This window comes from Corella eumyota, chromosome 4, assembly GCF_963082875.1.
Source record: "Corella eumyota chromosome 4, kaCorEumy4.1, whole genome shotgun sequence".
Lineage (NCBI taxonomy): Eukaryota > Metazoa > Chordata > Ascidiacea > Phlebobranchia > Corellidae > Corella > Corella eumyota.
The window spans coordinates 10880988-10953076 of NC_137493.1; the positions used below are offsets into that span (position 1 = coordinate 10880988).

Here is a 72089-nt window from a genome sequence, read left to right on the forward strand (position 1 = left end):
TATTCATTCTGTGATTGACTCAAAAATTGGAAAACCATCGAAGGAACAAAGAGATAATATTGCAAAAGTGCTGGTGAGAGAGTATCCAATTTTGGCTAATGGCTGTGAGAAAAATAATCATTCTACACTTTCAAATTCAATAAGAAAAAGGTTTAACAATGTAAATATGTCGTTTAAAAAAGCTACCAAAAAAACAAAAAAGGCCATCAGTAGTTGCACACCTCAAGCCATGCCTGTCGCTAATTGTACAACTAATGAAGAACGCGAGGAATTTATTCGTAGTCACAAAATATATGAATTTTTCGAAAAATATCCTGAATTTCGAGACTTCAAAAGAGTAAGTTGATAAATATATAGTACCTACTTCCAACTCCTACATATATCGACCACATTATTAGCAGTGGCCTAATTTTAATAAAAATTTCGCATAAATAATACATATTTATCCATTGTTTGTAGTGTTTAAAAGAATTTCAAGAATTTCCAGAAGTTCCACCCTTCTCTAGTTTTACTGCAAGATGGAAAAAATTGATGCTGAAATGTGAAGCCGCTTTTCAAACCTCAAGTTCTGATTTTTTTCATTTTCATAAGTTACTTGCGCATCTTAGTAATAGTGAAAAAGGTTGTCGAAATATTTTAGCATTTGGAGATTTAGGTGACATAACCTCTGGGGTAAAACAAAAAAATCAGCCATTTCTTTTGTGTACTGGGAGTCCTTCTGACCCCAAAGATATTTCAATTTTAGTTGAACAAAAAAAGGTACTTGGTCTTAATGGTGCTTCTATGAATGATTGTTTTTTAACTTTAGTTGCGGTGTATTACATTTTTAATCTTGAATATCCATACTCTTGCAAACCAATATATGATAATCTTGTAAACTTTCTTGTTTTTGACAAGTTGCGGGGAAAGAAGTTACTTGAAATAATGCAGTGAACGAATTAACAGATTACTATTAAATTTTTATGGATACACATTTCACAGTAATATTAATATTTTAAAGAAATAGAAAATCTCATTTTAAAGATGTTAATTCGGACATCATATTATAAGTAATTTCATCCTTTAAACTATTGTTTTTTGTGCAAAAATTAGTTTTGTAAAAAATTATATTAAAATTGATCATATTTGTTGCAGTATGTGATGGATTCCTCTACATTTTGTGTATAAAAGTAATAAATTTAGTAGCTTGCTAATTGTTTTTTTATTGTTTTTCGAAACCATGTTGTACTATTGTATGTGTAAGACCTTGTTATGTGATTTTTGCAACATATTTGTTGCAGTATATGATGGATTACTTTACTTTTTGTGTATAAAAGTAATAATTTTTGTAGCTTGCTAATTGTTTTTTTTTTGTTCTTTCGAAACCATGTTGTATTCTTTGTAGTATTATGCGTATGACCATGTTATGTGGTTTTTGCAACAGTGTTTGTTGTCGATGTAATAAATGCAACATATTTAGCCACGTTGTTTTAATACGTCTGGCTATATTAAGTCGTGCAAATAATGTGACTAAATAAAGCCAACTGCAAATTGGCTTAAATAGAAGCTGGCTAGTTGACACAATTAATCCAACATTTTTGTAATCACAATTGGCCAAAAATTTGGCTATAATAACTCGTGCAAATAATGTGACTAAATAAAGCCAACTGCAAATTGGCTTAAATAGAAGCTGGCTAGTTGACACAATTAATCCAACATTTTTGTAATCACAATTGGCCAAAAATTTTTCTAGTGGCACTATTTTACACTATAACTAAAATACTATTACTAACCATCTAGTTTTTTTAAGGTTTGAACAAAATAAAATATTATTTATGCGTTTGTTTATTTAAAGTTGAGTCATGATGTTTTTAAAGATTAAAAATCTACCGAAAAAAAATCATCCCATTATCACCAAGCACAAATTCTTTTGATTTTTTTTTTTTTTTTTCTATACTAAAGACAAAACAAATAACTATTTTATATTAAAAGGTTTAAAGACTTGAAATATTAAATAAATCAATTTTTTTTTAAAAAAAGTACAAACCCTGGGGGCAATTCCCAATTCTTAGCAAAGTTGTGCTAAAACAAAAAGTTGTTTATTTAAAATATTAAAAGTATCTGACTGAAGAACGGCGTGCTTTATTTTTTTAAATAAAAGTTTAAGAGGTAAATGCTTTGTAATATTTAATTTAAAAAAAGTTAATGAAATATGTAAAGCCTCTTTTAACTTTACCGATTATTTATACAATTTTTTATCATATTTTAAATTGTTTTAAATATATTATCTAACCCTAGATATAACCTAACTTAACGCAATTAATATTATATAATATGCTAAATTACCACTATTTTATTTGGTTTTATTAAGAGATATAATTAACAACTTTAAGTAATTAAAAAAAGGTAAAAAACTAAATAAATTTTAAAAGAGTATTTAAAAATTATTTATTTAAGTACACCTACATTAAAACATTAATTTTACCTTCTCCTTTACACTTCGCTTTTTTCTACAGTCAGTTCCATCGCATTCCAAGCTATAGTTTGTAAAGTTACGCAATTGTAAAGTTACACAAATTAATTAATTCTTGATTTTAATAAATATAATATTATAAAATGGTATTATAAGCCTTAATTTTTTAATTCCACGCACCTCTTGGGTGCTGGTGGCCCTCTAATATTGCTTAAACTAGAAGCATTAGAAATAGCTATCAACCCTAAAAACGAAATAATTATCAAAACTTTGTTCATTTCTTAAGTATTTTAATCCTGTAGTTTTACCTAAAAATATTTAACCATAATTTTTTTATTTTTGTATTTGCTTAAGTTAAGCATGTAGATTTTTACGCTTGGCTATTCAACTGGTTGTTTAATTTTAAATTCTTTAACTTTGCTTTTTTCAATTTCTAAAAATTTAACAACTTTGTAGTCTGCCTTTGTGTTAAACTAAAATTAATAATTTAAGGGATTTAAAGTAAAAGCGTTTTTTGTTTGTTACGTATATTGATGCGCCAAAGGCAATGCGCATTCGAGTTGTGGTTTATCGTCACGCTTAGTCGATTTTAGACGCACATGTGGGCCTAGCTGTAACTTATTCGTATGTTATTTTAGTTTAGTAAAATGGCATAGGTACGTTTTGCGTTATATTTTTAACAAACTAAATACAATTTAGCAAACTTGTTTACCAAGATTTTAGGTGATCGCAATTGCGAAGTAACAATAGTGAAGCAATGTTTAGCTTATTGTACATAAACTAACCTTTTCAACATTAAAAAATTAATTTTAATAACTTTACATTTTGTTGGAATGATTTTTTTCATGTTTAATAATTTGTTTTGCTTAATATAGGCTTATTGTATGATATTTATAGTCAATGTCCTGTAGTTGAATTTTGGACATTAGTATTTTAACGTTTTTTAATTTGTTTAATAATTTTGGACCCAAAAAATCATTGTAAAAGTAGTTGCATATAATGTAATTGTACAGTCGAATTTTAACTGCGTGAATATTCCAAGAATACAATAAAAAGTCAGATAACAAGATAATCGTAAATAATTAACTATCAATAACAATTTTCAAATCTTTCGATTGGGTCGATGGAGACCGCTACAAATGTTTTCGATTTTTTTCTGTTTAGTAGACTGAGAATGCAATTGAAAATAAAACATTCATTCTAATGTACAACAATATTTATAGCTGGATATTATAATTTTATAATATACAAAATGCTTGTTACTTATTGAATTAGGAATTAATAAATCACCTGTGGACAAAAAGAAAAGTGATTTGATCTGCGAAACGATTACACGATCTAAATTCTATTTACATGTTTTATTGGTTTTAAATATTATTAATTATATTTCCTGATTATTAAACTTGTAGTTTTTAAGAATTTAATCCAACAAGTATTACGACTCTTTTTAATTACCTTAAAATTTTTTTTAAGGTAGTGAAAGATAAAAAAAATAAGTAACTTAACTTTTGGCATGAAGGCTTGTTGCACAAATTTCTGTCTTTTAAAAGAGGCATTAAATAATAATAAATAAACATCTTAAAAACTTAATTGTAATTCACCCATCCTAAAATTATATAAATATTAGTTACGAGTTAAAAGTCGCCAAATGCTAAAGTAAATGGTTAGATAAAACACTAAAATACGAAAAGAACAAAATGTCAAACAAAAGCTTGGGGTAGGTATTTGGATTTTGTTTATAAAAATGCACTTACATAGTTTCTGGTCGATTTTATACTATAACTAAAATACTACTATTTTATACTTTAAACTATATACTATTTTACACTATAACTAAAATACTATTACTAACCATCTAGTTTTTTTAAGGTTTGAACAAAATCAAATATTATTTATGCGTTTGTTTATTTAAAGTTGAATCATGATGTTTTTAAAGATTAAAAATCTACCGAAAAAAAATTATCCCATTATCACCAAGCACAAATCCTTTTGATTTTTGTTTACTTTTTTCTATAATAAAGACAAAACAAATAGCTATTTTATATTAAAAGGTTTAAAGACTTGAAATATTAAATAAATCAATTTTTTTTTTAAAAAGTACAAACCCTGGTGGCAATTCCCAATTCTTAGCAAAGTTGTGCTAAAACAAAAAGTTGTTTATTTAAAATATTAAAAGTATCTGACTGAAGAACGGCGTGCTTTATTTTTTTAAATAAAATTTTAAGAGGTAAATGCTTTGTAATATTTAATTTAAAAAAAGTTAATGAAATATGTAAAGCCTCTTTTAACTTTACCAATTATTTATACAATTTTTTATCATATTTTAAATTGTTTTAAATATATTATCTAACCCTAGAACCTAACTTAACGCAATTAATATTATATAATATGCTAAATTACCACTATTTTATTTGGTTTTATTAAGAGATATAATTAACAACTTTAAGTAATTAAAAAAAGGTAAAAAACTAAATAAATTTTAAAAGAGTATTTAAAAATTATTTATTTAAGTACACCTACATTAAAACATTAATTTTACCTTCTCCTTTACACTTCGCTTTTTTCTACAGTCAGTTCCATCGCATTTCAAGCTATAGTTTGTAAAGTTACACAAATTAATTAATTCTTGATTTTAATAAATATAATATTATAAAATGGTATTATAAGCCTTAATTTTTTAATTCCACGTACCTCTTGGGTGCTGGTGGCCCTCTAATATTGCTTAAACTAGAAGCATTAGAAATAGCTATCAACTCCAAAAACAAAATAATTATCAAAACTTAGTTCATTTCTTTAGTATTTTAATCCTGTAGTTTTACCTAAAAATATATAACCATAATATTTTTATTTTTGTATTTGCTTAAGTTAAGCATGTAGATTTTTACGCTTGGCTATTCAACTGGTTGTTTAATTTTAAATTCTTTAACTTTGCTTTTTTCAATTTCTAAAAATTTAACAACTTTGTAGTCTGCCTTTGTGTTAAACTAAAATTAATAATTTAAGGGATTTAAAGTAAAAACGTTTTTTGTTTGTGACGTATATTGATGCGCCAAAGGCAATGCGCATTCGAGTTGTGGTTTATCGTCACTCTTAGTCGATTTTAGACGCACATGTGGGCCTAGCTGTAACTTATTCGTATGTTAATTTAGTTTAGTAAAATGGCATAGGTACGTTTTGCGTTATATTTTTAACAAACTAAATACAATTTAGCAAACTTGTTTACCAAGATTTTAGGTGATCGCAATTGCGAAGTAACAATAGTGAAGCAATGTTTAGCTTATTGTACATAAACTAACCTTTTCAACATTAAAAAATTAATTTTAATAACTTTACATTTTGTTGGAATGATTTTTTTCATGTTCAATAATTTGTTTTGCTTAATATAGGCTTATTGTATGATATTTATAGTCAATGTCCTGTAGTTGAATTTTGGACATTAGTATTTTAACGTTTTTTAATTTGTTTAATAATTTTGGACCCAAAAAATCATTGTAAAAGTAGTTGCATATAATGTAATTGTACAGTCGAATTTTAACTGCGTGAATATTTCAAGAATACAATAAAAAGTCAGATAACAAGATAATCGTAAATAATTAACTATCAATAACAATTTTCAAATCTTTCGATTGGGTCGATGGAGACCGCTACAAATGTTTTCGATTTTTTTCTGTTTAGTAGACTGAGAATGCAATTGAAAATAAAACATTCATTCTAATGTACAACAATATTTATAGCTGGATATTATAATTTTATAATATACAAAATGCTTGTTACTTATTGAATTAGGAATTAATAAATCACCTGTGGACAAAAAGAAAAGTGATTTGATCTGCGAAACGATTACACGATCTAAATTCTATTTACATGTTTTATTGGTTTTAAATATTATTAATTATATTTCCTGATTATTAAACTTGTAGTTTTAAAGAATTTAATCCAACAAGTATTACGACTCTTTTTAATTACCTTAAAATTTTTTTTAAGGTAGTAAAAGATAAAAAAAATAAGTAACTTAACTTTTGGCATGAAGGCTTGTTGCACAAATTTCTGTCTTTTAAAAGAGGTATTAAATAATAATAAATAAACATCTTAAAAACTTAATTGTAATTCACCCATCCTAAAATTATATAAATATTAGTTACGAGTTAAAAGTCTCCAAATGCTAAAGTAAATGGTTAGATAAAACACTAAAATACGATAAGAACAAAATGTCAAACAAAAGCTTGGGGTAGGTATTTGGATTTTGTTTATAAAAATGCACTTACATAGTTTCTGGTCGATTTTATACTATAACTAAAATACTACTATTTTATACTTTAAAACTATATACTATTTTACACTATAACTAAAATACTATTACTAACCATCTAGTTTTTTTAAGGTTTGAACAAAATCAAATATTATTTATGCGTTTGTTTATTTAAAGTTGAATCATGATGTTTTTAAAGATTAAAAATCTACCGAAAAATAATCATCCCATTATCACCAAGCACAAATCCTTTTGATTTTTGTTTACTTTTTTCTATAATAAAGACAAAACAAATAGCTATTTTATATTAAAAGGTTTAAAGACTTGAAATATTAAATAAATCAATTTTTTTTTTAAAAGTACAAACCCTGGTGGCAATTCCCAATTCTTAGCAAAGTTGTGCTAAAACAGCAAGTTGTTTATTTAAAATATTAAAAGTATCTGACTGAAGAACGGCGTGCTTTATTTTTTAAATAAAAGTTTAAGAGGTAAATGCTTTGTAATATTTAATTTAAAAAAAATTAATGAAATATGTAAAGTCTCTTTTAACTTTACCAATTATTTATACAATTTTTTATCATATTTTAAATTGTTTTAAATATATTATCTAACCCTAGATATAACCTAACTTAACGCAATTAATATTATATAATATGCTAAATTACCACTATTTTATTTGGTTTTATTAAGAGATATAATTAACAACTTTAAGTAATTAAAAAAAGGTAAAAAACTAAATAAATTTTAAAAGAGTATTTAAAAATTATTTATTTAAGTACACCTACATTAAAACATTAATTTTACCTTCTCCTTTACACTTCGCTTTTTTCTACAGTCAGTTCCATCGCATTCCAAGCTATAGTTTGTAAAGTTACGCAATTGTAAAGTTACACAAATTAAATAATTCTTGATTTTAATAAATATAATATTATAAAATGGTATTATAAGCCTTAATTTTTTAATTCCACGTACCTCTTGGGTGCTGGTGGCCCTCTAATATTGCTTAAACTAGAAGCATTAGAAATAGCTATCAACCCCAAAAACAAAATAATTATCAAAACTTTGTTCATTTCTTTAGTATTTTAATCCTGTAGTTTTACCTAAAAATATATAACCATAATATTTTTATTTTTGTATTTGCTTAAGTTAAGCATGTAGATTTTTACGCTTGGCTATTCAACTGGTTGTTTAATTTTAAATTCTTTAACTTTGCTTTTTTCAATTTCTAAAAATTTAACAACTTTGTAGTCTGCCTTTGTGTTAAACTAAAATTAATAATTTAAGGGATTTAAAGTAAAAACGTTTTTTGTTTGTGACGTATATTGATGCGCCAAAGGCAATGCGCATTCGAGTTGTGGTTTATCGTCACTCTTAGTCGATTTTAGACGCACATGTGGGCCTAGCTGTAACTTATTCGTATGTTAATTTAGTTTAGTAAAATGGCATAGGTACGTTTTGCGTTATATTTTTAACAAACTAAATACAATTTAGCAAACTTGTTTACCAAGATTTTAGGTGATCGCAATTGCGAAGTAACAATAGTGAAGCAATGTTTAGCTTATTGTACATAAACTAACCTTTTCAACATTAAAAAATTAATTTTAATAACTTTACATTTTGTTGGAATGATTTTTTTCATGTTCAATAATTTGTTTTGCTTAATATAGGCTTATTGTATGATATTTATAGTCAATGTCCTGTAGTTGAATTTTGGACATTAGTATTTTAACGTTTTTTAATTTGTTTAATAATTTTGGACCCAAAAAATCATTGTAAAAGTAGTTGCATATAATGTAATTGTACAGTTGAATTTTAACTGCGTGAATATTTCAAGAATACAATAAAAAGTCAGATAACAAGATAATCGTAAATAATTAACTATCAATAACAATTTCCAAATCTTTCGATTGGGTCGACGGAGACCGCTACAAATGTTTTCGATTTTTTTCTGTTTAATAGACTGAGAATGCAATTCAAAATAAAACATTTATTCTAATGTACAACAATATTTATAGCTGGATATAATAATTTTATAATATACAAAATGCTTGTTACTTATTGAATTAGGAATTAATAAATCACCTGTGGACAAAAAGAAAAGTGATTTGATCTGCGAAACGATTACACGATCTAAATTCTATTTACATGTTTTATTGGTTTTAAATAGTATTAATTATATTTCCTGATTATTAAACTTGTAGTTTTTAAGAATTCAATCCAACAAGTATTACGACTCTTTTTAATTACCTTAAAATTTTTTTTTAAGGTAGTAAAAGATAAAAAAAATAAGTAATTTAACTTTTGGCATGAAGGCTTGTTGCACACATTTCTGTCTTTTAAAAAAGGTATTTAATAATAATAAATAAACATCTTAAAAACTTAATTGTAATTCACCCATCCTAAAATTATATAAATATTAGTTACGAGTTAAAAGTCTCCAAATGCTAAAGTAAATGGTTAGATAAAACACTAAAATACGAAAAGAACAAAATGTCAAACAAAAGCTTGGGGTAGGTATTTGGATTTTGTTTATAAAAATGCACTTACATAGTTTCTGGTCGATTTTATACTATAATTAAAATACTACTATTTTATACTTTAAACTATATACTATTTTACACTATAACTAAAATACTATTACTAACCATCTAGTTTTTTTAAGGTTTGAACAAAATCAAATATTATTTATGCGTTTGTTTATTTAAAGTTGAGTCATGATGTTTTTAAGGATTAAAAATCTACCGAAAAAAAATCATCCCATTATCACCAATCACAAATTCTTTTGATTTTTGTTTACTTTTTTCTATAATAAAGACAAAACAAATAACTATTTTATATTAAAAGGTTTAGAGACTTGAAATATTAAATAAATCAATTTTTTTTTTAAAAAGTACAAACCCTGGTGGCAATCCCCAATTCTTAGCAAAGTTGTGCTAAAACAAAAAGTTGTTTATTTAAAATATTAAAAGTATCTGACTGAAGAACGGCGTGCTTTATTTTTTTAAATAAAAATTTAAGAGGTAAATGCTTTGTAATATTCAATTTAAAAAAAGTTAATGAAATATGTAAAGCCTCTTTTAACTTTACCAATTATTTATACAATTTTTTATCATATTTTAAATTGTTTTAAATATATTATCTAACCCTAGATATAACCTAACTTTACGCAATTAATATTATATAATATGCTAAATTATCACTATTTTATTTTGTTTTATTAAGAGATATAATTAACAACTTTAAGTATTTAAAAAAAGGTAAAGAACTAAATTAATTTTAAAAGGGTATTTAAAAATTATTTATTTAAATACACCTACATTAAAACATTAATTTTACCTTCTCCTTTACACTTCGCTTTTTTCTACAGTCAGTTCCATCGCATTCCAAGCTATAGTTTGTAAAGTTACGCAATTGTAAAGTTACACAAATTAAATAATTCTTGATTTTAATAAATATAATATTATAAAATGGTATTATAAGCCTTAATTTTTTAATTCCACGTACCTCTTGGGTGCTGGTGGCCCTCTAATATTGCTTAAACTAGAAGCATTAGAAATAGCTATCAACCCCAAAAACAAAATAATTATCAAAACTTTGTTCATTTCTTTAGTATTTTAATCCTGTAGTTTTACCTAAAAATATATAACCATAATATTTTTATTTTTGTATTTGCTTAAGTTAAGCATGTAGATTTTTACGCTTGGCTATTCAACTGGTTGTTTAATTTTAAATTCTTTAACTTTGCTTTTTTCAATTTCTAAAAATTTAACAACTTTGTAGTCTGCCTTTGTGTTAAACTAAAATTAATAATTTAAGGGATTTAAAGTAAAAACGTTTTTTGTTTGTGACGTATATTGATGCGCCAAAGGCAATGCGCATTCGAGTTGTGGTTTATCGTCACTCTTAGTCGATTTTAGACGCACATGTGGGCCTAGCTGTAACTTATTCGTATGTTAATTTAGTTTAGTAAAATGGCATAGGTACGTTTTGCGTTATATTTTTAACAAACTAAATACAATTTAGCAAACTTGTTTACCAAGATTTTAGGTGATCGCAATTGCGAAGTAACAATAGTGAAGCAATGTTTAGCTTATTGTACATAAACTAACCTTTTCAACATTAAAAAATTAATTTTAATAACTTTACATTTTGTTGGAATGATTTTTTTCATGTTCAATAATTTGTTTTGCTTAATATAGGCTTATTGTATGATATTTATAGTCAATGTCCTGTAGTTGAATTTTGGACATTAGTATTTTAACGTTTTTTAATTTGTTTAATAATTTTGGACCCAAAAAATCATTGTAAAAGTAGTTGCATATAATGTAATTGTACAGTTGAATTTTAACTGCGTGAATATTTCAAGAATACAATAAAAAGTCAGATAACAAGATAATCGTAAATAATTAACTATCAATAACAATTTCCAAATCTTTCGATTGGGTCGACGGAGACCGCTACAAATGTTTTCGATTTTTTTCTGTTTAATAGACTGAGAATGCAATTCAAAATAAAACATTTATTCTAATGTACAACAATATTTATAGCTGGATATAATAATTTTATAATATACAAAATGCTTGTTACTTATTGAATTAGGAATTAATAAATCACCTGTGGACAAAAAGAAAAGTGATTTGATCTGCGAAACGATTACACGATCTAAATTCTATTTACATGTTTTATTGGTTTTAAATAGTATTAATTATATTTCCTGATTATTAAACTTGTAGTTTTTAAGAATTCAATCCAACAAGTATTACGACTCTTTTTAATTACCTTAAAATTTTTTTTTAAGGTAGTAAAAGATAAAAAAAATAAGTAATTTAACTTTTGGCATGAAGGCTTGTTGCACACATTTCTGTCTTTTAAAAAAGGTATTTAATAATAATAAATAAACATCTTAAAAACTTAATTGTAATTCACCCATCCTAAAATTATATAAATATTAGTTACGAGTTAAAAGTCTCCAAATGCTAAAGTAAATGGTTAGATAAAACACTAAAATACGAAAAGAACAAAATGTCAAACAAAAGCTTGGGGTAGGTATTTGGATTTTGTTTATAAAAATGCACTTACATAGTTTCTGGTCGATTTTATACTATAATTAAAATACTACTATTTTATACTTTAAACTATATACTATTTTACACTATAACTAAAATACTATTACTAACCATCTAGTTTTTTTAAGGTTTGAACAAAATCAAATATTATTTATGCGTTTGTTTATTTAAAGTTGAGTCATGATGTTTTTAAGGATTAAAAATCTACCGAAAAAAAATCATCCCATTATCACCAATCACAAATTCTTTTGATTTTTGTTTACTTTTTTCTATAATAAAGACAAAACAAATAACTATTTTATATTAAAAGGTTTAGAGACTTGAAATATTAAATAAATCAATTTTTTTTTTAAAAAGTACAAACCCTGGTGGCAATCCCCAATTCTTAGCAAAGTTGTGCTAAAACAAAAAGTTGTTTATTTAAAATATTAAAAGTATCTGACTGAAGAACGGCGTGCTTTATTTTTTTAAATAAAAATTTAAGAGGTAAATGCTTTGTAATATTCAATTTAAAAAAAGTTAATGAAATATGTAAAGCCTCTTTTAACTTTACCAATTATTTATACAATTTTTTATCATATTTTAAATTGTTTTAAATATATTATCTAACCCTAGATATAACCTAACTTTACGCAATTAATATTATATAATATGCTAAATTATCACTATTTTATTTTGTTTTATTAAGAGATATAATTAACAACTTTAAGTATTTAAAAAAAGGTAAAGAACTAAATTAATTTTAAAAGGGTATTTAAAAATTATTTATTTAAATACACCTACATTAAAACATTAATTTTACCTTCTCCTTTACACTTCGCTTTTTTCTACAGTCAGTTCCATCGCATTCCAAGCTATAGTTTGTAAAGTTACGCAATTGTAAAGTTACACAAATTAAATAATTCTTGATTTTAATAAATATAATATTATAAAATGGTATTATAAGCCTTAATTTTTTAATTCCACGTACCTCTTGGGTGCTGGTGGCCCTCTAATATTGCTTAAACTAGAAGCATTAGAAATAGCTATCAACCCCAAAAACAAAATAATTATCAAAACTTTGTTCATTTCTTTAGTATTTTAATCCTGTAGTTTTACCTAAAAATATATAACCATAATATTTTTATTTTTGTATTTGCTTAAGTTAAGCATGTAGATTTTTACGCTTGGCTATTCAACTGGTTGTTTAATTTTAAATTCTTTAACTTTGCTTTTTTCAATTTCTAAAAATTTAACAACTTTGTAGTCTGCCTTTGTGTTAAACTAAAATTAATAATTTAAGGGATTTAAAGTAAAAACGTTTTTTGTTTGTGACGTATATTGATGCGCCAAAGGCAATGCGCATTCGAGTTGTGGTTTATCGTCACTCTTAGTCGATTTTAGACGCACATGTGGGCCTAGCTGTAACTTATTCGTATGTTAATTTAGTTTAGTAAAATGGCATAGGTACGTTTTGCGTTATATTTTTAACAAACTAAATACAATTTAGCAAACTTGTTTACCAAGATTTTAGGTGATCGCAATTGCGAAGTAACAATAGTGAAGCAATGTTTAGCTTATTGTACATAAACTAACCTTTTCAACATTAAAAAATTAATTTTAATAACTTTACATTTTGTTGGAATGATTTTTTTCATGTTCAATAATTTGTTTTGCTTAATATAGGCTTATTGTATGATATTTATAGTCAATGTCCTGTAGTTGAATTTTGGACATTAGTATTTTAACGTTTTTTAATTTGTTTAATAATTTTGGACCCAAAAAATCATTGTAAAAGTAGTTGCATATAATGTAATTGTACAGTTGAATTTTAACTGCGTGAATATTTCAAGAATACAATAAAAAGTCAGATAACAAGATAATCGTAAATAATTAACTATCAATAACAATTTCCAAATCTTTCGATTGGGTCGACGGAGACCGCTACAAATGTTTTCGATTTTTTTCTGTTTAATAGACTGAGAATGCAATTCAAAATAAAACATTTATTCTAATGTACAACAATATTTATAGCTGGATATAATAATTTTATAATATACAAAATGCTTGTTACTTATTGAATTAGGAATTAATAAATCACCTGTGGACAAAAAGAAAAGTGATTTGATCTGCGAAACGATTACACGATCTAAATTCTATTTACATGTTTTATTGGTTTTAAATAGTATTAATTATATTTCCTGATTATTAAACTTGTAGTTTTTAAGAATTCAATCCAACAAGTATTACGACTCTTTTTAATTACCTTAAAATTTTTTTTTAAGGTAGTAAAAGATAAAAAAAATAAGTAATTTAACTTTTGGCATGAAGGCTTGTTGCACACATTTCTGTCTTTTAAAAAAGGTATTTAATAATAATAAATAAACATCTTAAAAACTTAATTGTAATTCACCCATCCTAAAATTATATAAATATTAGTTACGAGTTAAAAGTCTCCAAATGCTAAAGTAAATGGTTAGATAAAACACTAAAATACGAAAAGAACAAAATGTCAAACAAAAGCTTGGGGTAGGTATTTGGATTTTGTTTATAAAAATGCACTTACATAGTTTCTGGTCGATTTTATACTATAATTAAAATACTACTATTTTATACTTTAAACTATATACTATTTTACACTATAACTAAAATACTATTACTAACCATCTAGTTTTTTTAAGGTTTGAACAAAATCAAATATTATTTATGCGTTTGTTTATTTAAAGTTGAGTCATGATGTTTTTAAGGATTAAAAATCTACCGAAAAAAAATCATCCCATTATCACCAATCACAAATTCTTTTGATTTTTGTTTACTTTTTTCTATAATAAAGACAAAACAAATAACTATTTTATATTAAAAGGTTTAGAGACTTGAAATATTAAATAAATCAATTTTTTTTTTAAAAAGTACAAACCCTGGTGGCAATCCCCAATTCTTAGCAAAGTTGTGCTAAAACAAAAAGTTGTTTATTTAAAATATTAAAAGTATCTGACTGAAGAACGGCGTGCTTTATTTTTTTAAATAAAAATTTAAGAGGTAAATGCTTTGTAATATTCAATTTAAAAAAAGTTAATGAAATATGTAAAGCCTCTTTTAACTTTACCAATTATTTATACAATTTTTTATCATATTTTAAATTGTTTTAAATATATTATCTAACCCTAGATATAACCTAACTTTACGCAATTAATATTATATAATATGCTAAATTATCACTATTTTATTTTGTTTTATTAAGAGATATAATTAACAACTTTAAGTATTTAAAAAAAGGTAAAGAACTAAATTAATTTTAAAAGGGTATTTAAAAATTATTTATTTAAATACACCTACATTAAAACATTAATTTTACCTTCTCCTTTACACTTCGCTTTTTTCTACAGTCAGTTCCATCGCATTCCAAGCTATAGTTTGTAAAGTTACGCAATTGTAAAGTTACACAAATTAAATAATTCTTGATTTTAATAAATATAATATTATAAAATGGTATTATAAGCCTTAATTTTTTAATTCCACGTACCTCTTGGGTGCTGGTGGCCCTCTAATATTGCTTAAACTAGAAGCATTAGAAATAGCTATCAACCCCAAAAACAAAATAATTATCAAAACTTTGTTCATTTCTTTAGTATTTTAATCCTGTAGTTTTACCTAAAAATATATAACCATAATATTTTTATTTTTGTATTTGCTTAAGTTAAGCATGTAGATTTTTACGCTTGGCTATTCAACTGGTTGTTTAATTTTAAATTCTTTAACTTTGCTTTTTTCAATTTCTAAAAATTTAACAACTTTGTAGTCTGCCTTTGTGTTAAACTAAAATTAATAATTTAAGGGATTTAAAGTAAAAACGTTTTTTGTTTGTGACGTATATTGATGCGCCAAAGGCAATGCGCATTCGAGTTGTGGTTTATCGTCACTCTTAGTCGATTTTAGACGCACATGTGGGCCTAGCTGTAACTTATTCGTATGTTAATTTAGTTTAGTAAAATGGCATAGGTACGTTTTGCGTTATATTTTTAACAAACTAAATACAATTTAGCAAACTTGTTTACCAAGATTTTAGGTGATCGCAATTGCGAAGTAACAATAGTGAAGCAATGTTTAGCTTATTGTACATAAACTAACCTTTTCAACATTAAAAAATTAATTTTAATAACTTTACATTTTGTTGGAATGATTTTTTTCATGTTCAATAATTTGTTTTGCTTAATATAGGCTTATTGTATGATATTTATAGTCAATGTCCTGTAGTTGAATTTTGGACATTAGTATTTTAACGTTTTTTAATTTGTTTAATAATTTTGGACCCAAAAAATCATTGTAAAAGTAGTTGCATATAATGTAATTGTACAGTTGAATTTTAACTGCGTGAATATTTCAAGAATACAATAAAAAGTCAGATAACAAGATAATCGTAAATAATTAACTATCAATAACAATTTCCAAATCTTTCGATTGGGTCGACGGAGACCGCTACAAATGTTTTCGATTTTTTTCTGTTTAATAGACTGAGAATGCAATTCAAAATAAAACATTTATTCTAATGTACAACAATATTTATAGCTGGATATAATAATTTTATAATATACAAAATGCTTGTTACTTATTGAATTAGGAATTAATAAATCACCTGTGGACAAAAAGAAAAGTGATTTGATCTGCGAAACGATTACACGATCTAAATTCTATTTACATGTTTTATTGGTTTTAAATAGTATTAATTATATTTCCTGATTATTAAACTTGTAGTTTTTAAGAATTCAATCCAACAAGTATTACGACTCTTTTTAATTACCTTAAAATTTTTTTTTAAGGTAGTAAAAGATAAAAAAAATAAGTAATTTAACTTTTGGCATGAAGGCTTGTTGCACACATTTCTGTCTTTTAAAAAAGGTATTTAATAATAATAAATAAACATCTTAAAAACTTAATTGTAATTCACCCATCCTAAAATTATATAAATATTAGTTACGAGTTAAAAGTCTCCAAATGCTAAAGTAAATGGTTAGATAAAACACTAAAATACGAAAAGAACAAAATGTCAAACAAAAGCTTGGGGTAGGTATTTGGATTTTGTTTATAAAAATGCACTTACATAGTTTCTGGTCGATTTTATACTATAATTAAAATACTACTATTTTATACTTTAAACTATATACTATTTTACACTATAACTAAAATACTATTACTAACCATCTAGTTTTTTTAAGGTTTGAACAAAATCAAATATTATTTATGCGTTTGTTTATTTAAAGTTGAGTCATGATGTTTTTAAGGATTAAAAATCTACCGAAAAAAAATCATCCCATTATCACCAATCACAAATTCTTTTGATTTTTGTTTACTTTTTTCTATAATAAAGACAAAACAAATAACTATTTTATATTAAAAGGTTTAGAGACTTGAAATATTAAATAAATCAATTTTTTTTTTAAAAAGTACAAACCCTGGTGGCAATCCCCAATTCTTAGCAAAGTTGTGCTAAAACAAAAAGTTGTTTATTTAAAATATTAAAAGTATCTGACTGAAGAACGGCGTGCTTTATTTTTTTAAATAAAAATTTAAGAGGTAAATGCTTTGTAATATTCAATTTAAAAAAAGTTAATGAAATATGTAAAGCCTCTTTTAACTTTACCAATTATTTATACAATTTTTTATCATATTTTAAATTGTTTTAAATATATTATCTAACCCTAGATATAACCTAACTTTACGCAATTAATATTATATAATATGCTAAATTATCACTATTTTATTTTGTTTTATTAAGAGATATAATTAACAACTTTAAGTATTTAAAAAAAGGTAAAGAACTAAATTAATTTTAAAAGGGTATTTAAAAATTATTTATTTAAATACACCTACATTAAAACATTAATTTTACCTTCTCCTTTACACTTCGCTTTTTTCTACAGTCAGTTCCATCGCATTCCAAGCTATAGTTTGTAAAGTTACTCAATTTAATTTATTTTTGATTTAAATAAACATAGTAATATAAAACATTAGAACAAAGATTTTTAATTCCACTTTAGGTTTTTAATTTCACGTACTTCTTTGGGGCTGTTAGCCCTCAAATATTGTTTGAACTAGAAGCATTAGTAATAGACAGAAACCCCAAAAACAAAAATTATCAAAACTTTGTTCATTTTTTTAGAACTTTAATCCTGTAGTTTAAATTAAAAATATTTTTATTCTTGCATTTGTTTAGGTTATGCAGCTTTTTCTTGCGCTAATTTTAATTCTAAAATTTTTAATAACTTTGTTCCCTTTGAAAACCTAATTTTTTAACCAAACTTAAGCGGTCTGATATTAACTTATAAAATTTTCTGTTGACTTCGAATTTTTGCACCAAAGGCGGTACATATTTAGTTATGATTTGTCAGTATCGCTAAATTATTTTAGTTTAGTAAAAAAGGATTGGTACGTTTCGCGTTGTACTAAAAATAAATTTAAATATTATTTCGACAAACTTGTTTACCAGAATTTTGGGCGCTTGCGATAGCTGAGCCATCATTGTAGTGCACTGTTTTTATGAAAAGTTGTTATAGGTTTAATATTATTTTAGTATGTTTAAGCATAATAAACAATATTTTTACGTATCGAAAGTTGACAATACATAACAATTTTAGCATTGCTTATAACGAAACCGTCGTAAATGAATGTGGTATTTTTTTAATTACTTTTTTTTTCTTTGCTTTATTTTTTGCTATAGTACAAAAAAATGGAATAATTATGCACTTTTAAGCAAAATTTAGAACTGTAAACTCGACATGTTTAATTATTTTTTAGTAGTATTAACAATTAAGTTAATAACAAAATAATTTTTGTTATTATTGTGTGGAATATTTTTTAAGTTTTTTGACCTTATGTACAACGATAAATATGTGTGAATAATATAAAATGCACGTAGTATATCGAAAAGACAAAAAAAGCCTGACATGTTTTGCAGGATTACACGACCTTAACATTGGTATTCATAAGAGTAAAAAATTCATAAGAGTAAGAGTAAAAAAATGAGAAAGGTCACGTCGGCCTATAACAGTTTAACTTACTTGTTGCACTTAGTTTCTTAATGCTAAAATGATGTGAGTATAAATAACTAATACATAAACCACTAGTACATAATTTTAAGTCACCCATTTTTAAATAATAAAAATAATTATTTACTAGGTAACTAGTCTTTAAATGCTAAGATAAATGTCTAGCTAAAACACCAACCAACCAATACAAAAAAATAAAAATGTACAACCGAGGCATATGGTTGGAGCGTAAGTGCAAATTATTTACTCCTTATTTTTTTTTTTTTGTTTGGTCTCTACCACGCACATCGGATATCCAGTCATTAATCGCCTCGAAGCAAAAAAGTGGAGTTATTAAGCGCTTCGAAGCTTGAAATATGCGCTCCGTCCGCTAAGGGATTTTATTAACGCTTAAAGCGGAATGTTGCAACTCAATAGTCGCTTTAGGTTCGTTATTTTTAAACCGGCAGCGTGGTGTAGTGATCAAAAAACGTACTTACACTGCAAAAGGTTTTCCCCTTAACAGCACTTAAATGCATTATAGGTTATCGGAAAATTAGAAACTTTAATATCACAAACTGTCAAAAAACGATTATTTCTTCATGTCTAGGTTATGTAGTTGACCTTTCCAGATCAAGAATAAACTTATATACTAAAAATTGTACCAGATAAGTATTTTTTTTTAAACTATGACGATTTGGGGTCAGATAGTATTTAAAAATTTTTAAAATTTTTCCATTAACCGCCTTTTTTATTAACCGCTTGAAACAACCAAGCAGATGAAACGCATCTTCCAACCGCTTTGAAACGGTTAATGACTCCACCTTTTTTTGCTTTAAAACGATTAATGGCTATAACTAATCGGCTGTATATCCGATATGCGTGTCAGCGACCGGACAAGAAATGAAAATAGGGAAAAGTATGATAATTAACAATTTTCTTCTTTCAGTCTACACTTTTTAATAAATAGTTTAGTAATTAAACAATCGTATTCAATTTTTTGTGTTTTTATTCTTTTATATTATAGTTATTTATTTTTTAGCTTCTTTTATTTTGTTTTTTATTTTATTAGTTTTTGTATTTTTCGACCTTTTATTTACCATCTTTTATTTTTGTTCCTTTTATATTTGCTTCATTATTTCTAAGTTTGGTTATTTTTTGTTATATTATTTAATTTTTTTTTTAATTTCGCAAAATGTTCTTTGCTTACGGTATTTTAAAACCTTATATGCCCGTTATGCTATGCGCAATATGGTCATATGCACATCTATTTTTAGGCAGTTGATAAACTTATTTATTTTTTAAGGTATAAATAATGTGCTAATTAAATTGATCCACAAAGTTGTATTTTTTATGTATTTAAACTACATAAAATTTCAAGTAAGTACTTAAAAACAGTTGCCTGTCGGCAGTACTTTAACTACGTAAACTGTGCTAATACCCAACCACTTAAAATATTGTTTATATAATACACTTTAACGACTAACTTAGTTATATATTTATTTAAAAATGTATATAAGCCACATATAAACATATATACAACATAAAAAATATCGTAAAAATAAAATATATATATATATTCGCTACACAATATTTTACTCTACGTTACTTTTATTTAAAAGGAAAATTATGAGCTTATATTAAACGACTGCTTGCCATATAATGAGCTGCTTGACCGACTTAATATATTAATGTTGTCTGGTTCTAAACAGAACGTATTTACACTACAGCTCTCCTTACTTATCTCGTCTAGATTACGGTCCGAAAAAATTCTTACCCTATGTAACGGTTTGGAACGAAATTTTTAAGCTGAAAACAGAATTTTTGTTCCATAGGTAATGGTCGAAACGAAATTTCGAAAAGATTTTAGTAACAATTTTTTTTTTAATTTTGAAACCCGGTAGGTGGGAATAAAGAGTTGGTTTAGAAAATTATAATTAATACATAATTTAAACATATGATGTGAAATTCAATCACTAAAAACGTTAACTAGTTGTTTAATTGGGTCTTTTCTTTAATAAACAAAGTATATTATTTTTAATCAACTTACAGTTTTATATTTTTAAACAATTGGAGATTTTTTAACTAAAATATTTGTATGTTCTACAATAATTAAATGTCAATTTAAGTTCTTTAACAAGTAAAAGCATGATTTGCATATAGAATTAGAATTAACATTTTTAATTAAAATCCCAAATGCATATAAAATTTTAAACTATTGTTGAATAAATTTAACAGCATGAATATTTTTATCAATATCTTAAAAGTACACAGCTGTTATAAGTTTATCAAATCTTGAAGTGTTAGTGATAATAAATAAAAAAAATATCTGAACTTTAGTTATTTTCACTAAACCTTATATTAATTACATTGTGCTATAAGTTTGCTTTAGTTAGCAAATGCAAGCAGACAAAACAAATCATAATAAAAATGTATAGCCTATCTTAATAATTTTTAAATTAATATTGGTTATATTACATGCATACATTCATTAAAGTTTTAATAATGCAAGCATAAAAATCTTGTAAAGTTCAAATGGCACTACATAGAACCAAAAATTATCTTTTTTCCATCTTGATTAATCGAGATGAAACTTTTTTATCTAATTTTCGTGTAAATTGTAGTTGTTTTTTTGTTTTTCTAATTTTTTTTTGTGTTTAAATACATAACAATTAATTAGTGTGTTTTTAATCGTTAAACTAATAAAAAGCAAAAAATTTTAATTGACGACAATGTAACGCAACAACATATTTTTACAAACATTTCACTGAAAAACAATATAATATGATTTCTTAACATCATTAAATGCATATCATTGAGTGCAATTTATAAGTTTTGACAAAAGCGAAAATTTTATTGGTTGTTTTACCAACCTATCCCGTTATTGTTTAAGGAAAATGCAGACGCCAATAAATTAGTAAGAACTGGTTGTTGGGTACGTTGTCCTCCGCAAAATATCAAAAATAAATTGGAGCGACATTGTAAGTAAGTTGTCAAAACCCCCGATTTGTGACGTCACTTCTATAGCGTATATTACAAAAATACAAAGTTTACACCTGTATTTGACCACTTTCTAATATTTTGTTCACTTTTTTGAAAATATGTCGTGGTTGGGTACGTTGTCCTTCACAAAATATAAAAAAAGAATTGGAGCGACATGCTAGGTAAGTTGTCAAAACCCCCGATTTGTGACGTCACTTCTATAGCGCATATTACGAAAATACAAAGTTTACACCTGTATTTGACCACTTTCTAATATTTTGTTCACATTTTTGAATGTATGTCGTGGTTGGGTACGTTGTCCTTCACAAAATATCAAAAATAAATTGGAGCGACATGATAGGTAAGTTGTCACAACCCCCGATTTGTGACGTCACATAAATAGCGTATATTACGAAAATACAGAGTTTACACCTGTATTTGAACATTTTTTGATATTCTGTTCACTATTTTGAAGGTATGTCGTGGTTGGGTACGTTGTCCTTCACAAACTATCAAAAATAAATTGGAGCGACATAATAGGTAAGTTGTCAAAACCCCCGATTTGTGAGGTCAGATTTTAAACAAAAAAAATTATAGGACATAGGACAACTTTAGGACAACTTTACTAAAATTAGAGGATTGGTATCATCAGGGTTTGTACCTTTTTGACCATTTTATTTATTAAAAGTAGTTCATTAAGTTATTTTTAGTTTTTAATCCGTTTATTTTATAAAAAACATCTACTTAAGACAACATCTGTGTTTAATAAAATTGTAATGTTTTTTTGGTTGTTTTTTGATCTTTAACAACATTATGATTCAACTATAAATAAACAAACACATACAAAACTTTTTTTGTTTAAATCCTAAAGATAGTCAGTTGAAGTGTAATCTTGTTAGTGTGGCGTTAAATAAGTAAATAATATTGACGTAATATTAAAAAATTGTCAAATTAAATAATTGTTATAACATAACACTATAAGTAAAAATAAACAACAAAAAATATGTAAGTGCATTTTTATAAGCAATTCCCTTCTACCGTGGGGTTATAGCTAACCATTTTCTTTAGCAATTGTAAATTCATTATATAGTAACTAACTATTTATATTATTTTAAAATGCGTAAATTCAATTATGTATTTAAGATGTTCAATTACTAATTAAAGGCCTTTTTTGAAAAAAAATTAATATTAAGCTAATATGCCAAAAGTTAAATTAATATAAACTATATCTTCTTCCTGCCTTTTCACCGGCAAGTTGCATGCTACTTGCTAAGTTTATGCCAAACCAAAAAAAATAAAAGTTTAACAAAACATAATCAATAATGCTTAAAAACACGTAAATAGATTTTAGATTGAGTAATCGTTCCGCAGATCAAATCACTTTTCTCTTTGTCCACAGGTGATTTATTAATTACTTATACAATAAATTACAAGCATTTTGTATATTATACATTTATAATCTCCAAGCATAATTATTGTTGTACATTAGAATAAATGTTTTATTTTCATTTGCATTCTCAGTCTATTAAACAGAAAGAATCAAAAACATTTGTAGCGGTCTCCGTCGACCCAATCGAAAGATTTGGAAATTGTTATTGTTAGTTAATTGTATACCATTAATTTGTTATCTGACTTTTTATTATATTTCATAGAATTTAGAAACAAGTTCTGAATTAAAATACATAATTGAGTATACACATCACAAACTAAGCCAATGTTTATCAAAATTATAAACAACAAAAATTATATTCACCAAACGTGTTATTAAATTTAATTATATTTAATGTTTAAAGGATTAGCTTATGAATAATAAGCTAGGCATTGATCTACTATAGGCGAACCACAATCGCAATCACCAATCTTGGTAAACATGTTTGCTAAATTGTGATAAGTTTGTTAAAAATACAACGCAAAATGTACCAATGCCGTTTTACTAAACTAAAATAACATACAAATAAATTACAGCTAGGCTCACATGTGCACCTGAATTCGACTAAGAGTGACGATGAACCTTAACTCGAATACGCTTTGCCTTTGGCGCATCAAAATACGTAACAAACAAAAAACACTTTACTTTAATTCTCTTAAGTTATCAAATTTAGTTTAATGCAAAGGCATACTACAAAGTTGTTAAAAATGACAGTGCTAAAAAAATGAACAAAGTTTTTTTGATTGTTTTGTTTTTGGGGTTGCTGGCTACCAATGCTTCTAGTTTGAGCAATATTAGAGGGCCACCACCACCCAAGAGGTACATTGAATTAAAAACTAAAGTTTGTTATTACATTTCATATCATTACGTTTATTTAAATTAGGAATAAATTAATTTGTGTAAATTTAAAAACTATATAGCTTGAAATTCGATGGGGGTCAATGTAGAAAAAAAACGAAATGTAAAGGAAAAGGTAAAATTAATTTATCATTTTTTCATAAAACCTTACATCCTAATAAAATACAGGATATTTTCAATTACTTATCCTCAGTCAGATAATTTTTTAAAACATTTTAATTTAACAACTTTTCATTGTAGGACGACTTTACTGAGATTAGAGCATCGCCAGGGTTTGTACCTTTTTAAATATTTTATTTTTTTGAAGTAATTTATTTATTTTATCTTTTTTAATTTGTTTTATATTTATTATAGAAGAAAGTAATAAAAAAACAAAACCTATTGTGTTTGGTGATGATATAATGTTTTTTTCGGTAGCTTTTTGACCCTTAAAAACATTATGACTCAACATTAAATAAACAAGCACATATTAATAATTTGTTTTGTATAAATCGAATGAGACAAATAGTTAGTTGGTAGTAATTTAATTATAATGTAAAATAGTTGTGTAGATGATTTTTTTATTAATAATATTTAATTAAAGCCTGTAGGGTTTGTCTAACTATACCCCACGTGACCAACAATAGGTTGATCGGAGAATAAAATACGCCCCTTGATCACAGATTGATCTCTGTTAATATAAAAATAAAACCGATAATGGGCCCAGAACTGCAACTGTCTAACTCGACTGATACAACAATTGAAATACTCTACTACAATGTATTCAATATTCAGTACACAAGAAAAACAATTAACAAAAACAATACTGGCTTAACACTTACAAATCAATATTACTTTTAACAAAAACTAACTAAAGACCATTTATGAAATGTTAGAACAGGGCGAATTGTATTCTAAATATATGACGTACTAAAAGTAGAATTCCAAAATTATTCCAAGTTACGATACAAATAAAGACAAAAAAGGCGAAACACAAATCACGTGACTAAGAACGCTGGAAAAAAGGGAAAAACTTGAAATGACCAGGCGATAAGGCGATCCAAAAGAAGCGCACAATAGCGGCTAATGGTGTCCAACCGAGTGTGAAATTGTATTTAAAATTAATGAGAAAATATAAATCAGTTTTCATATAAATGGACTTAACATTCCGGCCCCAAATGACCGAGTACACAACAAAATATACGAAGTCATTTCACAATAAACAAAGTACATTATATCAAAAACGAAACCTATATACACTGTGAGCATGCAGCAAACAGAATGACGTGAGATAATCGTCAAAAAAGAAAATATTACATTATAACAATATACGATAATCGTACACATCAAAGGGTAAGAAAATACGAAAGTTCACACGAGTGACATGAGGTGAAATGATAACGATACATGCAATAATGAATGAAAGAAAAACGCGTTATAAGTCATTGCTGCGCTTCGAGAAGGCACAGCTTTCTAATATCCCGCCAAAGGACCGTTGTGGCGGTTTTTACACGCACGCGTCGTACAAGTCCGTTACAGTCACTTTCACATTGTTCTATAATTCCCTTCGGCCAGTATCCTCTTTTAATTGTGTCATCCACAATCAACACTACGTCACCAACAGCAAAATTTCTCACGGGCCGAAGCCATTTTTGTCGCAATTGCAAAAGCGGCAAATATTCTTTTATCCATCGCGTCCAGAATTGATCGACGACTAGTTGGGTCAGGCGCCATGACTTTTTATAACCATCCGCTTTTATAAATTCTCCAGGGGGCAATGACATATCGATTGCTCCTTTTAAAACCATACTTGGAGAAAGCGTTTCCAAGTCTCGCGGATCATCACTAATAGGGGTTAAAGGTCGGTTATTCAAGATCCTTTCAACTTCAGTGAGCAACGTCATGAGACCGTAGTCGTCAAGAACTCGTTCACCGGTGATTGAACGTATAATTTTTCGAACTGTTCTTATTATACGCTCCCATACTCCGCCTTGATGGCTTGCAGCAGGGGGATTAAATCTCCAATCTATTTCATTCTGCAACATAGCATCATGCATTTGTTTTTTATTCCATTTCCTTATACCCATACGCAATTCACGTTCGGCACCGACGAAATTAGTGCCGTTGTCACTAAAAATTTGTTTCGGTGTTGGCCTTCTTGAAATGAACCTTCTGTATGCATCTATAAAGGCACTTGTTTCAAGCGACTGTGCAACCTCAATATGGACTGCTCTGGTGGCCATACAAGTAAAAACACAAGCATATCGCTTAACTTGGCTCCGTCCCAGCTTGACAGGTATGGGGCCCATATAATCGACACCAACACAGGTGAATGGTGGCCTGTTGGCAGTAACCCTTGATGAGGGTAATGCGGCCATCATTTGTTCACCGATTTTCGCGTTCCATCGTCTACATTGTCTGCAGTTTCGTAGTACCTTTCGAACAGCTGCCTGGCCACGCAAAATCCAAAAACTTTCCCGGATAGAGGCTACCACATGCAAGGTTCCGGAATGACCTTGACGTATGTGATGAGACGAAATAATGAGGGCAGTGACAGGGTGGTTTGAAGGCAAGATCATTTGATGCTTTGCATTCCTATCAACCAAAGACTTTTGTAATCTTCCTCCAACATAGATTACATTATTGACCAAAATGGGTGACAACTTTTGCAACGAGCTGAGAACTTTTGAATTGCGAAGTTCTCCTTTACTCATTACTACAGGCGACTGAAAGTTCTCATGGTTAGAAAGCAACTTAATAACCTCGGGAAAAACGTCGTGCTGAACAGCATGTACGATAGCGGTAGTGGAAGCATCTATCTCCTGACGACTAAGAAAATTGGTGTTAAACGAAGTTGAACTTGCTGCTAAATTTCGAGTTTCAGCCTTCCACCTCAGGTATTGCTTATAACGAAGAAGCCATGCCACGCAGCGTTGTAATCGGAAAAAAGATGAATAGCGAGAAAAAAGGCGCTCAATGCCAGTGCTGCTAATTTCTTTTGTGAAATTGCACTTTGCTGGTTCTTGTTTCAACTCAGGATCGTCGTTGGCAAGCGGGGGCAAAACTTGTGGGCGAGCGGGCCATTCATTAACAACTTGACCCAAAAACTGCGGGCCATTAAACCAAATTTCGGCCTTATCTACTTTGTCTGGCATAAGACCTCGAGATGCTATGTCAGCCGGGTTACGTTTGGTGTCAACGTGTCTCCATTGACACGGCTTAGAAAGACCGTGAATAAATTCCAATCTATTGGCAACGAAAGTGTGGAATCGTGTTGATGTATTAAGAATGTATTGAAGCACCGTCGTCGAATCCGTCCAGTAGAAAATGTCGCCCAGCTTATACTCAAGCTCTTGCTGAATTAGCGTGCTTAGTTTTACGGCAATAACAGCTGCCGTAAGCTCAAGTCTCGGCGTGCTTACAGGTTTCAAAGGTGAAACGCTAGACTTGCCCATAACAAAAGAACATAAAATCACATCATGCAAATCAACAACACGAAGATAACTAACGGCTCCATAGCCAATACTGCTTGCATCACAAAACGTGTGCAGCTGAATACTTTTTAACATGCTTAAAGAAGACTTAAGGCATCTGGGAACGCTTATACGCTCCAAAAGAGTTAGATTACGTAACCATGCATTCCATTTAGTGATATGACTGTTGGGTAACAGATCGTCCCAACCTACTTGTGAATTGCATGCTTCCTGCAGTAATTTACGTGCAGGTAAAATGAATGGTTGGGCAAAGCCCAATGGGTCATAGACCTGACTTACCATAGAAAGAATACCACGTCTAGTGGAAGGAAGGTTTTAATTTAACGTTTACCTTTTAATTTAATTTAATTTAACGTTTATGCAGCGCAACTCGGCGATGACGTCGCGCCAAAAATATGAACGTTCATGCGGTAATCAACCGGAGTTCGCCACAGGTCGTTTTCTGGCCACCACAAGAACCTAAAGGCATCCCGATCATTGGGATCAACGAACACCTGGTGAAACATGCCCTTTATATCTGCAACTAAAGCGATTTTTTCCTGGCGAAAGCGCAAAAGCACGCCAACCAGATTATTAGTTAAATCAGGCCCCTGTAACAAATAGTCATTAAGAGATAGGCCTAAATGTTTAGCAGCACAATCAAAAACAATACGAAATTTAGGCCCTGTAAAATGGTGAGGTATATAATATTTAAAGTTACTTAAATTCCTAATTTCACCATCTAAAATCATTGTGGCATGGCCACTATTTACATATTCAGTAACCTTATCCCTATACCTGGAAAAAAGTTCAGGGTTAGCTTGCAATTTCTTCTTTAAGTACTGAAGCCTTCGTTCAGCCATTTTCCGATTATTCGACGGTCTTGCAAGATCGTCCTTCCACGGTAATCCAATTTGGTAATGACCGTCAACCTTTTTAACGGTCGATTTTATTATTCCCAAAGCCCTTTTATCCTCTATTGAGGCCTCATGGCGTTGAACGTCGTTTAAATCCTTAAAGTCTTGATTAAACGAGTTGACCAATATTCTACAAGAAGCATCAATGCCATCTAGGCTATGTAGAAAATTAATGTTTCGCGCGTTGTTATCTGACCTATTAGAGTAGTCAGAACCAAATAATGTCCAGCCAAGCGCTGTATGCAGGCCAAATGGCTGACCAGGTTTACCCACACGTTGCTCCTTTAACCTAAAGGCTTCATGTACATTGTTACCAAGAAGCAATTCAATTTTTGCGTTCTTAAGTCTCGGAAACGTGAGATCATTAAGATGCGCGTAGCGGTTTGCTACATCTTTAGTGGGTATACTTTCACTTACATCAACCAGGTCGTTTAAAACAATAAGCTCGTCTACATTAAATGACTCGATTTCATTAATGCCTTGAATATGCATACCTCCAACAATGGTATCATATTCGGTAAGTGAATTTGCTGTAAATAGCTGTACATGGCGGTCGATTTTGTTAAGCCCCAATTGATTGACTAACGTTTTAGTACACATACTTGTGTCGGAACCGTCGTCCAAAAATGCATAAGTTTGGACGATTTTGTTTGGGTCGCTGCCCCAAACCTTTACTGGAAGCACCTTGAACCGTTTCACATTTTTACTTTTCTGTGTACCGCAGGCGGTGACAGCTCTTTCTTCGGCGTTCTCATTATTTGTAGGTGCGTTTAAGTTTTCATTCGGTTGTGGTTTGTTGTAATGAAGCAAAGTGTGATGTTTTTTGCTACATGTTTTGCAGGCCATTGTTGTCGGACAATTGTTATTCATGTGGCCTTCTCTTAAGCAATTGAAACACAACCTTTTATTTTTCACGAAATTATATCGATCGATCGACGTTTTCATTTTAAAGATTTCGCAACGCCACAGCTGGTGTCCATTCCTACACAAAGGACAGCATACAAATGATAATGGCGCCGAACTTTTCTCCTTCACGTTAAAGCTCTTGCTGGCAGGCCGATTTGATTTCGATTGAAATCGCCTCCCTTTCATGTCGGAAAATTTTTTATCGCATTGCTCAAAATGAATGCGCTGGTAGTAATGCCTTGATGATCGGGCCAACTCCCTTACGAACTGTAACAAATCATCGAAGGTTGTTTTCCTACCGGTTCTTTCTCTATCTTTTGAAATTTTTATAAAATCACGCCGCACTTGTTCGGGCAATCGTCTATAGATTTTGCTTATTGTCTCACGGCTGTTTAATTCGGACTCATAGCCTCCCGCATTTAAGGTACAGCTGCAGTAGTACATGCTGTCTGCCAATTTATTCCAAGCATCGGAATCTGACTCAGAAATGGGAGGCCCAATTAGTATGGTTTCCATTGCCGCCTCCATGATAAGATCACTGGCACGAAACTTTTCATCAAGTCGTGATCTCGCTTCTCTGTAAGCCTCTGTTCGGTTACGAATAACTTTGCAACCTTTAATTGCCTCAAACGCCTCGCCAGTGCAATACTTCAACAAAAACTGCAATTTGGCGCTGTCATCCGATATTTTACAATCTATAAATTCATCAAACTGCATGATGAAAGAATCATATTCTAAAATGTCGCCATTAAAATTGTCAATCGTAATTCTTGGCAAGGTGGCGTCTTGCGCTAAGTAGCTTGGCAAATATTGGCTACGGGGCACACTTTGCTGGGTTTCTTTGACAATAGGCGTGGAATCATACACCGGCCCCGTTTGGGGAACTAAGATAGGGGTCGGGTCACTCCGTTTGGGTGATAAGTTGTTAATAGCTTGATCAATCCCCAAAGCAGCTGGTGAAGCGAATTGTCGAAGTGAAATTGATGGCCTTTCTACGAATCCGTCAGACCCAAAAACGCTACCCTCTAACTCGGCTTCGGCTTCAAGAACTTTGGATTGAGCCCTGGTTACTTCCTTTTCAAGCTCAATTTGTGCGCCCATGCTTTTAAGGGCCGCAGTGCGCTTTTTCCGACGAGCCCTAGCTTCAGCTTCGCGGACTTCTTCTTCTGCCTCTTCTTCTTCTTGTTGCTTTTGAATTTCAAGCTGCCGAAGACTTAATCCAGCTTCCTTTTGAACGTGTTCGGCTTGAACTTTAAGCGCCTCGACGCTACCTCTGCTTCTTTGCGAGCTAACAGATCCAGAATGGCGGGACCCAATTACTGAGGGAGCTCCATGTGTTGGTGAAGCAGAGGTTACACACAAAGATAGAAAACTTTGATACCTTTCGTTCATTGTCGCATATCGGCTTTTAACTTCATCAATTTTGGCCTGTGCCTTTGGCTTTTCAACTTCAGCTTGAACAGCCAAGAATTCGTTGCACGCCGATAAACATTTATCGTAGGCGGTGTCGAGAACTGCTTTGCATCCAGTGACCAGCTTTGCCTCCTTTTGAGCATTGATTTCTTTAAGGAGCTGATTTTCAATTCGAGTAAAATTTGCCAAAGCATTTTTTCGGGCAGACTTCGGATCGACACTGGGTTCTTCGACGGGCTTCGATGTCGAAGCTTGACCGCTGGTACTTGGTTCCAAATTCATTCTTATATGTAAATCCAAAAAATCCTTTCGAAATTATATATCCTAATTTATAAATCCAAACTTGATCTTAAGTCAAACAATCTACAAATCTAACTAACTATACTAACTCAATGATATGACCAAATGTCATACAATTCATAAATAAATGTAGGGTTTGTCTAACTATACCCCACGTGACCAACAATAGGTTGATCGGAGAATAAAATACGCCCCTTGATCACAGATTGATCTCTGTTAATATAAAAATAAAACCGATAATGGGCCCAGAACTGCAACTGTCTAACTCGACTGATACAACAATTGAAATACTCTACTACAATGTATTCAATATTCAGTACACAAGAAAAACAATTAACAAAAACAATACTGGCTTAACACTTACAAATCAATATTACTTTTAACAAAAACTAACTAAAGACCATTTATGAAATGTTAGAACAGGGCGAATTGTATTCTAAATATATGACGTACTAAAAGTAGAATTCCAAAATTATTCCAAGTTACGATACAAATAAAGACAAAAAAGGCGAAACACAAATCACGTGACTAAGAACGCTGGAAAAAAGGGAAAAACTTGAAATGACCAGGCGATAAGGCGATCCAAAAGAAGCGCACAATAGCGGCTAATGGTGTCCAACCGAGTGTGAAATTGTATTTAAAATTAATGAGAAAATATAAATCAGTTTTCATATAAATGGACTTAACAAAGCCTAATGAAAAAAAATTGTACGTTACACCATAAGACAAAATAAACAACTGAAACTATGTTAGTGCATTTTTTATAAGCAATCTCCATCTACATACCATGAAAACAGGGTCAAATATACAGGACGGAAAATGAAGGGACCGGAAAATAAAAGGTCGAAAAAAAAAACAAAAAAAAGTATATAACAAGCTAAAAAATAAAAAACTAAAATATGAAAGAATCAAAACACAAAGAGACGAAATACGATTTTAAGGTAATAAACATTTTAGCAAAAGGAATAAGAACAGTATATGCTTAATAAATAGTTAATATGCATGTAAGAGGCTAAACAAAAATAAAAAAAATGAAAAACATTAATAAATTGTCAAACACAGGTGTTAAATACTCTTTAGCTAGCACCTAGTGGTCAAATGCCGGAGTATTTAATATGGCAACAAATTTGTAACTGCCTATAGCCGTTTGCCTTATAAAGTAAGTAGCGCTTAGAGGCACACTACAGCAATAACTCTTCTTGGATAAAAAACCACTTCGTTTACATGTATTTAACACGAATAATGGCACACAAATTTCATCCACGTTCAAGAATTAGTACCCGAAGTTTCTAAAAGAAACGAATAACGCGTGTGAATATACAAAAAATATGATAACAATAACTACACAGGTATTAACTATAGTAAGGCACAAATTAAGCTTACCAACACAGTATGCTAACCACTCAAAAATACTGGCAAATTCGGCAAAAACAGTGATACAATAACAGTAGTGAACACTAGAAGAATAAAAAACCTAACGTTAGTCTATATGCATTAATAAGAGGTTATTTGGCATAAAAGTAGATCCATTAACAAAATTTACAAGTATCAATAAAAACATACCAGTTATTAAAAAAGGTGTTCAACTCTTAATGGGCAGTGTGACACAATAAGGTAAGCTGCTCACTCACTGCAATAGTAGACAAGCATGTTAAAAGTAAGAAATTACAGTCTACATCAAATAACACAAATAGCAGTTAACAATACAGCAATATTAAAATACCTGATATCCAGTCAGTAAGATCTAACAGAAAAACAGTGTCAACCAACAGTACTACCCAAGTGAACAATCACAGTTCTAAAAGTGTGTTATAAAAAACATTAAAAAACACTGTTAAGATACCCCAAGACTATGTATGTTATTGGCCAGTTTTGCACGTGGTTAAAGATTATGACATATTTTAAACATTTAAAAAACAGATTAGTAACATATTTACACTACAAAGAACAAAAAATAATTACCAGAAATTCCAATCAATCAATGAAAGATCTGCCGTGATTAACAATGAACTATTATATCAGTAAAAACTAATTTACATAAAAATTCTTCCAAATTGTAACGATTTACTATGATAACAATCAGTTCTAATGACTGTTCTAGAAAGTTATTTTACGACATGTGGTGCAATACATTGCATGAGAGTATTAACCGCAATACGATTCAAAATTGAGGATAAACATATTAGCGCGTATTTAACACTCCCCCCAAAAATATGAAGAACACAGAAAGCATATTTTTCCCCTTGAGAATACGCGCGAAACAATAACACTACAGAAAAGAACACTAAAAGGAAACAAAGTTAAGGGGTCCTAAGTTCATTTTGAGTCATTCACAAGACCCATTCACCCCCTCGTCCAAAGGTAGTTTCTCTGCCTGCTTCTGGGTCTTCAGCTCCACCCCTGTCTTAGGTTTTATCTCCGGGTTCCCTTCATGGGATGCACCCATCCTCATCTCCTGGTTCCCTTCACGGGAGGCACCAGGCCTTATCTCTGGGTTTCTTTCATTAGAGGGACCTCCATCTGCTTCCACAAGAAGACACAGTTTTGTAATTGGTCTCCGGACGTGAGAATGACCAATTCTCACAAAGACTGATCTAACGAATCCGACCTTGTCCGAAAAAACTTCTAAAATCCTGCCCATTTTCCATTGACCTCTGGGCAGACCGTCGTCAACAATAGCCACAATGTCACCCACTGCAAAATTTCTGCGCTGCTCCCTCCATTTTGGACGGATTGCAATAGATGGCAAATACTCCTTCACAAACCTATTCCAGAAGTGATCAGAAAGTCTTTGAATTTGCTTCCAGCGAGCAGCAGCATAACAATCCCGATCTGTAGTGACAACTGGTGGCAAAACCGAAGGTGGTCTCAACAGCAACAAATCACTGGGAGTCAAAGGCTTTTGACTTCCAGGGGCAAAGGATAAAGGTGTAAGTGGCCTTGAGTTTATCATTGCTGCCACTTCAACAAACAACGTCATTAAGGTTGAATCCGAGTGAGTTCTCCCCATTGCCAAAGATAGAAGAATTCTTCTCACCGATCGAATTTGTCTTTCCCAGCTCCCCCCAAAATGACTTGCGCCTGGTGGATTGAATTTCCAGACAATCCCCTTTTGCCGAAACTCATCTACAATCAATGACTGATTCCAACCCCTTATTGCATCCTTCATAATCTTCTCGGCTCCTATAAAATTTGTGCCATTGTCTGAATAAATGTGTGTAACACAACCACGCATCATAGTAAAACGTCTAAAGACCAACAGAAATTCATCAGAGGAGAGACCAAATGCCACTTCCAGATGGACAGCTCGAGTAGTCATACATGTGAAGATTGCTCCCCACCTTTTGACCTCACTTCTTCCTTGTTTTACCAATAAAGGCCCAAAGTAATCGACCCCGACGTGACTAAAGGGACTTTCACCTACACGAAGGCGAGCATATGGCAAATCAGCCATAAACTGTTCCCCAGATTTCCCGTATCGACGACGACACCCAACGCATTGGCCAATAATCTTCCGGATTACTATGCTTGCTTTCTCCAACCAGTACTTTTCTCTTAACAGCGTGCCAGTGTGATGAAATCCAGAATGGCCACATCTCTGATGTGCCTCCTTCACGAACAACCTGGTAACATGCGAATCGCAGGGCAAGATTGCAGGATGCCTCTGATCATACGAGATTGGCGCTTCATCTAGACGTCCACCAACCCGCAAAACTCCGCCTTCCACAAAGGGGTTGAGCCTTTTCAGCCATTTGGGCACGTTCACTCGTCCACTGCCTTGCTTTTTCATTAGCGAACTTATAATTCCACAGAAATATTTGACTTGTTCATACTTCACCAAAGATCTTTCGACAGCCTTAAGTTCAGACACTTGAATCCTCGTTTCCGGTTTGTCTTCTCCAATTGCCTTTTGGGCAAGAAAACTGCCAAATCGCAATATCCATGAAGCTGCCACCTTTAAACGGTTCAAATCGGAGAAATGACAGATTAACCTCTGTGTGGCACCCCCTTTAAGATCACTGATCTCTGCATGATTGCTTACAACTTCATTAGCAACTTCAGCATGCACTTCTACTGCCTTTGATTTCATCTTGCAAGGCCACAAATCTTCAGAGAACTTTAGAAATTGTGGTCCTTTAACCCACAGACCTGATTTGACAAACGCTTTTGCACCTAGCCCCCTCGAGGCCTGGTCTGCTGGGTTAAGATTTCCAGGAACATGTCGCCAAGACTCGACACTTGTTGTTCTTCCTATCTCCTCCAAACGATGTGCAAAGAATATCTTAAATCTGCGTTTTCGATTTCTGATGCAATGCAATACTGCCTCTGAATCACACCAAAAAATTACATTACAAGTTAACTGGAGTTCGTCCCTTAGTAAAGATGACATTCTGGCTGCCAATAACGCTGCAGTCAGTTCCATCCTCGGTATTGTCATAGCACCCTTTTTTGATAGCAAGGCTTTTCCCATCAGAAAGACACAATCGATTTCACCAATACAATTTTCTGTTCTCAAGTAGGCCACAGCACCATACCCTTCCAGCGAAGCATCCGAAAATATATGTATTTCTCGCTTGTTAATTTCTTGCTCAACATTTATTGCTGGCTCCAGGCAGCGCCTAATCCTAACCTCCCTGAGAACATGAAGTTGCTCCAGCCAGTTTTCCCATAACACAACATCTTCATTATCAATGGCCTCATCCCAACCAAGTCCCTGTTCGATAAAGTTGCGTTGCAGCTTTCTGGCCTCTAACACCACTGGAGCCACAAACCCCAAGGGATCAAACAAAGAATTTATTGTAGATAGAATTCCTCTTCGAGTGTAACTGTTTTCCTTTGGTCGAACCTTAAACTCGAATCTGTCCCCTGAAACTGACCAATGAACCCCGAGCACCTTTTCCTCTACGTCATCGCCTAGCGACAATTCCGTTAAGCATTTAGCATGACTTTCTGCTGGCAACGAGTCCATCACAGCCTGACTGTTGCATAACCACTTTGTTAGCACAAATCCTGCCTTTAATAACAGCTCTTTTAAATTAGCAGCTATTGCGATACCCTCCTCTTCTGTCTGCACTGATAACAAGCAATCGTCAACATAGAAGTTTTTTCTTACCACAATAGAAGTCTCTGGCGGAAATAAATGCCCAAATTCAACAGCAACTTGCCTTAGACAAAAAGCAGCGATAGAAGGAGAACTTCGACTTCCGAACAAATGAACCAACATCCGATGTGGCACAGGATCCTTGCTCATATCGCCACCTGGCCACCACAAAAACCGAAATGCATCTCTGTCATCAGCTGCAACACGAACTTGATGAAACATTTCCTTGATGTCACTAGCGATTGCTATTCGATTTTTTCGAAAACGAAGTAGCACACCAACCAGCGAATTCACTAGATCTGGCCCACTGAACAGCATGTCATTTAAAGAAACACCTGAACACACCGAAGCACAATCGAAAACAATTCTGATCTTGTTGGGCTTTACCACAGGATGGTGAGGAAGATACCACACACGACCAGAACTAACACAATCCCCGAGTTTAATTTCTTCCGCATAGTTACTATCTATATACGATTGCATCTTCTTATGATATTTCACCCTTAGCTCCCCATCTTTGGCAAATCTTCTCTGGAGGGATCTCAGACGGTTATGGGCAGATGACATGTTGTCAGGCAACTCAACTTTGGAACTTTTCCATGGCAGTGGTAGGCAATAGTGACCATCCACCATCCTAACCGTGTCCTTTAACATCTGGAACACTTGGCGATCCTCTGCAGACTGGTCTCTTCCTATCTCACATACAACACTGGACCCAAATGGCTGTGACAGTTCACTTTCCAAACTCTTTGTCACCACCACATTATTCATAGCAGCTGTCGATAATGACCTCTGACCCCCAACAAGCGACAATCCCAATTTTGACTTCATGACTGTCGGATCATTACAACTGCTTCCAGAGGCGACGACCTTCCATTCATGAACCTCGGCAAGGTTTGCTCCGAGCAGAAGTGTAACCCTTCCCTGATCAATGAAAGGAAACGAAAAATTTTTAAGATAGTCATACCGCTGTGAATTAAAGTCCTCGGGCAAAGGGTTAGGAGAAGCTGGAATTGATGGCACCATCACTACATCCTGGAGAGACATGACTGCATCAAATGCCCGATCCATTGAGCGCACCTTAAAGGAGAAGGTCTGTGTTTTTTCTAGCTTGTCTCCGTTCACTGTCTTCAACCACAGATTACATGTTTTTCCCTTCAATTTAAGGTTCTGAACTAGCTCTGGGATGCAAAATGATGCCGAGGAGCCAGGATCAAGCAACGCATATGTCTTGAACTCCCTTCCATTAGAAAAAACCACCACAGGCACAACATTTAGACAACATGCTGTATCTCCCATAGCAACCGAGTTTACAGAAGCCTCGGCAGCGCCCTCTTGGATGATTAAAGATTTCTTTTCGTCTGGATGTAAAGTCCAATGATGTCCATCACTCTTACATCCCTTTACCGAGCACAACTTCTTCTTTACGCAATTCCTGCTAAAATGCCCAGGATTGAGACAGCAAAAACACAGCCTTGAATTCTTTACAAGGTCTCTTCTTTCCTGGAGAGATTTCCCTCGAAATTCATAGCACTGGCCAAGATAATGGGCCTTTTTGCAGACCACACAAATTGGCTTAAACTTGCTAACATTGCAAGCAGACTTATTTGACTCTTCCGGAGTAGCCACAGACACTTCAGTGCTGTGCACTCCAACACCCCGACGTTGAAATATATTATTTTGTCTTTTTCCAGATCCAGAGCGCAAACTTCGCCCATAAGTAGAATTGAGAGTCTTCGAACAATGAAATATGAATTCCGCGAAATCATTGAACCTAGCATAGTACCCTGCCTTTGCCTCAACTTCAGCAGAGTATTTTATCCAGTCTTCCTGTAAATTTGGCGGCAATTTCCGCACAATTGAACTAATAAAATCAACCGTATCCAAAACAGATGCTGATTGCACTTCTTGAAGGGCACTTAAACATTTCTGAATCTTAACAGACAGTCGACGCAAAGATTCTGGTTTGTCATCAATAATACTAGATATTTCGTGTAGACTTCGCTCACATGCTCTGGCTATTCTATGAGCAGATCCGAATTCGAACTCAAGGCACTGGCGCGCCAAATCATACCCGTTAATTGTGTCATCAGAGTAAGGAATTAAAAGGTCAGCAACATGCTTCTCGCAATGTTGAATTAAATAAACAAGAGCTAAGGTTTTGTCACCAGCAAGCCGGGCACCAATAAAGGAATCAAATTTAATCATGAATGTTCGATATTCCAGTGGATCACCATTAAATTGAGCAATTTGTGGCTTAGGTAAAAACCGCTCTCCAATCTCTGACTTAAAATTGTGTTCCGTAACCTTTCTCAAGACTGGGGGTGACCTTTTCAATTGCCTTATCGGTTCAGTAAAGAATGGAAGTGGCTGTCTATCATGTGTAGGCATAACCTTTTCCGTCTGTTTTGCTTCAAGGACAGGTTGGCTCTCTATCTTAGGTAATCTAGCCTTAGCAATCCTCTCACCACGGATTGAGGACATCTCAGACATGCAAGACAATTCTTCCTCCCTCTCATGTTCGATTAAAATCATTTCTCTTTTTATGTCGTTCTCTCGCATGATTCGATCTTGTTCTGCCTCACGTTGGCGTCGTTCTAATGCAAGACGTTTTTCCTCTGCCTCTCTTTCTACAGCTAGGCGTTTTTCTTCAGCTTCTCGTCTTAAAGCAAGCCGCTTTTCTTCTGCTTCTCTTTCTAGGGCTAGGCGCTCATCTTCGAGTTGCCTCTTTTCCTTCTCAGCCTGTTCGGCTGCGCGTTCTGCATCAAGCTGCAGAGCCACTGATCTGGTGTTCAACGCCTTTACCCTCCTTCGAGACGAAGAAGTACTAACTGACGAGCGAGTCCGGCGACTGCGTATGCTTCTTACGCTAACAGCATCTTGCACACCCCTTTGTTCAACCTTTTCCAGCCATTGAGAGACACGAGCATCAAACTCTCCCTTTGAAGTCACAACATCTTCTTTCTTAGAGTTTGTATCAGGCATAGAATCCTCTTCCGCCACTTCCTCACATAAGGACATTATTTTATTGTAGCATTCATTAATTTCGAGTAGCAACAGCTTTAAAGCACTTACCCCTTGTGGCTTTAGCATTAGGCTTTCAGCCCGCGTATAAAAGCCTTGTAATGTTTCCAAAAGTCGCTTTACACTGCGACGCTCTTGTTGTGACAACACAAGATCAGCATGTGACACAGATTTTGACATGATGATAAACTCAGTCAATCAGACACCAAATGATTCAAAATTCAACACCAACAATGTACAATGTGTTGAAACGATGTTAAATACTCTTTAGCTAGCACCTAGTGGTCAAATGCCGGAGTATTTAATATGGCAACAAATTTGTAACTGCCTATAGCCGTTTGCCTTATAAAGTAAGTAGCGCTTAGAGGCACACTACAGCAATAACTCTTCTTGGATAAAAAACCACTTCGTTTACATGTATTTAACACGAATAATGGCACACAAATTTCATCCACGTTCAAGAATTAGTACCCGAAGTTTCTAAAAGAAACGAATAACGCGTGTGAATATACAAAAAATATGATAACAATAACTACACAGGTATTAACTATAGTAAGGCACAAATTAAGCTTACCAACACAGTATGCTAACCACTCAAAAATACTGGCAAATTCGGCAAAAACAGTGATACAATAACAGTAGTTGAACACTAGAAGAATAAAAAACCTAACGTTAGTCTATATGCATTAATAAGAGGTTATTTGGCATAAAAGTAGATCCATTAACAAAATTTACAAGTATCAATAAAAACATACCAGTTATTAAAAAAGGTGTTCAACTCTTAATGGGCAGTGTGACACAATAAGGTAAGCTGCTCACTCACTGCAATAGTAGACAAGCATGTTAAAAGTAAGAAATTACAGTCTACATCAAATAACACAAATAGCAGTTAACAATACAGCAATATTAAAATACCTGATATCCAGTCAGTAAGATCTAACAGAAAAACAGTGTCAACCAACAGTACTACCCAAGTGAACAATCACAGTTCTAAAAGTGTGTTATAAAAAACATTAAAAAACACTGTTAAGATACCCCAAGACTATGTATGTTATTGGCCAGTTTTGCACGTGGTTAAAGATTATGACATATTTTAAACATTTAAAAAACAGATTAGTAACATATTTACACTACAAAGAACAAAAAATAATTACCAGAAATTCCAATCAATCAATGAAAGATCTGCCGTGATTAACAATGAACTATTATATCAGTAAAAACTAATTTACATAAAAATTCTTCCAAATTGTAACGATTTACTATGATAACAATCAGTTCTAATGACTGTTCTAGAAAGTTATTTTACGACATGTGGTGCAATACATTGCATGAGAGTATTAACCGCAATACGATTCAAAATTGAGGATAAACATATTAGCGCGTATTTAACAACAGGAGTAAACTTTTGTACTAAACTAAAATACGTGTTATCACTGACGCCACAAATTTGGGGTTTTAACAACTTACTTATTGTTATTAAATTAAATGTTAAATTACTTGTGTTATTAAAATAAATTATTTTTATTGTTCAAAAGATTAGCTTATGGACAATAAGCTAGGCATTGATCTACTATAAGCGCTCCGCATTCGCGATTATCTGAAATCTTGGTGAACATGTTTGCTAAATTGTATTAAGTTCGTTAAAAATACAACGCATAACGTACCTATATCATTTCACTAAACTAAAATAACATACAAATAAATTGCAGTTAGGCTCACATGTGCACCTGAATTCGACTAAGAGTGACGATGAACCACAACTCGAATGCGCATAGCCTTTGGCGAATTAATCTACGTAACAAACAAAAAACGTTTTTACTATTAATTTTTTAAGTTATTGTGAGTAATACACAAGCAGACAAGGAAGTTATTTAAATTTAAAAATTAAATAAGCAAAGTTTAATAAATTAAAATATTAAATAATTATTTACCGTAAAATCTACATGTTTAACCTAGTCGAACACAAAAACATAAATTTTTTAGTTATAATTTTTAATTAAAATCACAGTACTGCAGTGCTAAGAAAATGAACAAAATTTTAATAATTATTTTGTTTTTTGGGTTGCTGGCTATTACTAATGCTTCTAGTTTAAACAATATTAGAGGGCCGTCAGCACCTAGTAGGTACGTGAAATTAAAAACCTAAAGTTTGTTATTACATTTTATATTATTATTTTTATTTAAATTAAGAATAAATCAATTTGTGTAACTTTACAAACTATAGCTTGGAATGCGATGGAACTGATTGTAGAAAAAAGCGAAGTGTAAAAGAGAAGGTAAAATTAATGTTTTGATGTAGGTGTAAATAAAATATATAATTTAAATACTCTTTTGATATTAGTGTAGTTCCACTTTTTTATTAAATAAAGTTGTTAATTATATGTCTTAATAATATAAAATAAAATAGTGATAATTTATCATAATATGTAATATTGATTGAGTTGAGTTAGGTTTTATATTGGGTTACATAATATATTTTAAAGAATTAAAATGTAATTAAAAACGAGAATTGTATAAATAATTGGTTATGTTAGAACAGGCTTTATATACTTTATTAGTTTTTTTTAGTAAAATTTTGCAAAGCATTTAACTATTAAACTTATATTTAAATAAAATACAACACGCGTTTTTTTAGTCAGATATTTTTGTAATATTTTAAATAAACAACTTTTTATCGTAGGACAACTTTACTAAAATTAGAGGATTGCCACCATCAGGGTTTGTACCTTTTTGACCATTTTATTTATTAAAAGTAGTTCATTAAGTTATTTTTAGTTTTTAAACTGTTTATTTTATAAAAAACATCTACTTAATTTGTTTTATATTTTTGTAGTGGAAATTATTAAAAAATAGACAACATCTGTGTTTAATAAAATTATAATGTTTTTTGGTTGTTTTTTGATCTTTAAAAACATTATGATTCAACTATAAATAAACAAACACATACAAAAAATTTTTAGCTTAAATCCTAAAGATAGTCAGTTGAAAGTATAATCTTGTTAGTGTGTCGTTAAATAAGTAAAGAATATATTGACGTAATATTAAAAAAATTGTCAAATTAAATAATTTTTATAACATAACACTATAAGTAAAAATAAACAACAAAAAATATGTAAGTGCATTTTTATAAGCAATTCTCTTCTACTGTGGGGTTATACCTAACCATTTTCTTTAGCAATTGTAAATTCATTAAATAGTAACTAACTATTTATATTATTTTAAAATGCGTAAATTCAATTATGTATTTAAGATGTTCAATTACTAATTAAAGGCCTTTTTTGAAAAAAAAATTTTTTTTAAGCTAATATGCCAAAAGTTAAATAAATATAAACTATATCTTCTTCCTGCCTTTTCACCGGCAAGTTGCATGCTACTTGTTAAGTTAATGCCAAACCAAAAAAAATAAAAGTTTAACAAAACATAATCAATAATGCTTAAAAACACGTAAATAGATTTTAGATCGAGTAATCGTTCAGCAGATCAAATCACTTTTCTCTTTGTCCACAGGTGATTTATTAATTCCTTATTCAATAAATTACAAGCATTTTGTATATTATACATTTATAATCTTCAACCGTAATTTTTGTTGTACATTAGAATAAATGTTTTTTTTTCATTTGCATTCTCAGTCTATTAAACAGAAAGAATCAAAAACATTTGTAGCGGTCTCCGTCGACCCAATCGAAAAATTTGGAAATTGTTGTTGTTAGTTAATTGTATACCCTTAATTTGTTATCTGACTTTTTATTATATTTCATAGACTTTAGAAACAAGTTCTGAATTAAAATACATAATTGAGTATACACATTACAAACTAAGCCAATGTTAAGTTTATCAAAATTATAAACAACAAAAATAATATTCACCAAACGTGTTATTAAATTTAATTATTTTTAATGTTTAAAAGATTAGCTTATAAATAATAAGCTAGGCATTGATCTACTATAGGCGAACCGCAATTGCAATCGCAATCACCAATCTTGGTAAACATGTTTGCTAAATTGTGATAAGTTTGTTAAAAATACAACGCAAAATGTACCTATGCCATTTCAATAAACTAAAATAACATACGAATAAATTGCAGTTAGGCTCACATGTGCGCCTGAATTCGACTAAGAGTGACGATGAACATCAACTCGAATACGCATTGCCTTTGGCGCATTAAAATACGTAACAAACAAAAAACACTTTACTTTAATTCTCTTAAGCTATCAAATTTAGTTTAATGCAAAGGCAGACTACAAAGTTGTTAAAAATTACAGTGCTAAAAAATGAACAAAGTTTTTTTGATTGTTTTGTTTTTGGGGTTGCTGGCTATTACTAATGCTTCTAGTTTGAGCAATATTAGAGGGCCACCAGCACCCAAGAGGTACGTTGAATTAAAAACTTAATTATTATGTTTATTTAAAACAAAAATAAACTAAACTGCAAAACTTTAAAACAATAGCTTGGAATGCGATGGGATTGACTGTAGAAAAAAAAACGAAGTGTAAAAAACATGGTAAAGTTAATTTTTTAATGTAGGTTTAAATAAAATATATTAACTTTTATATTAACTTTTAAAGGTAGTTTTTTTTCTAAAATACTAGAAGTTGTTAATTACATATTTTAATAATGTTTAATAAAAAGAAATTGTAATAACCTTTTATAAGATATAATAATTATTGAGTTGATGTTAGATTATATTATGGGTTAGATATTATATTTTAAAGAATTAAATGTAATAAAAAAACGGATTACATAAATAATAGGTTTCTCTTAGAGCAGGGTTTACATATTTTATTAGTTTTTTTTAAATATCAAAATATTACAAAGCATTTAGTTTTAAAATTTTTTCTTCAAATAAAATACGGCCAGGCTGTTTTATAACATTTTAATTAAACAACTTTTTATTGTAGAAAAATTTTGCTAAGCTTAGTGGAACACTACCTTTAGGGTTTGTTACTTTCTAACATTTAATTTCTAAAAAGTTATTTGCTAAATTTAATTTAGTTTTTAAACCATATAAAAACAACTCTTCAATTTGTTTTATATTCATTATAGAAAAAAGTAATCAAAAAGCAAAAGCGTTTGTGTTTGGTGATAATATAATAATTTTTTCGGCAGCATTTGACCCTTAAAAACATTATGCCTCAACTTTAAATAAACAAACACATATTAATAATTTGTTTTGGATAAATGAAATGAGACGAATAGATAGTTAGTAGTATTTTAATTTTAGTATAAAATAGTTATAGATGATTTTTTTATTAAAATTGTTAATTTAAGCTAAATGAAAATGTTTTGTAACATTTATTAAAAGCCAAAATAAAAAAATAAAAAAACTATGTAAGTGCATTTTTATAAGCAATCCGAAATACATACAACAAGCCTTTGTTTTACATTTCATTCATTTTGTATTTAAGGGTGATAACTAGACATTTACTTCAGCATTTGGAGACTTATTATTTAGTAACTAATTTTTTATATTATTCCAGAATGCGTAAATTACAATTATGTATTTAAAATAATTATTTACTAATTAAAAAGAAATGTAGGCAACAAGCTTTTATGCCAAAATCAATAAAACATCAGTAAAACAATAAAAACGTTTAAATCAATAAAACAAGGGGGTAGAGTTTAGATCGTTTAATCGTCTTGCAGATTATGTCACTTTTCGTTTTGTCAACAGGCGTTCTATTTATGCCTTAATAGATAAATTACAAGCATTATAAATACTGTACAAACTTAATCTTTAGCCATAAATTTTGTTGTACATTGGAATAAATTTTTTCTAAAATTATTTTAGAAAATTTTTTTAGTAAAATTTCTCAATCTATTAAACAGAAAAAATTCTCCGTCTACCATTCGAAAGATTTGAAAATTGTTATTGTTAGTTATTTGTTTTTAGTTACTTTTTTTTGTATATATACTTAGCCACGATGTGGGAAGGTCGAATACGCGACTTAAACATTGAGTAACATTAGTTATTCCGACCCAGTCTGGAGTTGCCTTTAGCAGTTTGGGATATTATTGATTATAATTGCCCAGTAATTATGCTGCTAAATAAATGCTGACTCAGCAAGAGTTCATACTGTTTATAGCACCTTACTTAAGGGGGCTACAGCATAAAAGCAGTGGGGATTAAACGAACGACCTCATGATGGTGTAGCAAGTGTTTTTACCATTATCCACGCTGCCGGTTCGGACCGCTACTTGTTATCTGACTTTTTATTAAATTATTCTTGGAATGACTACGCAGTTAAATATTTACTGTACAATTACTTTATATGCAACTATTTTTAAATAGATTTTTTAAATCCGAATGTATTAAACAAATTAAAAAACCTTTAAATCCGATTCTTCGAAATTCAACTACTTTTAGCAAGACAAAAAATAGATATAAAATTTATAGTCACAGGTAAATTAAAGACAAAACAAATTTAGTGGTTGTTTGGTTTATTGGATTGTTAGTTTTTTGTAATGCTGCTAGTTTAAACAATTTCCAAAGGCAACCACTAATAGGACTTAGTAGGTGAAACAATATAAAAATCGAGTTCTTTAAAATAATAATTGTTTATCATATCGTATTTTTTTAAACAAAAACAATTACATTGTGTAACAATTTAAAGGTTAGTGTGCAACGGGTCAGGATGTAGAAAGAAACGAAGCTGGAAGAAAATGGTAAAATATCTACCAAAATTAAAATAAATTAATAATTTAAAAAGCGTTTTAACAATTTCCTGATGTTTTTGATTTTACCCATAAATTGTAAAATTTGCTAATTATAAACTTATTTAATAATAAATAAAAATCAGTTTTAACAATTAAGGTTAAAAAAACAAAAAAATTAAATTTTTATTACAATTTACGTGATTCATTTTATAAACACGTTTTTAAATTAAAAATTTATAAAATGTATAATTCTGTAAAATTAATATAGAGTATACTGTAAGATGATTATTTTACATAATTTCAGTTGAGTTTTGTTTATAATTTTTTTTTTGTTAAGGAAATTTTGACCATCTTTCCCTCACTGCCACCATTGGGATTTGAACATTTTTAATTATTTTTACAAAAGGGTATATCTATTTAATTTTTAAATTTTTAGACCATTTATTATAAATTATAACAATGTAATTTATATCATTTATTTTTTATAGATAAAAGTTAAACAACAAGATATGTCTTTTTCAAAATTGTAATATTTTTTGTTGTTTTCTTTAAAGATCCTATTTTAAATAAACAAACACATAAAAATAATGGCAGTTTTTATATACATTACATATGACCTATAGTTTATTAACAATATTTATTATAACAAAAAGAAAAATTTAAAAAAGTTTTTTTTTTATTGAAAAATAGTTTAACAATCAATTGCTAGATAAAAAACATTTTTAATATATGTAGTAATTACAAAAAAAGATTTAACTGAAATGTGCGACTTAGCTTTTTAACAGTGGCGTCGTTAGAGGATTGTAGGCACTAGCACAAACTTTTAATAAAGCACTATTTTAAAACTGGTTTATATTACAAGTTTTAGCGAAAACCCTTATATAGCTTAAATACATTGTATTTTAAACTAAACGTCTACTTTAAAGAGATTTTACATACAATTATTTGCAAAAATTTACGTGTAACTCAAATTACAATTAATAAGGATCGCTTGAACTATTGAAACAACAAACACAATAATTAACATTAAGTCTTTTTTTTAATTTAAATCAAAGTTAAGGCGCAAAACAAAGATAAAACATTTTTTCTGTTCCGAATATAAAATGCAATCCCGATTAAAAAACTCATTTTTTTATAATTAATTACGCAGGCAATAGGTAAATAATTTATTAGATTAGCTTTAATAGATTAGCTGTTGAAATTATTTAAACTTTATACTACATAAATATTTTTAATATAATTTGTATGCGTAAATATTTTAAATATAATTTGTATGCGTAAATATTTTAAATATAATTTATATAAAGGTGTTATGTAGGTTGTAAACTTTACGTAATTTAGTAACGGTTTCTTATTAGCAACATTTGTTAAAATAAATTAAGTAAAATTAAGAGTAAACAAATTTAAAAAAGGCACAAAATTTAGTAAGGGACTGCCTAAAAAATACAACAGATTTTTTGTAATTTTCTGGTATTTTATTTAGAATAATATCCGCATTTTAAACGATAACTGTCAGATTTAAAGTGAATTATCTTCCATGCAATGCACGCAAGCAAACCTATCTCAAAGAACATTTTTTAAATTACATAGAAAACAGTAATTTTTTTTTTTTCATCTTAGTACAAAAGCAAAAAAAATTCATACATGGGTTTATATTAGATTAAAAACAAATAATAATAATGGTAATTGCAGTAAACATAAATAAAATTTTATAAATTCGTTGTGTGCTGTTAATTTTTAAAAAATAGAGAAACTACTATAGGGACTAAGCAGGTAAAATTTAATTAATCATGTTTGGTATAACAATAATATATAACTATGTTGTTTTAAACAAAAATAATCACAATTTTAACCTAAAATATAAAGATCGGAATGGGACAAGGTAAAATGTAATGAAAAAAGACGTTGTTTTAAAAGTTAAATTAAATTATTATTTATATACCTATTTTATAAAAACAAAATATTAGGTTGAAACAATTAGGATAAAAAAATAAATGAAAACAATCTACATGCTTAACTTTTTAAATATAAACATAATTTTTTAAATTATTAATAAGTAGTATATTTTGTTTTAAGGTCCTAAACTAAGGTAACGTACTTTAAGGTGAGTTTAATTTAATTAACTTCAAAAATATTAATAATCTGTCGTTTAATAAAAAGTGAGTTTAGATTAAGGAAATATACTTCAAATATATAAGTAATTTGATTGATAAATTAAGGCCATTACTTTTAAATTATTGTTTCTAAAATAAATGTTATTAACAAAATTATTGTTTTAACATCGTTTTTTTTACTACAGGGTAATTTTTAACCAAATTAACCCTTTTTTGCAGTTCTTTTTGTGTTAATTACTAATTAACTAATTTTTTTTGTTATCATTTTAGACTTTGACTAAAATTCCTACTTTTGGTCTATAATTTAAACTTAACTTTAAAAATTACTAAACTAGTATGACTTTCCAAATTTACGATATTAAAAAATATTAATTTTAAATGGGTTTTACTTTTTTATTATAATATATAATAATATTACATTTGAAGGCCTTTTAAGTATTTTACAATAATTATTTTGTTGTGTTTGTTTATTAGAAGTTAATCATAATATTTTTAAGAATTAAAATGCAACAACAAAAAATATTAAAATTTTAACAAACACAAATGTTGTTGCTTTTTGATTTATTTTTATTTACTGTATCCCGCAGCAGTTCTACCAGTAGGTCTGTCAAGGTAAATTAAAATGTATAAGCTAATTTAATTAGTTATGTAATGAAAACTAGTTTAAAAATAAAATAATAACTTGAAAAATAAACTACTAACCCAGGTGGTTGTGAGCGAAGTTTGGCGAATTGTTCCTAACACAAAAACACGTTAAATTATTTAAGTACTTTAAAATAATTTTAGACTGAAGGATTTAAAATAAACAGCCGACATTGAATTATTTTAGTTTTAGGATTTAAAGTTTAACTTTTTTTTATAAAAAATGTTTCCGTTAACAATGTTTGTTTATTTTTTACCTTTTTCTTTATACTTCGCTTTCCTGTATGTTCCACTCTATCAAATTTTAGTCGTTATTTTTCAAGTAACACATTTTAATTTTTCGTAGATATTGATAAACTTAGTGATATCTAATTATAAGTTTCACTTACTTATTTAATAGGGATCCAGGTGGACCTCTCAGTTCGCTCAAACTAACAGCATTAGAAAGCAATCCCAAAAACAAAATAATTAATATTGTTTTGTTCATTTTGCTTTTACTGTAATACTATTTTATAAATTTAAAAAAAAAAAATTATGCATAAGAAAACTGTTTATTTGGTAAAAAATTAAAAAAACGTTACAATTAAAAATTTGAGTTTTGGAAATTTTTGTTACACTTTTTAAAGCTTTGCATTAAAAAAAAAACTAGTTTTAAAAGCTTTTGTGAGTCAAGTTAGTTATTAAACATTAAAATTATTGAAGCACAAAATTTATTTGTTTAAAATTGACTCAAAAACGGATTCTATTTAGGCAAATAGTATTGTTATATATTACATATTTTAAATTGATGCATTGCAAGCTCAGTAAATTGTTTTTAAACACTTCGCACTAAAATGATTGTTGAATTACTACCTAAATTGCGAACTTAAAATAGTGCATGCCTATGTTAACACTTATCTTATTTTGCGTAAATAATATTGCACATAACCATTTTAAAATAACAAAGTTCGGTAATTTTGCTGCAGTTTATAAACTATTTTAATTGTCTTTTTAATAATAATAATAATAATATTAATAATAAAGATAATAATAATAATAAAATAATAATAATAATAATTATAATAATCTGTCATTTAATATAAAGTGAGTATATTAGATTAGGGAAATTTACTTAGGATATAAAAGTAATTTGATTGATAAATATCAAAAATACGTGATCTGAAATTATTAGTATTTGTATTAAAAATGCGTAAATATTTTAAACATAATCCGTCTAGAATTAGTTACATATATATTTAGCTTTAAGTAATTCAGTAACGGTTAGTATATTATGTTAGCAACATTTATCAAAAACAATCAAGTAAAATTAAAGGTAAATCAATTAAAAATAAGCATTTGAAATTTAGTAAGTCAATGCCTAGAAAATACAACAGATTTTTTGTGATTTTCTGGTGTTTGATTTAGAACATTATCCGCATTTTAAACTATAACTGTCATATTTTAAGGGTTTTATTCCGCCATGCAATGCACGTACCCAAACCTATTTTAAGTAAACATTTTTTAATTTACATAGAAAACAGTAATTTTAGTTTTTTTTATACTAGTACAGATGCAAAAAATTCACTTTTATCATAGGTCAAAATGTTATATGTCGCTTGCCAACTGAAAAAAATTTACAATTTATTTTACTAAGTGAACGTTTTACCAAAAACCATATGGACAAAAACGGCATTTTAGTGATAACATAATATAATATTTTTTAATATAATTTTAACGCTCGCCCTGTAAATTTTCTTTAGTTTCGACAAAAAACGGTCATAATTTTAATAAATATGGATTTTAAAAATTTCGTTTTTGGAAAAATATTTATTTAAAAAAACTTTTTTTTAAATACAAGCTGATAATGTTTTGTACTTAATAATAAACTTTAATAGAACTAGAGGAACTTGTTAATTCAATTTACTCGATTTCCAATTTTGCTTTTTTTCTAGCGATTTTGGTAAAGAGATATCTGTACTTGTTAAAACTTTTACCGGCTGTGAGACAGATTACTTCCGTTAGCACTATCTGACTTATACGTATTTCACAAAGTTGTTTAAAATTTAAAATTAGAGGTAAAATATAAGAATTTTTTGGGGGGTTTTACATCTAAATATTAAAATTTTCTTGTTTTAAATTTTATGTTACTTTTATTTTTTTTGTTAATACCTTATAAATGTTATTTATTATACAAAGATGATTTTTCTTATAGGCTACATTAATATAACGATTTTTATGTGTTTGTTTATTTAATCTTGATTTATAAATCTTTCAAAAATTAGAAAGCAACAAAAAATAAAAACATTACATTTTCACCAAACACAAATAATGTTGCTTTTTGATTATTTTCTTCTATTAAAAACATAAAAAACAGTTGTAACTGGTATTATTAGCTTATGATAACCAGATTAAAAAAACAAAAATAATACATTAATACTTTTTATAAATGGAAAAAGGTAATAAAATACTTACCCGTTAAGTCCTAATGAAATACGTTTCGCCAAAATAACCTTAAGGAAAAAACATTAATTTAGAATATTTGAAAATTTTTTTTGACTGTTTTAAATATTAAAAGTTGTACAAAAAAGTTATTCAGGTTTAATATTAAGCATTTTTTATTGTAAGTGAAATTTGTATGTATTAACGAAAAAGGCAATTTAAATGGCAAATATATAAGTGGGAAATAACTAAATATTTCATTCTTTTACATTGAACTAAATTATTATTTTAATTATTTCTAAATAAAATAAAAAAATGTGCTAAAGTGTTAAAGCTTTATAAATATAATTCCATTTTAACCAACGTCAAAAATTAAATCTTACCTCTTTCGTCAAACTTCGTTTTTTTCTGCACTTTGCCCCCTTGAACTTCAACCTTAAAAAATTTTAGTTTCTTACTTTATATTAAATCTTGTTTTAATTAAAAAATTAGTAAGAAAAAGTATGCTTTATTAAAAGGTTTTTAAAAAAAATTTACCCATGAAATCTCTGGTCGTTGATTTTTTCGTTTAATCTAGCAGCATCAGAAATCGTCAACAACCCTAAAACCAAAATAGCCAACAAAAGTTTGTTTTATTAAACTTTTGACGTTAATTTAATTCTAAAATAAAAACATAAATAAGTAGTAATTGCACCTGTTAGTTTTTTTTACAATTAACTATTTTTAACAAACTTTGCCTTTTAAAAAATCCTTTTTAATCAATATATTTTTATTAAAATATTTTATTCATATCCTAACCTGTCAACTCTTATTATCTTTTAACCCATTAACTTTAATTAACTTTATCAGAAATGAGTTTTAAAATCTAAATTTAATATATAAACCTAAAACGAATGTTTGTGTCAAATTTAGCTGTTTAAAATAAATATTAACGATTTTATATTTTCCTTAACTTTAATAAAAATTCGTTTTTAATGTTTTAATGATAATATCATTAGGCAAATATAATTACTTCTAAACTTTAATAATATTGATAAGCTATACAAGAAATGAGTTCTATAACCGGAATTTTAATGTATAACCTGAAAATAATTTTTTGGTTTTTAAAGAGATGGTTCGGTCGTAGAGTTTCTTTTTTAATTATGTTGGAATTTTTCCAACTTGCACGAGGATACCATTATTTTAAAAATTGGTCAAGTAGTTTTTAAGATATCGGGATTTGAAGATAAATATTGTAAATAGGGAAAGTCCCAACGCTCGCGAGTCACGTGACGCACGATGTCATCGTCGTAAGATCATATGCTGGCAGCCAAAGGAAAATGACCTTATTTTGTGCTCTCTGACCCGTTTGTTGTACTTTTTTTTTTTAGTTGACCTGTTTTTTTCTTGCAAGAGTTTGTAAGCGTTTTTCGCTGGTAAATTTTCAAAAATAACAACATAACCTTAATTTGTTAGAATTTTTTAAATACAGCCTACCAAATTAAAAATACTTTAAAAGTAAAAAGTGTCTTATATAATATGGCTAAATATTGCTTTTTATGTTAAGTTTGTTTTCTGCAAAAAATTTAAAAAAAAGTACAACAAACGGCTCAGAGAGGACAAAATAAGGTCATTTCCCTATGTCAGCCAGCATATGATCTTACGACGATGACGTCGTGCGTCACGTGACTCGCGAAAGTTGAGACTTTCCTTATTTAGAATATTTACCTTTAAAACCCGATATCTCAAAAACTACTTGACCAATTATTAAAATAATGGTATCCTCGAGTAAGTTGGAAAAAATCCAACATAATTAAAAAAGAAACTCTGCGACCGAACCCTCTCTTTAAATAAACATTAATATTACTATATTTCTATTCACTTTAATATATAAATCAGTATAATCAATCATTCCTATTAAAGCAAACCTAATAAATTATTAACCTATTACCTGCGTTATTAATTATAAAAAAAATGAGTTTTGTAATCGGAATTGCAATCTATTTTAGGAACAGAAAAAATGTTTTATCTTTGTTTTGCGTCTTAACTTTGATTTAAATTAAAAAAAAGACTTAATGATAATTATTGTGTTTGATGTAGTTTGACATATAGATTATTAGAATTAAAAAACAATCTTAGATACTTAAATTTAAAATAGCAAACTTTGCTTATTTTTACTTTTAAGCTATTTAATAATTTTGTACCAAACTTTGGCATTTAACCTCAAGTTAGCAAATTATTCAAATCAATGCGCCTAAGGTGATCCAATCCGTATTCAAGTTGAGGTCGATTCTTACTCTTATTATCCTTTAAAAAGTGCTTCAATAGTTTAAGCAGTCGTTATTAATCGTAATTTGCGTTACACGTAAATTTTTGCCAATAATTTTATGTAAAATCCCTTTAAAGTAGACATTTAGTTCAAAATACAATGTATCTAAGTTATATAAGGGTTGTTGCTAAAACTTGTCTTATAAACCGGCTTTAAAATAGTGCTTTATTAAAAGTTTGTGGTAATGTTTACAAACTTGTAACGATGCTGCCTTTAATAAGCTCTAAGTCTCACATTTTAGTTAAATCTCTTTTTTATAACTACTACATATATTAAAAATGTTTTTTTCATCTATACCAGTTGTTAAACTATATTTCAATAAAAAAAAGCTATTTTTGATTTTTCTATTGATTATAATAAATATTGTTAATAAACTATAAGTCATATGCATAGGTGGGCACCGTTACTTAAAATATCAACTTCAATAGCGGGTGTTCGTTAATAAATCGTGAACTTCGATAAAACTAAACCGTTACTTAAATACGAATGTATCAGAAGTTACTAAAAACGCTATAACCATTTTTGTGTTTTACAACGAAATGGAGAATGCCAGTTGCATGATTTACGTTTTATTAAAGAGGTAAAGGATTATTTAGATATTAAATTTAATTTCCGCAGGAAAGCTATAAATTTTATGCTTTTTTGTAGCGATATTTTTATAGTCTGAGAATTCAATTAAAAAATATTTAAAAAAAAATTTATTATAATGTACAACAATATTTATGGCTGAAGATTATGTTTGTATATTATACAAAATAACTGTAATTTATCGAATATGGAATCAATAAATCGCCTGTGAACAAAGCGAAAAGTAGTTTGATCTGCAAAACGATTACACGATCTTAAATCTATTTACATGTTTATTGGTTTTAAATATTATTAAATATATTTTCTGGTTAATTAAACTTCTAATATTTCCAGTTTAAGTCTAACAAGTTCCACGCCTTTTGTTAATTACTAAAAAACGGGTGGTAAAAGACAAAAACATAAAATAGTCTATATTAACTAAACTCTTAGCATGAAAGCTTAAGGATACATTTCTTTTTTCAAAAAATGTATTTAATTAGTAAATAAACATCTTAAATACTTAATTGTAATTCACGCATTCTGAAATAATATAACTAATTAGTTACCAGTTAATAAGTCCCCAAAAAGTAATTGGTTAGTTAAAACCCTCCAATACAAATGAATAAAATGTAAAACAAACGTTTAAGATAGGTATTTGGGATTGTTTATAAAAATGCACTTACAAAGTTTTTGTTTTTTCATTTTTACTTATAATGTAATGTTACAAAATTTTATTTATTTGGCTATAGTTAAATACTTTTAATAAAAAATTATTTACAACTATTTTACACTATAATTAAAATATTATTAACCATCTATCTATCTTTTACGTTTTATGCAAAATAAAATTTTATTTATGTGTTTGTTTATTTAAAATTGAGTCATGATGTTTTTAAGGATTTAAAAGCTACCGAAAAAAAATCATCCCATTATCACCAAGCACAAATTCTTTTGCTTTTTAATTACCTTTTTTCTATAACAAAAATGAAACAAATAGCTGTCTTTATAATAAAAGATTTAAAAACTTAAAATAATTAAATAAATTATTTTTTTTAAATAAAATATTTAAAAAGGTACGAACCCTGGTGGCAATCCCCAAATCTTAGTAAAGTTGTCCTACAAAAAAAAGTTGTTTATTTAAAATTTTACAAAAATATCTGACTAAAGAACGGCAAGCTTTTGTATTTTATGTAAATATAAGTTTAAGTGTTAAATGCTTTGTAATATTTTACTAAACAAAACTAATGAAGTATGTAAAATCTGTTTTAACATAACCAATTATTTATAAAATCCTCTATTTTTTTACATTTTAATTCTTTAAAATATATGATGTAACCCTATCTCTAACCACAACTTAATAAACATTATTTCCTATAATAAATTAATATTATTTTTTAATAAATATTATTAAGATGTATAATAAACAACTTCAGGTATTTAAAAAAAAGAACTAGTTTAATTTAAAAAGAGTATTTAAAATTATTAATTTTATTTAAACCTACATCAAAAAAAATAATTTTACCTTTTTCTTTACACTTCGCTTTTTTACATTCAGTTCCATTGCATTCCAAGCTATAGTTTTTAAAGTTATACAATTTAATTTTTTTCGTGTTTTAAATAAAGACCATAACATAAAATGTAATGACAATGCGTTTTTTACCTACCTTCTAGGTGCTGGTGGTCCTCTCATATTGCTTAAACTGGAAGCATTAGTAAAAGCCAGCAACCACAAAAACAATACAATTATTAAAACTTTGTTCATTTTTTTGGCACTTGATAAGGCTAAAACATTAAAAAATAAGGCTGAAATATTTTGAATTTTTGTTTTTGTTTAGATTATGTAGCTTTTAGCGTTATAGTTGGTTATTAAATATTTTAACTTTTTAAACTGTGCTATTTTTAAAATTTTAAAAAATTTAATAATTTTGTAACCTTTTAAAACTACGTGTTAAACAAAACTAAAGAAGTCTAAGATTAACTTAAAAATATTTTGGTTGATATGTATACTTAGAATTATTGCGCCAAAGGCAATGCATACTTAATTATGTTTTATTGGTACTCTTTGTCAAATTCAGACGCACATGTGGGTCAAACAGTTTTTCATTTGTATGTTCTTTTAGTTTAGTGGAATGGCATAGGTACGTTTCGCGTTGTACTAAAAATAAATTTGAATATAATTTCGACAAACTAGAATTTTGGGGGCCCGTGATTGGTGTAATATTATTTTGTTATGTTTCAACATAAATAACAGTTTTTTTAAACATCGAGCGTTTACTATTCATAAAATTTACAGCATTGCCTATAACGAAACTGTCGAAAATGAATGTGGTATTTTTTTAACTACTTTGGCCTTTTTTTTCTATGCTTTATTTTTTGCCAGTACAAAAAAAATTAAATATTTATACACTTTTAAGCAAAATTTAAAACCGTAAACTTGACATGTTTAAATATTTTTTAGTATTATTAACACTTAATTTAATGGTAACATAATTTTTGTTATTATTGTGTTCAATAGTTTTTCAAGTTTTTTGACCTTTTGTACTACAATAAATATGTGTGAACATTATTTTTAAATAATATAAAATGCACGTAATTTATTGAAAATAGCGTTATTAAACGAATTGCCCTTTGACATGTGAGCCTGACATGTTTTGCGGGATTGCACGACCTTAACATTAATAATTATATGTGATGTGTTATCTCTTTATTGTTTTTTAACATTATCGATCGCATTGAAAAATAAGTTAAACTAGTACCACGCCGCTTGGTAAATATTTTTAAAGTTTTGTATGGGTAAAAGGTCAAAAAGATGACATGGCCTACAACACCGTAACTTTTAATGTCAAATTAATGTGAGTTTAAATAACTAATACATAAATTACTTGTACATAATTTTAAGTTGCCTATTTTGAAATAATAAAAATAATTAGTTACTAGGCCTTTAAATGCTAAGATAAATGCTAGCTAAAACACCAACCAATACAAATAGTATAAAAAAATAAACCCAAGGCATATGGTTTAAGCATAAAATTACTCATTATTATATACTTCCTCATTTACCTTTTTTTATTTAACATTTTCTTTAATTTCGCGGAATATGCTTTGGTTACGGTATCTTGAAAACGTATACGTATACGCCCGCTATGCTATACGCAATATGATTATGCACATCTATTTTTAAGCAGTCAATTATAATTTTTTTTACATTCAGAAAAAGAAAACTACGACTTATACACTATTAATTATACAAACTTACATAACTATTTAAAGCTTTTTAGATACTAATTGCCTCTGGTGGTGCCTTTAGCTTTTATTTTTTATTGCAACAACAACCCAAAAAACAAAACAATCCACAAAAGTTTTTTCATTTTTACTGCACTTAATAATGTTATAAAAATATTAATGTTCACCATTGATTTTTTTACATGTTTAACTCAATTATTTTTTGTAAAATTGTTTTGTTGCTTCACAATACTACAGCTAAATAGACAACTTTAAGACTAGCATTTCAAATCAAATTAAATACAAATGTTTACTAAAAATGCGTTGCGTGCGTATATTGCACGGAAAATTAAACTTTTAAAGTTGAATACAATACTGTCTTAAAACAAAAATTGAACTCTTTAAGTTGACATTAAAAAATACAATACAAATTTTGTATTTAGAAAATGCAATAATTTCAAAAAAGTTTTTGATTAAACGAAACTTATTGCTCTTATTTTTATGTTTGTCATTAGACCTTATCCATAATTATTTATTTTGTTATTAAATTATATTTTTTGATATCAATTCGATAAAAATCATTTGCTTTATTTACTTTAAAATAAATAAACTACTAATTAACTTTTATATACAATTTATACGCAATTTTTTATGTTGTTGTGTTTGTTTATTTATAGTTAGATCATAATGTTTTTAATTATTAAAAAGCAACAAAAAAATAAAAACATTACAATTTTACGAAACACAAATGTTGTTGCTTTTTTTCACATTTTTCTATTCAAAATGCCTAAAACCAATTAAATAGTTGTTTTTTTACGATAAAAGGTTTAAAAACTAAATTAAAATTAGCAAACAACTGTCGATATATAAAATAGTTAGAAAGTTACAAACCCTGAAGGTGGCAATCCTCTAGGCTTAGCAAAATTTTCCTACAATAAAAAGTTGTTAAATTAAAATGTTATAAATAATATCTGACTGAAGATGGTTAATTTAAAAACAACCTGGCTGATTTTTTTTAAAGGTTAATTTTTACAAACTAAACGCTCCGTAATATTTTACTTTGTAATTAAAAAAAAACTAATAAAATATGTAAAGCCTGCTTTAAGAGAAACCTATTATTTTTATAATCCGTTCTTTTTATTACATTTAATTCTTTAAAATATATGATCTAACCCATAATATAACCTAACATTAACCCAATAAATATTATATGTTATAAAAGGTTATTACAATTTCTTTTTATTAAACATTATTAAAATATATAATTAACAACTTCTAGAAAAAAAACTACCTTTAAAAGTTAATATAAAAGTTAATATATTTTATAAACCTACATTAAAAAATTAATTTTACCATGTTTTTTACACTTCGTTTTTTTCTACATTCAGTCCCATCGCATTCCAAGCTATAGTTTTAAAGTTTTACAGTTTAATTTATTATTGTTTTAAATAAACATAATAATTAACTTTTTAATTCCACGTACCTCTTGGGTGCTGGTGGCCCTCTAATATTGCTCAAACTGGAAGCGTTGTTAGTAGCCAGCAACCCCAAAAACAAAACAATCAAAAAAACTTTGTTCATTATTTTCAGCACTGTTATACTGTGGTTTTAATTAAAAATATATAACCAAAATATTTTTATTTTTATATTTGCTTAAGTTAAACATGTAGATTTTTACGCTAATTGGTTATTCAATTTTTAAATTCTTTAACTTTGTTTTTTTAATTTCTAAAATTTTAACAACTTTGTAGTCTGCCTTTGTGTTAAACTAAAATCAATAACTTAAGGGAATTAAAGTAAAAGTGTTTTTTGTTTGTTACGTATATTAATGCGCCAAAGGCAATGCGTATTCGAGTTGTGGTTCATCGTCACTCTTAGTCGAACTTAGGCGCACATGTGAGCCTAACTGCAATTTATTAGTATGTTATTTTAGTTTATTGAAATGGCATAGGTACGTTATGCGTTGTATTTTTAACAAACTTACTACAATTTAGCAAACATGTTCACCAAGATTTCAGGTAATCGCGATTGAGGAGCGCTTATAGTAGATCAATGCCTAGCTTATTGTTCATAAGCTAATCTTTTGAACAATAAAAATAATTTAATTTAATAAAACTTTTGGTGGAAATATTTTTTTATCTTCCATAATTTTGTTACGCTAATATTGGCTCATTGTATGATGTGTATAGTCAATGTCGTTAAATTTAAAACCTGTTTTTAAAATCTGTGGTTTTATTTTGAATTTTTATTTTATCCTTGGTTATTCTTGTTAAGCAGTTATTTTTCGTCTCGCTAAAAGTAGTTGAATTTCGAAGATTCGGATTTTAAGGTTTTTTTAATTTGTTTAATACATTCCGATTTAGAAAATCTATTTAAAAATAGTTGCATATAAAGTAATTGTACAGTAAATATTTAACTGCGTAGTCATTCCAAGAATAATTTAATAAAAAGTCAGAAAACAAGTAGTGGTAAGAACCGGCAGCGTGGTGTAGTGGTAAGAACATTTGCTACACCATCATGAGGTCGTCGGTTCAATCCCCACTGCTCTCATGCTGTAGCGCCCTTAAGTAAGGCGCTATGAACGGTATAAACTCCTGCTAAGCCAGCACTTAATCAGCCGCATAATTACTGGGTAATTTTAATCAATAATATCCCAAACTGCTAAAAGCAACTTGGCACCGAGTCGGAGTAACTGATGTTACTCTATGTTTAGGTCGCGCATTCGACCTTTCCATATCGAGGTTAAGATATATACAAAAAAGGGTAATTAAAAACAAATAACTAACAATAACAATTCCCAAATCTTTCGATTGGGTCGACGGAGACCGCTACAATTCCAATGTACAACAATATTTATGGCTAAAGATTAAGTTTGTATAGTATTTAAAATGCTTGTAATTTATTTATTAAGGCATAAATAGAACGCCTGTTGACAACGGAAAGTGACATAATCTGTGGGACGATTAAACGATCCAAACGTGTTTTATTGATTTTAACGTTTTTATTGTTTTACTGATGTTTTATAAATTTTGGCATAAAAGCTTGTTGCATACATTTCTTTTTAATTAGTAAATAACTATTTTAAATACATAGTTGTAATTTACGCATTCTAGAATAATATAAAAAATTAGTTACTAAATAATAAGTCTCCAAATGCTAAAGTAAATGTCTAGTTATCACCCTTAAATGCAAAATGGATAAAATGTAAAACAAAGGCTTGTGGTATGTATTTGGGATGCTTATAAAATGCACTTACATAGTTTTTTTTTTTTTTTTATTTTGGTTTTTAATGTAATGTTACAACAAATTTTCATTTAGCTTAAATTAACTATTTTAATATAAAAAATCATCTATAACCATTTTATACTATAATTAAAATACTACTAACTATCTATTCGTCTTATTTCATTTATACAAAACAAAATATTAGTATGTGTTTGTTTATTTAATGTTGAGTCATAATGTTTTTAGGGATTAAAATGCTGCCGAAAAAATTATTATATTACCACCAAACACAAATGTTTTTGCTTTTTGATTACTTTCTCCTACAATATATGTAAAACAAATTGATGAGTTGTTCGTATATTGAAACGTTTAAAAACCTAAAATAATTAAATTACTTTTTTTAAATAAAATATTTAAAAAGGTACAAACCCTGTCGGTGGCAATCCTCTAATCTCAGTAAAGTTGTCCTACAATAAACAGTTGTTAAATTAAAATGTTTTTAAAAATTGCTATTTAAATCTCTAAGGAGAATCCAAAAAATGTTTTTTTTTTATTTAAACCTGTGCCAAAAGATTAATATTACCTTTTTCTTCACATTTCATTTTTTTCTACATTGACCCCCACCGCATTCCAAGCTATTTTTTTTAAGTTACACTAATTAATTTATTTTTAATTTAAATACAAACAATAATATACAACGTAATAGCAAATTTAAAGTTTTTAATTTCACGAACCTACTAGGTGCTGGCGGCCCTCTAATATTACTTAAACTAGAAGCATTAGTAATAGCCAGCAGCAACCCCAAAAACATAAAAATTATCAAAATTTTATTCATTTTTAGCACTGTAACTTTTTTGAAAAAAATTTATGAAAACGGATTTTAAACAAATAATTAATTTAAAAAGGATTTTTTAAAAAGTGAAAACAAATGAAATAATTTTAAGAAAGTTAATTAAATAAAGAATGAAAACAAATGAAGAGAATTTGAATTTAACAAAATAATCAAAGGAATTTATAGTTAAGTTGTTTGACAGACAAGTAGGATAATAGAATAAGTTTATTATAAAATTAGGGTAAGTAGGGTATAATTTAAATTAATGAAAATTATAGCTTAAATTATAATTGTTTTGGTTAATTGGGATCCGTTCCATTAGCCTTTTACCATTTGCTTCCTTTTTTTCCGTTAAACTACTACTCGTCGAAAAAATCCGCCTAATTAAGATCCGTTCCATTTGTTTCCGGTTAGTTAGATTTTTCCATTTATTTCCGTTAATTTTTTTTCCGCCAAAAAGTTATCCGTCAAAGAAATCTGCTTCATTAAAATCCGTTCCATTTGTTTCCGTTCCATTTTTTTTCGTTCCAACTATTTCCGTTCCATTTGTTTCGGTTCCATTTGTTTCCTTTCCATTTAATTCGGTTCCGTTTGTTTCCGTTCCATTTGTTTCGGTTCCATTTGTTTCGGTTCCATTTGTTTCCTTTCCAATTGTTTCCTTTCCATTTCTTTTCTTTCCAACAGTTTCTAGCACCCCCTTTAATTACGTCAATTTTAAGTAAATTATAACATATTGTAAACTTTTTCCGTTGACAGGGCTTGCAGGACAATTACACGACCTTAACATAGATATTCACATATGATACTTTGGTCCGAGTAATGTTTAAAACCTTTGTTAGTTTTGAACATTTTTAACCGCTTTGCCTGATAAATAACCTGTTGATTTTTTAGCTCGAAATAAGTTTAACAAGTATCACGCCGCTTGTTAATTAATTTAAAAATTTTGTAGGGTTAAAAATAAGTCAAAAGGTGACATAGCCTTTCTTAATTTAACTTACTTGTTTCACTTAATTTTTTTCCTATGCTAAAACAATGCAAGTATAAATAATTAATACATTAAACACTAATACATATTTTTAAGTCGTGGATTTTAAAATAATAAAAATAAATAGTAACTAGATAATTAGAATTCAAACGTTAAGATAGATGTCTAGCTAAAACACCAATCAAACCAAAAGTATAAAAATGTCTAACCGAGGCATATGGTTGGATTGCAAGTGCTAATTAATATATACTTACTCATTTCTTATTCTTGTTTGGCCTCTTACATACATATTAACTATCCATTAAGCATGCCCTGTTCTTATTCCTTTTGCTAAAAAGTTTAATACCTAAAAATCGTATTTCGTCTCTTCCTTTTTTATTTTTTTTATATTTTAGTTTTTATTTTTTAGGCTTGTTATATACAGCTTTTTTTGAGTTTTTTTTTCGATTTTTTATTTTCCGGTTCCTTCATTTTCCGTTTGTATTTTTAGCCCTGTTTTCGTGGTATGTAGGTGGAGATTGCTTATACAAATACACTTACATAGTTTCAGTTGTTTATTTTGTCTTATAATGTAATGTTACAATTTTTTTTCATTAAGCTTTTGTTAAGTCCATTTATATGAAAACTGATTTATATTTTCTCATTAATTCTAAATACAATTTCACACTCGGTTGGACACCATTAGCCGCTATTGTGCGCTTCTTTTGGATCGCCTTATCGCCTGGTCATTTCAAGTTTTTCCCTTTTTTCCAGCGTTCTTAGTCACGTGATTTGTGTTTCGCCTTTTTTGTCTTTATTTGTATCGTAACTTGGAATAATTTTGGAATTCTACTTTTAGTACGTCATATATTTAGAATACGATTCGCCCTGTTCTAACATTTCATAAATGGTCTTTAGTTAGTTTTTGTTAAAAGTAATATTGATTTGTAAGTGTTAAGCCAGTATTGTTTTTGTTAATTGTTTTTCTTGTGTACTGAATATTGAATACATTGTAGAGTATTTCAATTGTTGTATCAGTCGAGTTAGACAGTTGCAATTCTGGGCCCATTATCGGTATTATTTTTATATTAACTGAGATCAATCTGTGATCAAGGGGCGTATTTTATTCTCCGATCAACCTATTGTTGGTCACGTGGGGTATAGTTAGACAAACCCTACATTTATTTATGAATTGTATGACATTTGGTCATATCATTGAGTTAGTATAGTTAGTTAGATTTGTAGATTGTTTGACTTAAGATCAAGTTTGGATATATAATTTGGAAAGGATTTTTTGGATTTACATATAAGAATGAATTTGGAACCAAGTACCAGCGGTCAAGCTTCGACATCGAAACCCGTCGAAGAACCCAGTGTCGATCCGAAGTCTGCCCGAAAAAATGCTTTGGCAAATTTTACTCGAATTGAAAACCAGCTCCTTAAAGAAATCAATGCTCAAAAGGAGGCAAAGCTGGTCACTGGATGCAAAGCAGTTTTCGACACCGCCTACGATAAATGTTTATCGGCGTGCAACGAATTCTTGGCTGTTCAAGCTGAAGTTGAAAAGCCAAAGGCACAGGCCAAAATTGATGAAGTTAAAAGCCGATATGCGACAATGAACGAAAGGTCTCAAAGTTTTCTATCTTTGTGTGTAACCTCTGCTTCACCAACACATGGAGCTCCCTCAGTAATTGGGTCCCGCCATTCTGGATCTGTTAGCTCGCAAAGAAGCAGAGGTAGCGTCGAGGCGCTTAAAGTTCAAGCCGAACAAGTTCAAAAAGAAGCTGAATTAAGTCTTCGTCAGCTTGAAATTCAAAAGCAACAAGAAGAAGAAGAGGCAGAAGAAGAAGTCCGCGAAGCTGAAGCTAGGGCTCGTCGGAAAAAGCGCACTGCGGCCCTTAAAAGCATGGGCGCACAAATTGAGCTTGAAAAGGAAGTAACCAGGGCTCAATCCAAAGTTCTTGAAGCCGAAGCCGAGTTAGAGGGTAGCGTTTTTGGGTCTGACGGATTCGTAGAAAGGCCATCAATTTCACTTCGACAATTCGCTTCACCAGCTGCTTTGGGGATTGATCAAGCTATTAACAACTTATCACCCAAACGGAGTGACCCGACCCCTATCTTAGTTCCCCAAACGGGGCCGGTGTATGATTCCACGCCTATTGTCAAAGAAACCCAGCAAAGTGTGCCCCGTAGCCAATATTTGCCAAGCTACTTAGCGCAAGACGCCACCTTGCCAAGAATTACGATTGACAATTTTAATGGCGACATTTTAGAATATGATTCTTTCATCATGCAGTTTGATGAATTTATAGATTGTAAAATATCGGATGACGGCGCCAAATTGCAGTTTTTGTTGAAGTATTGCACTGGCGAGGCGTTTGAGGCAATTAAAGGTTGCAAAGTTATTCGTAACCGAACAGAGGCTTACAGAGAAGCGAGATCACGACTTGATGAAAAGTTTCGTGCGAGTGATCTTATCATGGAGGCGGCAATGGAAACCATACTTATTGGGCCTCCCATTTCTGAGTCAGATTCCGATGCTTGGAATAAATTGGCAGACAGCATGTACTACTGCAGCTGTACCTTAAATGCGGGAGGCTATGAGTCCGAATTAAACAGCCGTGAGACAATAAGCAAAATCTATCGACGATTGCCCGAACAAGTGCGGCGTGATTTTATAAAAATTTCAAAAGATAGAGAAAGAACCGGTAGGAAAACAACCTTCGATGATTTGTTACAGTTCGTAAGGGAGTTGGCCCGATCATCAAGGCATTACTACCAGCGCATTCATTTTGAGCAATGCGATAAAAAATTTTCCGACATGAAAGGGAGGCGATTTCAATCGAAATCAAATCGGCCTGCCAGCAAGAGCTTTAACGTGAAGGAGAAAAGTTCGGCGCCATTATCATTTGTATGCTGTCCTTTGTGTAGGAATGGACACCAGCTGTGGCGTTGCGAAATCTTTAAAATGAAAACGTCGATCGATCGATATAATTTCGTGAAAAATAAAAGGTTGTGTTTCAATTGCTTAAGAGAAGGCCACATGAATAACAATTGTCCGACAACAATGGCCTGCAAAACATGTAGCAAAAAACATCACACTTTGCTTCATTACAACAAACCACAACCGAATGAAAACTTAAACGCACCTACAAATAATGAGAACGCCGAAGAAAGAGCTGTCACCGCCTGCGGTACACAGAAAAGTAAAAATGTGAAACGGTTCAAGGTGCTTCCAGTAAAGGTTTGGGGCAGCGACCCAAACAAAATCGTCCAAACTTATGCATTTTTGGACGACGGTTCCGACACAAGTATGTGTACTAAAACGTTAGCCAATCAATTGGGGCTTAACAAAATCGACCGCCATGTACAGCTATTTACAGCAAATTCACTTACCGAATATGATACCATTGTTGGAGGTATGCATATTCAAGGCATTAATGAAATCGAGTCATTTAATGTAGACGAGCTTATTGTTTTAAACGACCTGGTTGATGTAAGTGAAAGTATACCCACTAAAGATGTAGCAAACCGCTACGCGCATCTTAATGATCTCACGTTTCCGAGACTTAAGAACGCAAAAATTGAATTGCTTCTTGGTAACAATGTACATGAAGCCTTTAGGTTGAAGGAGCAACGTGTGGGTAAACCTGGTCAGCCATTTGGCCTGCATACAGCGCTTGGCTGGACATTATTTGGTTCTGACTACTCTAATAGGTCAGATAACAATGCACGAAAAATCAATTTTCTACATAGCCTAGATGGCATTGACGCTTCTTGTAGAATATTGGTCAACTCGTTTAATCAAGACTTTAAGGATTTAAACGACGTTCAACGCCATGAGGCCTCAATAGAGGATAAAAGGGCTTTGGGAATAATGAAATCGACCGTTAAAAAGGTTGACGGTCATTACCAAATTGGATTACCGTGGAAGGACGATCTTGCAAGACCGTCGAATAATCGGAAAATGGCTGAACGAAGGCTTCAGTACTTAAAGAAGAAATTGCAAGCTAACCCTGAACTTTTTTCCAGGTATAGGGATAAGGTTACTGAATATGTAAATAGTGGCCATGCCACAATGATTTTAGATGGTGAAATTAGGAATTTAAGTAACTTTAAATATTATATACCTCACCATTTTACAGGGCCTAAATTTCGTATTGTTTTTGATTGTGCTGCTAAACATTTAGGCCTATCTCTTAATGACTATTTGTTACAGGGGCCTGATTTAACTAATAATCTGGTTGGCGTGCTTTTGCGCTTTCGCCAGGAAAAAATCGCTTTAGTTGCAGATATAAAGGGCATGTTTCACCAGGTGTTCGTTGATCCCAATGATCGGGATGCCTTTAGGTTCTTGTGGTGGCCAGAAAACGACCTGTCGCGAACTCCGGTTGATTACCGCATGAACGTTCATATTTTTGGCGCGACGTCATCGCCGAGTTGCGCTGCATTTGCATTACGTAAGACAGCTGACGACAACCTGACTGGTGCGAACGAACAAACCCTGAGTACTGTAAGGCAAAATTTTTATGTTGATGATATGTTAAAATCGTGTAGTAGTGTAAATGAAGCCTTGCATTTGTTACGTGATATTCAACCGCTTCTTAAAAGCGGCGGCTTCCATTTAACTAAGTTTATTAGTAATGACAAAACTATACTTGCTTCTGTTCCTTCTGCAGAGTTGGCATCGTCAACGTTAAATCTTGATTTACATGAGTTGCCAACTGAACGTGCGTTAGGTGTTTATTGGGACACCGCCCTTGATTGTTTTAAGGTGAAGGTAAACGTTCAATTAAAACCTTCCACTAGACGTGGTATTCTTTCTATGGTAAGTCAGGTCTATGACCCATTGGGCTTTGCCCAACCATTCATTTTACCTGCACGTAAATTACTGCAGGAAGCATGCAATTCACAAGTAGGTTGGGACGATCTGTTACCCAACAGTCATATCACTAAATGGAATGCATGGTTACGTAATCTAACCCTTTTGGAGCGTATAAGCGTTCCCAGATGCCTTAAGTCTTCTTTAAGCATGTTAAAAAGTATTCAGCTGCACACGTTTTGTGATGCAAGCAGTATTGGCTATGGAGCCGTTAGTTATCTTCGTATTGTTGATTTGCATGATGTGATTTTATGTTCTTTTGTTATGGGCAAGTCTCGCGTTTCACCTTTGAAACCTGTAAGCACGCCGAGACTTGAGCTTACGGCAGCTGTTATTGCCGTAAAACTAAGCACGCTAATTCAGCAAGAGCTTGAGTATAAGCTGGGCGACATTTTCTACTGGACGGATTCGACGACGGTGCTTCAATACATTCTTAATACATCAACACGATTCCACACTTTCGTTGCCAATAGATTGGAATTTATTCACGGTCTTTCTAAGCCGTGTCAATGGAGACACGTTGACACCAAACGTAACCAGGCTGACATAGCATCTCGAGGTCTTATGCCAGACAAAGTGGATAAGGCCGAAATTTGGTTTAATGGCCCGCAGTTTTTGGGTCAAGTTGTTAATGAATGGCCCGCTCGCCCACAAGTTTTGCCCCCGCTTGCCAACGACGATCCTGAGTTGAAACAAGAACCAGCAAAGTGCAATTTCACAAAAGAAATTAGCAGCACTGGCATTGAGCGCCTTTTTTCTCGCTATTCATCTTTTTTCCGATTACAACGCTGCGTGGCATGGCTTCTTCGTTATAAGCAATACCTGAGGTGGAAGGCTGAAACTCGAAATTTAGCAGCAAGTTCAACTTCGTTTAACACCAATTTTCTTAGTCGTCAGGAGATAGATGCTTCCACTACCGCTATCGTACATGCTGTTCAGCACGACGTTTTTCCCGAGGTTATTAAGTTGCTTTCTAACCATGAGAACTTTCAGTCGCCTGTAGTAATGAGTAAAGGAGAACTTCGCAATTCAAAAGTTCTCAGCTCGTTGCAAAAGTTGTCACCCATTTTGGTCAATAATGTAATCTATGTTGGAGGAAGATTACAAAAGTCTTTGGTTGATAGGAATGCAAAGCATCAAATGATCTTGCCTTCAAACCACCCTGTCACTGCCCTCATTATTTCGTCTCATCACATACGTCAAGGTCATTCCGGAACCTTGCATGTGGTAGCCTCTATCCGGGAAAGTTTTTGGATTTTGCGTGGCCAGGCAGCTGTTCGAAAGGTACTACGAAACTGCAGACAATGTAGACGATGGAACGCGAAAATCGGTGAACAAATGATGGCCGCATTACCCTCATCAAGGGTTACTGCCAACAGGCCACCATACACCTGTGTTGGTGTCGATTATATGGGCCCCATACCTGTCAAGCTGGGACGGAGCCAAGTTAAGCGATATGCTTGTGTTTTTAATTGTATGGCCACCAGAGCAGTCCATATTGAGGTTGCACAGTCGCTTGAAACAAGTGCCTTTATAGATGCATACAGAAGGTTCATTTCAAGAAGGCCAACACCGAAACAAATTTTTAGTGACAACGGCACTAATTTCGTCGGTGCCGAACGTGAATTGCGTATGGGTATAAGGAAATGGAATAAAAAACAAATGCATGATGCTATGTTGCAGAATGAAATAGATTGGAGATTTAATCCCCCTGCTGCAAGCCATCAAGGCGGAGTATGGGAGCGTATAATAAGAACAGTTCGAAAAATTATACGTTCAATCACCGGTGAACGAGTTCTTGACGACTACGGTCTCATGACGTTGCTCACTGAAGTTGAAAGGATCTTGAATAACCGACCTTTAACCCCTATTAGTGATGATCCGCGAGACTTGGAAACGCTTTCTCCAAGTATGGTTTTAAAAGGAGCAATCGATATGTCATTGCCCCCTGGAGAATTTATAAAAGCGGATGGTTATAAAAAGTCATGGCGCCTGACCCAACTAGTCGTCGATCAATTCTGGACGCGATGGATAAAAGAATATTTGCCGCTTTTGCAATTGCGACAAAAATGGCTTCGGCCCGTGAGAAATTTTGCTGTTGGTGACGTAGTGTTGATTGTGGATGACACAATTAAAAGAGGATACTGGCCGAAGGGAATTATAGAACAATGTGAAAGTGACTGTAACGGACTTGTACGACGCGTGCGTGTAAAAACCGCCACAACGGTCCTTTGGCGGGATATTAGAAAGCTGTGCCTTCTCGAAGCGCAGCAATGACTTATAACGCGTTTTTCTTTCATTCATTATTGCATGTATCGTTATCATTTCACCTCATGTCACTCGTGTGAACTTTCGTATTTTCTTACCCTTTGATGTGTACGATTATCGTATATTGTTATAATGTAATATTTTCTTTTTTGACGATTATTTCACGTCATACTGTTTGCTGCATGCTCACAGTGTATATTGGTTTCGTTTTTGATATAATGTACTTTGTTTATTGTGAAATGACTTCGTATATTTTGTTGTGTACTCGGTCATTTGGGGCCGGAATGTTAAGTCCATTTATATGAAAACTGATTTATATTTTCTCATTAATTCTAAATACAATTTCACACTCGGTTGGACACCATTAGCCGCTATTGTGCGCTTCTTTTGGATCGCCTTATCGCCTGGTCATTTCAAGTTTTTCCCTTTTTTCCAGCGTTCTTAGTCACGTGATTTGTGTTTCGCCTTTTTTGTCTTTATTTGTATCGTAACTTGGAATAATTTTGGAATTCTACTTTTAGTACGTCATATATTTAGAATACGATTCGCCCTGTTCTAACATTTCATAAATGGTCTTTAGTTAGTTTTTGTTAAAAGTAATATTGATTTGTAAGTGTTAAGCCAGTATTGTTTTTGTTAATTGTTTTTCTTGTGTACTGAATATTGAATACATTGTAGAGTATTTCAATTGTTGTATCAGTCGAGTTAGACAGTTGCAATTCTGGGCCCATTATCGGTATTATTTTTATATTAACTGAGATCAATCTGTGATCAAGGGGCGTATTTTATTCTCCGATCAACCTATTGTTGGTCACGTGGGGTATAGTTAGACAAACCCTACAGCTTTAATTAATTATTAATAAAAAAACATCTACAACTATTTTACACTACAATTAAATTACTACCAACTAACTATTTGTCTCATTCGATTTATTCAAAACAAATTTTTAATATGTGTTTGTTTATTTAAAGTTGAGTCATAATGTTTTTAAGGGTCAAAAAGCTACCGAAAAAAAACATTATATTATCACCAAACGCAATAGCTTTTGTTTTTTAATTACTTTTTTCTATAATAAATATAAAACAAATTAAAAAAAACTTAAAATAAATAAAGTACTTTTCAAAAATAAAATATTTAAAAAGGTACAAACCCTGGCGGTGCTCTAATCTCAGTAAAATCGTCCTACAATAAAAAGTTGTTAAATTAAAATGTTTTAAAAAAATATCGGACTGAAGATAGGTAATTGAAATATCCTGTATTTTATTTGGATGTTGGGCTTTATGAATAAATGACCTGCTAAACATTAAAATAACTATTTAGTTTTGTTAAGCCTACAGTTCCAAAATTTACTTTTCACAAAATATTTAGTATATCTTCCATTAAAATATGTTATTTAAACATATGTATAACTTAGCAAAAAATCACTATTTTAATTTTAAAAAGCAATTCAAAAAATGTTTTTTTTAAATTTATAGCTATTTCAAAAATTAATTTTACCTTTTCCTTTATATTTCGTTTTTTTCTACATTGACCCCTACGCATTCCGAGCTATAGTTTATAAAGTTACACAAATTAATTTATTCTTATTTTAAATAAACATAATAATATGAAATGTAATAACAAACTTTAGTTTTTTAATTCAATGTACCTCTTGGGTGGTGGTGGCCCTCTAATATTGCTCAAACTAGAAACATTGGTAATAGCCACCTAAAACAAAATAATTATCAAAGTTTTGTTAATTTTTTCAGTACTTTTATCCTGTAGTTTTAATTAAAAAATATTTTTATTCTTGCACCTATTTAGGTTATGTAGCTTTTTTCATTGTGTCTATTTTATTTCTAAAATTTTTAATAACTTGTAAATTGTTAAATCAAAATTAAGAATTCTAATATTAACATAAGTTTTTTGGTTGATATGAATACTTCGATTTTTGCCCAAAGGCAATGCATATTTGATTATGTTTTATTGGTACTCTTTGTTGAATTCAGGCGCACATGTGGGCAAAACAGTTTTTTATTTGTATGTTATTTTAATTTAGTGAAATAGCATGGATACGTTTCGCGTTGTACTAAAAATAAATTTAAATATAATTTCGACAAACATGTTTACCGGAATTTTGTGCGCTCGCGATAGCTGGGCGATAATTGTAGTGCACTGTTTTTATGAAAAGTTGGTATAGGTTTAATATTATTTTAGTATGTTTAAGCATAATAAACAATATTTTTACGTATCGAAAGTTGACAATACATAACAATTTTAGCATTGCATATAACAAAACCGTCGTAAATGAATGTAATATATTTTTTTAATTACCTTGACCCTTTTTCTTTCTTTAGTGATTTAAACATTATCAACCGCATTGGTTAAAAATAAGTTTAACTAGTACCACGCCGCTTGGTAAATAATTTAAAAGTTTCGCAAGGGTAAAAGGTCAGAAAGATGACATGGCTTACAGTAGTTTAACTTGCTTGTTGCTCTTAGGTTTTTTTCTTTGCTTTTTTGGTGTAAAAACAATGTAAATAACTAATAAAATTAACTAATACATAAATCACTTATACATAATTTTAAGTCACCCATTTTTAAATAATAGAAATATTTAGTTACTAGCTAACTAGCCTTTAAATGCTAAGATAAAAGTATAGCTAAAAAACCAACCAATACAAAAAAATGAAAATGTACAACTGAGACATATGGTTTGAGTGTAAGTGTAAATTACTAATTATCATATACTTCCGTCATTTCCTTTTTCTTGCTGGGTCTCTAACACGCATATCGGATATCCAGCCGATTTGTTAGCCATTAATTGCTTCAAAGCGAAAAAAGAGTAAAGCCATTAATTGAT

General features: G+C 30.0%; 4 protein-coding genes and 5 long non-coding RNA genes across 11 annotated transcripts; 2 read left to right on the forward strand and 7 right to left on the reverse strand.

The window, feature by feature from the left end:
• Window positions 1-4339: 4339 nt before the first annotated feature.
• Window positions 4340-6568, reverse strand: LOC145750818 (uncharacterized). The gene is made up of 5 exons (XR_014283694.1): window positions 6565-6568; window positions 5144-5231; window positions 4992-5043; window positions 4558-4592; window positions 4340-4462 (listed from the first exon to the last, which is right to left on the reverse strand). It is a non-coding gene; the product is annotated as an uncharacterized LOC145750818 (long non-coding RNA).
• A 292-nt stretch (window positions 6569-6860) lies between these two features.
• LOC145750014 (uncharacterized) lies at window positions 6861-7802 on the reverse strand. Its single transcript, XR_014283658.1, has 4 exons — window positions 7674-7802; window positions 7506-7557; window positions 7069-7161; window positions 6861-6974 (listed from the first exon to the last, which is right to left on the reverse strand). It is a non-coding gene; the product is annotated as an uncharacterized LOC145750014 (long non-coding RNA).
• A 7591-nt stretch (window positions 7803-15393) lies between these two features.
• LOC145750015 (uncharacterized) lies at window positions 15394-17684 on the reverse strand. Its single transcript, XR_014283659.1, has 3 exons — window positions 17634-17684; window positions 17196-17230; window positions 15394-17100 (listed from the first exon to the last, which is right to left on the reverse strand). It is a non-coding gene; the product is annotated as an uncharacterized LOC145750015 (long non-coding RNA).
• A 7774-nt stretch (window positions 17685-25458) lies between these two features.
• On the reverse strand, window positions 25459-27792 carry LOC145750819 (uncharacterized). The gene has a single exon (XM_082566893.1). The coding sequence runs from the start codon at window positions 27790-27792 to the stop codon at window positions 25459-25461; it is 2334 nt and encodes a 777-aa protein (XP_082423019.1).
• A 74-nt stretch (window positions 27793-27866) lies between these two features.
• On the reverse strand, window positions 27867-31007 carry LOC145750820 (uncharacterized). The gene has a single exon (XM_082566895.1). It carries the CDS (start codon window positions 31005-31007, stop codon window positions 27867-27869), a length of 3141 nt encoding a protein of 1046 aa, XP_082423021.1.
• A 2344-nt stretch (window positions 31008-33351) lies between these two features.
• On the reverse strand, window positions 33352-39330 carry LOC145750821 (uncharacterized). The gene has a single exon (XM_082566896.1). It carries the CDS (start codon window positions 39328-39330, stop codon window positions 33352-33354), a length of 5979 nt encoding a protein of 1992 aa, XP_082423022.1.
• A 1708-nt stretch (window positions 39331-41038) lies between these two features.
• On the forward strand, window positions 41039-42180 carry LOC145751211 (uncharacterized). The gene is made up of 4 exons (XR_014283716.1): window positions 41039-41274; window positions 41375-41426; window positions 41831-41868; window positions 41984-42180. It is a non-coding gene; the product is annotated as an uncharacterized LOC145751211 (long non-coding RNA).
• Window positions 42181-51386: 9206 nt separating this feature from the next.
• Window positions 51387-58827, reverse strand: LOC145750586 (uncharacterized). 3 transcript variants are annotated; one of them, XR_014283685.1, is made up of 9 exons: window positions 58559-58827; window positions 58429-58480; window positions 57967-58004; window positions 55892-56008; window positions 55518-55635; window positions 55376-55425; window positions 54935-54969; window positions 51516-51579; window positions 51387-51413 (listed from the first exon to the last, which is right to left on the reverse strand). It is a non-coding gene; the product is annotated as an uncharacterized LOC145750586 (long non-coding RNA). The 3 variants fall into 3 exon arrangements; XR_014283687.1 differs by lacking the exons at window positions 51387-51413; window positions 51516-51579; window positions 54935-54969; ... (1 more) ...; window positions 55518-55635; window positions 55892-56008 and adding an exon at window positions 57022-57862; XR_014283686.1 differs by lacking the exons at window positions 51387-51413; window positions 51516-51579; window positions 54935-54969; ... (1 more) ...; window positions 55518-55635; window positions 55892-56008 and having other exon boundaries at window positions 57022-58004.
• Window positions 58828-63408: 4581 nt separating this feature from the next.
• On the forward strand, window positions 63409-69255 carry LOC145750822 (uncharacterized). Its single transcript, XM_082566897.1, has one exon. The coding sequence runs from the start codon at window positions 63409-63411 to the stop codon at window positions 69253-69255; it is 5847 nt and encodes a 1948-aa protein (XP_082423023.1).
• The last annotated feature ends 2834 nt before the right edge of the window (window positions 69256-72089 follow it).

Bases quoted from the DNA above. Each gene is read 5' to 3' on its own strand.
- LOC145750819 (XM_082566893.1), bottom strand. From the start codon at position 27,792: ATGGTAAGTCAGGTCTATGACCCATTGGGCTTTGCCCAACCATTCATT.
- LOC145750820 (XM_082566895.1), bottom strand. From the start codon at position 31,007: ATGAATTTGGAACCAAGTACCAGCGGTCAAGCTTCGACATCGAAGCCC.
- LOC145750821 (XM_082566896.1), bottom strand. From the start codon at position 39,330: ATGTCAAAATCTGTGTCACATGCTGATCTTGTGTTGTCACAACAAGAG.
- LOC145750822 (XM_082566897.1), top strand. From the start codon at position 63,409: ATGAATTTGGAACCAAGTACCAGCGGTCAAGCTTCGACATCGAAACCC.